The 66,173-nt window shown below is 42.8% G+C and overlaps 1 protein-coding gene across 1 annotated transcript; it reads left to right on the top strand.

The window, feature by feature from the left end:
- Positions 1–5,717: 5,717 nt before the first annotated feature.
- LOC140193699 (formin-binding protein 4-like) lies at positions 5,718–47,735 on the top strand (the record flags this gene model as incomplete). Its single annotated transcript, XM_072250866.1, has 16 exons — positions 5,718–5,813; positions 7,521–7,651; positions 8,043–8,262; positions 16,979–17,123; positions 19,062–19,170; positions 19,360–19,680; positions 21,992–22,220; positions 27,285–27,406; positions 28,570–28,674; positions 30,289–30,422; positions 31,357–31,529; positions 35,438–35,751; positions 39,452–39,611; positions 42,359–42,582; positions 45,622–45,782; positions 47,364–47,735. Coding segments are annotated over 16 exons (2,735 nt in total), but the record flags the coding sequence as incomplete, so codon positions are not given.
- Between the last annotated feature and the right edge of the window lie 18,438 nt (positions 47,736–66,173).

The raw sequence follows: 66,173 nt of genomic DNA, 5'->3' as shown, positions 1-66,173 counted from the left end.
GCTGCATGAACTTTATTGAGACTGTGACAAGTTCCCACGGCAGACTGGTGCAAAAGGTTAAAGCCTGTGGTCAATTTGGCAAATTGGTTTAGTAATAGAAGGCAAAGAGTGATCATGGAGGATTGTTCCTATGATTAGATGCTGTGACCATCAGTGCTGGCTCCTTTATTGTCAGATGCATTAATGATTAGAATGTGAGTGTTTGAGGTATGATTGCTGGGTTCACAGATGACATTAAAAATTGAGGAGAAATCATCTTGGGTTGCCTAGGTAAAATGGGTAGAGCAGTGGCATATGGAGTTTAATTATGTTTAGGTGGGGCTAATAAGAGAAGAATATACACTGTGAATGTCAGTGCCTACAGAATATTGAGGAACAGAAGTCCAAGCATGCCAAAATTACCAAAGCCAAGAGTTAGTGGTTAAGTCATATGGTATACACTCAGTGGCCACTTTATTAGGTAGCCATAGGAAATATTTAATCAACCAATCATATGGCAGCAACTCAATGCGTAGAAACGTGTAGATGTGGTCAAGAAGTTCAGTTGTTGTTCAGACCAAACATCAGAATGTGGAAGAAATGTGATCTAAGTAATCTTGACTGTAGAATGGTTGGTGCCAGGAGGGCATGAATATCTCAGAAACTGTGATCTCCTGGGATTTTCATGCACAGCAGTCTCTAGAATTTTCAAAGGGTTGATGGGGAAAAAAACAAAAACATCCAGTGAAAGGCAATTTTGTGAGAAAAATACCTTGTTAATGAGAGAGGTCAGAGGAGAATGGCCACACTGGTTCAAGCTAATAGGAAGGGGACAGTAATACAAATAACCATGTGTTACCACAGTAGTGTGCAGAAGAAGAACATTTCGTGTTGACCCTTGAAGTAGATGGGTTATAGCAGCAGAAGACCACACTGGGTTCCACTCTTGCCCTGATAAAATTGTCATTGGGTGTACTTGCCTTTGTTATCTGGGATGCATAATATAGGAAAAGGGAAGTTATGGTACGTGAACTTTGGGTCAGCCACAGCTTAGAAATGTTGTGTGCAATTCTGGTCCTCACAACAGAAGGGATGTAATTGCACTAGAGAGAGCATAGAAGTGGTTTACCAGGATAGTACTTGTGATGAAGCAGTTTAGTTATGGTGAGAGACTGTATGGTTTAGATTTATTTCCTTGGAGGAGTGGTGGCTACAGAGGATCCAATTGTGATGTACAAAATTTTGAGGGGCAATTTTACAGCTCATTTAGTGGGTCACTTGGTTAAATGCTACCTTATCATTTTATGCCACCTTGGAATTGCACTGTTTAATGATATTTGAACAAGGATGCAAAGAGGTTTGAAGGCAAAATACAAATTGAGTAATGGCAAATTTATTTTTTAGTAAGACAAGTCAGTGATTGAGGCAGCGGCAGTTAGCTGGTTTGGGCAAGCATCTGGGCAATTTTCGATCTTATCAAGTAGATGCAGGTATAAATACTCAATCTTTTACAGACTTCTCAATGCTTCACATGAAAAGCACGTTTAAGTCCCTGAGGGTGATAAGGAAGAGGTTTAAAAGTATTGCACTAGAGTAGCTGGACAATAGGAATGAACTCGTTATGGAATGATGCTTTCAGAATATTCAAGAAAATGTCTGATGTTGCAACCTTATTGAAGGTGGCAGAAGTTACGTTGAATATAAAAATTAGAGTAGAAGCTAAGGTCAGTCCTTCCAGATGAAGCAGCATTCATTTGCACTTCCTATTATGTTTTGTAACTTCAAAACATTAAACTAATTCAAAGGAAAACAAGAGATGTGAGTCTTAGTTTGTTCTTTAAGTGAGATGTGAACATATTACATGGCAGCGCCATGACATATGTAATTCACTTAGTTTTACATAGGACCTATATAATGTAAACCAGGGCTTTCCAACCTGGGGTACACGTACCTCTTGCTTGATTTAAATGAACAAGAATGCTTAATCGAACACTGTATTTACAATACTACTCAACTACTGAATTATTAAGTACACTTCACTCCACTTGCTTAGCTATAAACTCCAACTCAACAGAGAATGCATTTCAACTATATACATAGTATTTTATATTATAGAACTACTGTATACAGACATCCACATCACAGTAAAATTAAAATGGACCCATTCGTGCCTAAAGACTTGATCATTATGGAGGATTTCTTATTCTTGTGGGGTTATGTCCTTCCTGACAAGGGGGATCACTCTGCTTGGCAAGTGAAACTTGTGGCTGTGAAAGCAGTCTCTGGTTCTGGGGCCTCCTTTGTGGTGGTTGTAGGAGTCGACTCTGAGACTGCAGGAAGTGGTAATGACAGCTCTGGACACCTCTCTTCTTCCTCTTCCTTTTAATTTGTGCCTTTTGATGTTGGGAAGATCCATTTAGTTCACTGGAGTATTTCCTTAATAATCCTTCTATTGCTCCCTTTACGATCTGATCTGATCTCATCTTGGTTTTGTCATCTACTACATCACTGACAAATCCTCTGTTTCTGTTTTTGTTTTCCCATTGACTTTTTTTTTTAATTTTTGCCTTCCATTCATCCAGCTGGGCTTTGGTCTTTGCATCTACGTTTACAAGAAGTTTTTTGTCTCCCACTTGGAGTTAATGCAATAACCTTAAAGCGCACAGAGTAGATTTTGCTTCTTTATACTCACAAAAACCAAATACTTGTAACTTCCCTGAAGCTCCTTGAGCTCTCTTCCAGTTTAAAATCAAGCCACATTTTGCAAGAAATGTTGTGGTTGTTCCACTGCTTTTGTCACTTTCACACTTCCTCTAAGCAGCATGATTCTTCTTGTCTAGTATGCTTTCCAAATCAGAGGTTGGCACCAACACCTGTCTGTCCTCTGGGCAATGTTTCATAGTGTACAGCATGGAGACCGTTGTTATATCATCAATACCTTTATTAAATCACTTTCAGTTGACTATTGCATGCCAACGGTGGATGGATCACCAATCAAGTTGTAGTTGTCTCAGCCAATCGTGTGCCCACAATGCTGGTTCTCCTGTTTTTACCACATAAAGTTCCATCTGGCTTGCTTGTTATTGTGTTTCACTGTTACAAATGTCACCATCACTCGGGAATTATCTTTGCTCCAGTGAAGTTGTATGTTGGATATCAGCAGGCTTCAGCTCAGCATCTGTGAAATGCTGTTCAAACCCATCTTTGGAATGACTGAAACAGCTGAACCAAAATCCAATTCTATTTAAATTAATTTACTGTTCACTTCAGGTGCAAGCCAGATTGCTGTTCTATTGCTAGTTTTCACATTGTAAATCTCGAGTGTACTCAGTCCTGTGTCACTCTCATCATTATCAGATTATTCATCAATAGCATGCAGATTAGTGCTCTATTTGAAACTGCAACTTGACGTTTTAGCTTTATCTCTTCCCTGTGCAGTCCATTTATTTTTGTCTGCCTGACATACTCTCTGTATGTGTCCTTTGTTGCATTTGTTTTGTTGCATTTTCTGCAAGTTTTGCCTTTAAATCTGCATTGGTTTCATGTATGTGAGCCCCTGCCACAATAGTAATACAATTTGTTCAGCCAGGCCGGTTTCTGTTCAATGCTGCAATTTTGTTTGCTCTCATTTCATCAATTGCGTCTCTGCTATTTCCATTGATTCTACAATTTCAACTGCTCTTTTAAGTGTAAGTTGTGCTTCAGTTAGGAGCCATTTTTGAATGCTTTCTTGTAAGTTCCATAAACTAAATGATCTCCCAGTGCATCATTAAGCCTGTTACCTAACTGGCAATGCTCAGTCAATCTCTTCAATTCAGCCACATAGAGTGAAATGGATTCCCCTTCGTTTAGATTTAGCTTATGAAACCTAAAACATTCTGCAATCAACAATGGTTTTGTTTCTAAATGTTCCTACATTGCATTCATGATAATCAGCAAAGCTCATTTCAGCTAGTTTGGATGCAGCAGTTAAATTTCAAAGCAAACTGTATGCCTTTAAACCCAATACACTCAGCAAAATTGGTACTCGTTTCTCATTAGCTATTTTATTTGCTTCAAGATACTACTCAATTAGCTCAATATGCATGAGCCTGTTGCCCATTGAGCAATTGTATGTGTCTATCTTTCTGATGTAGCCAGCCATTTTATATACTTTTTTTAAAATGATCAACACCTGGTACTCACTGTGTATGAACCTGTGAATTCTTCTATTTTATGCCTTTTTTTAAACTCTACTGTCTCTACACATGTTACGCTTTTTTTTACTCGTCAGTCTTCACTGCAGTTTTTAAAACTTTATGTCTCAACAAGTCAGTAACTATCTTGGCAAACACGAGGAATTCTGCAGATGCTGGAAATTCAAGCAACACACACAGCTGGGGTGATATACTGCGTCCGGTGCTCCCGATATGCGGCTGGGTGATATACTGTGTCCGGTGCTCCCGATGTGGCCTTCTATATATTGGCAAGACACGACGCAGACTGGGAGATCGTTTTGCTGAACACCTACACGCTGTCCGCCAGAGAAAGCAGGATCTCCCAGTGGCCACACATTTAGTTCCACATCCCATTCCCATTCTGACATGTCTATCCACGGCCTCCTCTACTGTAAAGATGAAGCCACACTCAAGTTGGAGGAACAACGCCTTATAGTCCATCTGGGTAGGCTCCAACCTGATGGCACAAACATTGACTTCTCTAACTTCAACTAATGCCCCACCTCCCCCTCGTACCCCATCCGTTATTTATTTTTATACACACATTCTTTCTCTCACTCTCCTTTTTCTCCCTCTGTCCCTCTGACTATACCCCTTGCCCATCCTCTGGGTTTTTCCCCACTCCCTGGGCCTCCTGTCCCATGATCCTCTCATATCCCTTTTGCCAATCACCTGTCCAGCTCTTGGCTCCATCCCTCCCCGTCCTGTCTTCTCCTATCACTTTGGATCTCCCCCTCCCCCTCCCACTTTTAAATCTCTTACTAACTCTTCCTTCAGTTAGTCCTGACAAAGGGTCTCGGTCTGAAACGTCGACTGTACCTCTTCCTAGAGATGCTGCCTGGCCTGCTGCGTTCACCAGTAACTATCTTTGGTTCGTTTTAAAATACCTTGTCACCACTGTGAGGTTTGTAACTCCAAAGCATTAAACTAATTTAAAAGAAAACAAGAGCAGGGAAATGTGAGTCGTAGTTTGAACGTATCACCTGGTAGCGTCATGACAAATGCAATTCACTTAGTTTTACATATAACCCGTAATGAGTTATTTAAATGAACAAGAATTTACAATATTACTCAAATTCTACTGAATTATTAAATGCACAACACTTCCAATTTAATATATTGAATGTGGTGCTGATAATGGGGTCTCCTCTACATTGCAGAAACCAAATGCTGATTAGATGACTGCTTTGCAGAACACCTCCATTACACACACAAGGGTGTCTTTGAACTTTCAGTTGCTTGGCACTTTCAATCTCCATCCCACTCCCATTTGGCCATGTCCATCTTTAGCTTCTCTCTGTTCCATTGGAGTCCACCTTGATTTCAGGATTTCATTTTTGTATACCACATTAACTTGGAATTCAAGAGTTTCAGATAGCCAGCCTTTCCAGTGCCCTTACTGGTGGAAGCACGATGGGGCAGTGTAATTTGTGTTGATGGAACAGCTTTGTTTTTTGTCGTACAACGGTGCCCATATCAGTACAATGCTACATTATTCAGACTGTTCTCCCTTCTTTGCAGATGAGCAGGAAGATGGGTCAGATCAGTTATTTGTTAATTCGACTTCAAACAATGCAAATAATGGGCCAGCAAAAGATGCTGCGGTCCGGACTACAGGTAACTACATCCTGTTTTAATTCCCAGAAGGTTCCATTCAAAATTTTAAGATGTACCTCCTGGGCTGTGAACATTTTGTTGGAAAATCCTGCAAAAAGTAGTGGATACTGCCCAGTGCATCACAGGTAAAACCTTCCGCACCATTGAGCACATCTATACAAAGTGTTGTTGCAGGAAAGCTGCATCCATCATCAGGGACCCCCACCGCCCAGGTCACGCTCTCTTTTTGTTGCTGCCATCAGAAAGAAGCCTCATGACTCACACCACCAGGTTCAGGGACAGTTAATACACCTCAGCCATCAGGCTCTTGAACAAAGGGGATAACTTCAGTCAACTTCACTCACCCATAACTGAACTGTTCCCACAACCTATGGACTCACTTTCAAGGACACTTCATCTCATATTCTCTATTTATTTATTTATTATTGCTATTTTTTTTTCTCTTTGGTTTTGCACAGTTGTCATTTGCACATGTGCAAGTTGTTGTGGGCTTGCATGAATTCTATTATGGATTAATGATATGCTTGCAAGAAAATGAATCTCAGGGCTGTATGTGGTGCCATATATGCAGTTGGATAATAAATTTACTTTGAACTTTTGAGATCACCCACCATTCACTCTCCCATACTTTGTAATTTGTATTTATAAGCCCATTTTATTGTAACACCCAAAATTCTAAACAACAGCATTATTGATCCAAAACTTTGATTATTGGCTTCAGAAAATGCCATCAGAAAATAGGAGATCAAGGAAGATTTAGGGAGAGAATTTGAAGAATGTAGTGCAGTTAAATGGTGTGAATAGAATTTGCAGAGTGCCACTGACTGGAATCAGACACAAACCAAGCCAATGCACCTCTTGTAATTTAACATTTTAAGTCCAGTTCTGTTGCATCTGCATTGTGAGTATGAGGCAAAATGTATCCTTAGGATGTTGTCTGTAGAATTGAATGGAACATTCTTTGAGATGTGGTTCAATTGAAGCCTATTATTTCCCTTTCTATTCCGGTCTCTGAGTTACTGCCAACTTCCATTAGCTCAGCATGGTAGCATAGCACTTAGCATAACACTTTACAGCTCAGGGTTCAGTTCCCACTGCTGTCTCTAAGGAGTTTATACTTTTTCTCCATGACCATGTGCCTTCCCTCCAGGTTCTCTTGTTTCCTCCCACATTCCAAAAATGTAAGTGTTAGTGAGTTATGGGCGTGCTATGTTGGAGGTGGAAGCTTGGTGAATCTTGCACTGGGGTTAGTCATTACATGAACAATGCAATTCAGTATACATTTTGATGTACTGTACATGTGACAAATGTTAATTTTTCATCTCTATCTCTTTTTTCATTCTGTATCTGCCCAGTAGGTTAATTTATATGGTTCTTGTGTATAAATTTGCAGATCTTTCACTATTCTAAGACTTGTTTTTCCATTTAGAAAAACATTCCTTTTTGTCTCTTGGATTAGATGGTGGGTCACCTGGTTCTTGCTTATATTGTATTACTTCTGTAGTTTTGGACAAGTTCATAATCTGTCAGTTTGCAACATTCTGATGCTATTTACATATTGCCAACAGCCCACTCAAGGTTAACTATTAATGTGGTATTGTAGTTTTTCATGCAGCACCTTGTGTTGCTGTTTTTGGTTGTGAATTCGGATGGGATGAACCGGCATATAACTGCTTCAAAATTTTCTTTAACTTGCTCTTTTATCAGGTGGTTTGGGCTTGCTTGGAGCTTACACAGATAGTGACGATGAGGACAGTCCCGAGACTGAGCCACAGGAGGTGGAGCCACGGTCCAGTAAACCTGCAGACATTGACAGCACATTGGCAAATTTCATGGCGGTGAGGATTATACTAGCATTAACCTTTTTAGTGTTGCCTCTCGTTCCTCTTGTTCTTCTTCCTCCTCTTCCCCACTTCTCCCCAGCACTGTCCAATTGTATCTTTTCTCTTCATACTCAGTGCTCGATCACTCTTTAAGTAGGTTGCTGAGAGGGTACCAGTGAATCGTCACCTTGGCCTTTTCACTCCATCCTCACTTTGACCATGTTCTGACTTCCCCAGGGTGCTCCCCGCTTCACCATTTTCCAATCTCAACTTTTCCTTTCCTTTCCATGCTAATCGTGACTTTCCCTTCCTGTAAGTGGGACTGAGATATTTCTGAGGTTGCACCATGAAGGAGGCACTGGGTCGCGGATGTACTTTGAGTCTAATGTTTGTCTTCTGCCCACAGGAAATTGATGCAATTACAGCACCTCTGCCCGTTTCTGAATCAGCTCCTTCCACTGAGGCAAAAGCTCCGGCACCAACACCTCCACGTCCAGAACCCAAACCTTTATTAAATGCTCAGAAAGCTACAAACAACCATGTTGATAATGAAGTGAATGCAGTGGTGGTGAGCAGTAACATGGCAGCTGATTGGCACTATGATACACAGTATTCACTGGCTGGAGGTATGTGCTACATTAATTTTATGCTTGGTCAAAACCTGCTCTTTATGGTTCTTTAATACAGTCAGAGAGCAATATAGGGCTGAACCTATATCCCTCTAAACCCTACATCTTCGTGTACCTCTTCAAGTACTTTTTAAGTTATACTATTATACCTGCCTCTGCCCTTTCCATATACAGGATTCATTGGATAACCAAGAATAACACTGCTTCGGATATAGGCTGTAGCTACAGAACCTAGGACTCTGTATCTCCCTCTGCAACTGGATCCTCAACTTCCTAACTGGAAGACCTCAATGTGTGCCTCTACTCTACACCCATGTGGCTAGGCACAGCTCAAACGTCAACTATAAATTTGCTGATGATACAACCATTATTGGTAGAATTTCAGATGGTGATGAAAGGGCATACAGGAGTGAGATATATAAATTAAATCAAGTTTAATTATCATTCAACTTGTACATTAATACAGCTGAACGAGACAGCATTCCTCTGGGGCCAAGGTGCGAAACACTCAAAATAGCAAGCAGATTTAAAAATAGTGAGCAAAGAAGCATATTCACTCGGAGGAGGCAGGCGGGGGGTGGGGGTTGAGGAGCATATAGGCCAAGACCCTGAGCAACAATGTTCAGCAATCAATGGTACAGTTTCCTGGCAGAGCGCAGACTCACGTAATCCAGCCTGTCATTCCACTGCTCTAACACGGGAGGACAGCTTCACTGGGAGAGGCCAGGACCGAGCCGAGCATGGATATCACACTGCAGTGTTTCTGCAACTCTCACCTGGTCTGCAGCAGCAGGAAAGCCTGAGGTTGTGGTAAGGACGAGGCCTCAAGCCAAGGCTACACAGCTTCCATGTCAACTGCCCCTCCACCATACAAGGGTGACGGGCCTGCAGCAACTTACATTGTCGCTGTCCAACAGAGTCTTGCAATTGCAAGTGAAATGTCCATGACAATCTCCCACCATTATAGTGCACCAACTTCGCTTACGAGTAGCAGGCAGCAACACGGTCTGCGACCAGGTCAGCTTCTCCGACATCCCGGTGGGCTCAGCTAACACCTGTCTAGTCACTCAATCACTGATAGAGTAGCCCTGTAGTACCCTAAGTTCTTGGAATAGAATTATCTTGCAATCATAAAAAACAAACTTTATAAAGAGAAAAGCACTTTTGGTAGGCCCCTGACGTGCCGCTGTTTTTGCACGCATCGAAACAGTTGCAAGAAAATGTTTGTGAACTTTTGCAATTACCTGGTTTTCTGTATCAGTTACTCTGAAATTTTGGTTTTGTCAACTGAAACACTCAAAACTTTTACAAATGTACCATGGAGAGCATTCTGACTAGCTGCATCACCATCTGATATTTGGGGGGTGAAGGGCTACTGCAGAAGATGGAAATAAGTTGCAGAAAGCTGTAAAATTAGTTAGCTCCCTCATGGGTACTAGCCTGTGTAGGAACAGTGCCTTAGGAAGGCAGTGTCCATCGTTAAGAATCATCTCGTCCCAGGACATGCCCTCTTCACACTGTTAACATTGGGAAGGAAGTACAGAAGCCTGAAGATGCACTCTTGGCGATTCAGGAACAGCTTGTTCCCCTCTGCCATCCGATTTCTAAATGGATATTAAACCCATGAACACTACCTCAATACTTTTATTTGTTATTTTGCACTACTTATTTAAACATGACTATTTAATAGACATATGTATTTAACATATCTCAATTTTTCTCTATATTTATCATGTATTTCATTGTACTTCTGCCATAAAGTTAACAAATTTCATGACTTGTCCCGGTGATATTAAATCTGGTTGTGATATGTCATGTCTTGCTTAAACTTTACATAGGAATTAATAGAAGTGAGACTCTTAGCCTATTGTCTGTCAGCTCTTGGAAACAGCTAACAAACCAGTTATATCCAATCTTCTCCACCTCCCCTCCTTCCATGGTCCCTATTTTCCCTGGCTGTCTAAAATGCTTTCCATTTGTCCAATGTACTGAGAAGCACCAACATTTTCAACATGCAGCTTTCTATCTTTTTTATCCTATCCAGTGTCACTGTTCTCTTCATCTTAATGATTTTAACATATTCGGTGATACAACATGTTCCTTCAGCACTCCATGCATTCTCTCTGAATGCATGTGTATTTTTGTTCTTTTCTTTACAATTGACTTCTTTAATTTTAAATGACTTGCAAATCATTTTTCAAACATTCTTTGCACTTGTATTCTTTTTCAATTCCCTCAATATACTTTGTGTATTCTATCTGGTCTTCAACATATGCCTGTGCCAAATATCTTCTATACTACTGGGCAGTTCATGCCTTTTTCTTTTATCTTGTAATGGTTGGTTCCTATTCCTGTCTATTTTAAAGCTGGAATCTATCATAACCACAACATCATAACTGCTTATGGCTGCTTTGCCAAATTTCATGTTTTGTTTTTGCTGAATTCTAAGCTCTGCCCAATCCTCAGGCTTGTTAGTTTTTAATCATATCTTTATCGCTCTTCAATTTTTTTTAAAAAAATTGTTAACTTTTAGTCATAGTTGAGTCAATTTTCTTTTTGGATTTGACACCGAATAGCTTTGGCAAAAACACCTATTATTTAAAATGAATGAATAGTTGTCATCTTCTGAATTTTTCCTGTAACTATTCACAAAATGTAGCCAGCTGGTGGTTGCCACCGTACTTTGTGTCAAGTAGTCCCTTTTAATCCATTCTGGGTTGAGTGTCAAGCTAGCAACTGGGCCTTGTAAACAAAAAGCAGACATGCTAAAGAAGCGGCAAAGTTGCCACTTGATGAGCCACAAAGCGTGGAAGAGGATCAACAGCTCGCAAAATGTGGGGGAACGTCACGTGATGACGTGGGATTGAGACGTATGAATCCAGCTCTCCCGTAAAAAATCAGCAAAGTACCGTTTAAACAAAGCAAAGTTAATAAATACTTTCCGAAAACTACTTATAAACTTCTCAAGACTATTTTATGATATGCCTTGTAAATCGCAACAGAAGAAGTCTGCCGTTGTGAAGTCGCCACGAGACGAGAAGAAAAAAAGGCCTACTGCAGCGATGGATCCTTGGACTCAGGTTGGATCTCCTTTGGAGGAGACACGTTTTATCTCTGGCGTAGAAGAACAGAGAGCAATGGCGGCGGTAGCAGTCCCTGGGAAGATGATGCCGGAACTGCGCATGCGCAAAGAAGTTGGCATGCGCAAATCGATACAACTTAAAACTACAAGAACCGACGGTCACTGAAAGCGAAAGTGACTCAGATTCAGAATCGGGTTCCGCAGAGAACACAGATGAAGGAGAGGAGGAAGAACTGGAAGAAAATAAAAGTAAAGGATATGATGGAGACATAAAAGAGGCTTTATTGCAAGTAATGACTGAATTAAAAGGAGTAAAAATAGAGATTACAAACATGAAGCTGAGCTATGATAAGGCTATGAGAAGACAGGAGAAAATGGATAAGAAACTTCAAATGTTGGAAAGAACAATGGAGCATATTAACGACAGAGTGGAAAATGATATGCTTGTCTGGAAAACGGAAAGTAATCGACTGTTGGAAAAAGTGGGCGTGCTGGAAAATTTTAGTAGACAAAATAATATTAAGATTGTTGGTCTTAAAGAAGGTATAGAGGGAGACAATCCAGCAGAATTTTTTCAAAGATGGATCCCAGAAACTTTGCAAATGAAAGAGGAAGACCGATCAATTGAAATTGAATGAGCACATAGAGCTCTAAGACCAAAACCACAAGATGACCAATATCCACGATCAATTTTAATAAAATGTTTGAGATTTCAAGACAAAGAAAGGATTCTATGGGCGGCTGCTCAAGCTGCCAAGAATAGAAAAGGGCCATTGATGATAGAAGGGAACAAAATTTTTTTCTACCCTGACATAAGTTATGAACTTTTGAAGAGAAGGAAGAAATCTAATCCAGTGAAAAAATTCCTTTGGGATCACGGTTATCAATTTATACTGCGCTATCCTGCAACCTTGAAGATTTTTTTGGCTGCCGGAGAAAAAAGATATTTTGACAACTACCAGAAAGCGGAGAAGTTTGTGCAAGATTCTTTGAAGATACAAGAACAAACCCAGGGGAGCGAAATGAATTAAAGATGAAGATTTTGTCAAGGAATAGACTTGGTGAATTTTTAAAGGCGAAAGAATATATAAATATATTATTAATTATATGATAGAGGGGAAGAAAGGTTAAAGTTTAGAATATTAGTTGGGAATAGTGACATTAATTTTTTTGTTACGGGGGAGCTGGAAGAAATACTGACCAATCGCTACGGAATTAGCCACGACCCGCAAAATGGAGGGGGGTAGTGCTGTGCTTTTTTTCATTCACAACATTAGTAGAGGGGTATTTTGTTGTTTTTCTTTTTGTATCTTATCTATCTTTCATTTCTTTCTTTTTGCCTGGATGATTGGGAGGGAAACACATAGCAACACGGTGAAGTTTAAAGAGATTCCCCAAGGAACTATGAGAGTTAAGATGTTAAGTAACGTTTTAGATTGGAGTAACTTCGTTAAGAATAATGACTAACTTATTGAATTTTTTGAGTTTTAATGTTAATGGGCTTAATGGACCGGTGGAAAGAAAAAGAACTTTAACACATATTAAGAAAATGAAGGTAGATTTAGCCTTCTTGCAGGAAACGCATCTAACAGAAACAGAACATCAGAAATTAAAGAGAGATTGGGTGGGTAGTGTTGTTGCAGCTACATTTAATTCAAGAGCGAGGGGAGTAGCAATTTTGATTAATAAAACCTTACCAATTGACAAAATGTAATAATCGATTCTGCAGGGAGATATGTGATTAAAAACTGTCAACTTTTTTCGGAATTATGGACTCTCATGAATATTTATGCACCAAATGAAAATGATGCAAAATTTATACAAGAAGCTTTTTTGAATTTGGCTGATGCACATGAAAAAATATTAATAGGAGGAGATTTTAATTTTTGCTTAGACCCAGTCTTAGATAGATCAACTAAGGCTGTTACAAAATCGAAGGTAGTAAAACTAACTTTATCATTGATGAAAGATTTAAATTTGATTGATATATAGAGAAGAATCAATCCCAAAGAAAGAGATATTCGTTCTATTCTAATAGACACAAAAATTACTCAAGGATAGATTTTTTCCTATTACCAATCAATATTCAACACAGAGTGAAAAATATGGAATATAAGGCAAGAATATTGTCAGATCACTCTCCTTTATTAATGACAACAATAATGACTGATAAGGAAGAAGTGACTTATAGGTGGAGATTTAATTCAACGTTATTAAAACATCAAGATTTTTGTGATTTTATGAAAAAACATCCAATTTTTTTTGGATACAAGCTCATTCAGTGGATGATAAATTTATACTATGGGATTCGATGAAAGCATATTTGAGGGGTCAGATAATAAGTTATATGTCTAAAATTAAGAAAATATATGGCAGAACTAGATCAATTGGAAAAAGAAATTACAAAATTAGAAAAAGAATCTCAAAGACATACGACAGAAGAAAAACAGACAACTTGTCACTAAGTTACAATATAATATGCTTCAGACATGTAGAATGGAAAAAGCAATCATGAGAACTAAACAAAGGTATTATGAGTTAGGTGAGAGAGCACACAAAATTCTTGCTTGGCAGTTGAAGACAGAACAGGCTTCCAAAACGATAAATGCAATTAGAACAAGTGCAAATAAAATTACTTATAAACCTTTAAAAATTAATGAAACCTTCAAAAGTTTCTATTCTGAATTATATCAATCGGAATCACAAAATGAGATAGAAGGGTTTTTATCACAAGTAACTCTTCCAAAATTGAATTCGGAAGAACAGAAGGGATTAGATATGCCTTTTACATTAAAAGAGGTTGAAGAAGCTTTAGGATCACTTCAAAGTAATAAATCTCTAGGAGAGGATGGTTTTCGACCTGAATTTTATAAAAAGTTTAAAGATTTATTATTTCCTCCTTTTATGGAGTTAATACGTCAAGCGGAAAAAACACATAAACTCCCAGAATCTCTCTCAACAGCGCTTGTAATAGTATTGCCAAAAAAAGATAGAGATCCTTTAAAACCGGCATCATATAGGCCTATTTCTTTGTTGAACACGGATTATAAAATAATAGCAAAAATTTTATCAAATAGATTGTCTAAATATTTACCAAAATTAATACATAAGGATCAAACAGGATTTATGAAAAATAGACAATTGGCAGATAATGTAACTCGGCTACTCAGTATAATTCATTTGGCACAAAAAAGGGAGGAGATGAGTATAGTAGTAGCCTTGGATGCAGAAAAAGCGTTTGATAGATTGGAATGGGATTTTTTATTTAAAGTATTAGAAAAATATGGGTTAGGAACCCCTTTTATAAACTGGATTAAAACTTTAAATACTAACCCTAATGCTAAAGTAGTGAGAAATAGTCAAATTTCAACACCATTCCAGTTAAGAAGGTCAACTAGACAAGGTTGTCCATTATCACCTGCTTTATTTGTATTGGCGATAGAACCATTAGCAGAACTAATTAGAACTGATTCAGATATTAAGGGTTTTAGAGTTAATCAGGAGGAATATAAAATTAATCTATTTGCTGATGATGTTTTGATTTATTTAACAAACCCACAGCATTGGTTACATGAGTTATCTTGTAGATTGGATGAATATGGGAAAGTATCAGGGTATAAAATAAATTGGGATAAAAGTGAAATTTTACCTCTTACTAAAGGAGACTATAGCCAATGTCGATTAGTAACCCAATTTAGAGGGCCGGTAAATGGTATTAAGTATTTAGGTATAAGACTTGATAATGATGTAAAGAATTTATATAAATTTAATTATTTACCACTATTGAAAAAAATTCAAGAAGATCTTGACAAATGGATGATACTACCAATAACATTAGTGGGTAGAGTCAATGTTGTAAAAATGAATATATTTCCTAGATTACAGTATTTGTTTCAAACATTACCACTACAAGTGCCGCAGAAATTTTTTCAAGAGTTAAATAAATGTGTGAGAAAATTTCTTTGGAAAGGTAAGATGTCAAGAATATCATTGGAAAAATTGACATGGAAATTTGAGTTAGGAGGGTTACAACTTCCAAACTTTAAGAATTATTATAAAGCAAATCAACTTAGATTTATTGCATCTTTCTTTGACGAACAAAAACCGGCATGGATTAGAATAGAATTAGATAAGATAGGAGAAAGTATACCTGAAGATTTTATATATAAATGGGAATCTAAATGGATACAGGAAAAGAAAGAATCTCCTATATTAAAACATTTGATTGATCTATGGAATAAGATAAACGTTGATAATGAAATAAAGAAATCTTTATTAGCAAGGAGACCTTTGATTCAAAACAGACTTATTCCTTTTACAATGAATAATCAACTGTTATATAATTGGTACCAAAAAGGGATTAGATCTATAGGAGACTGTTATGAACGAGGTATATTGATGACATTTGAACAATTAATGAATAAATATAAAATATCAAATAACAAATTGCCTTCAATTAAGGGCTTATTTAAAAGACAAACTGGGTCAAACAATGTTTTTGCCAAAACCCAATGAAATTGAAATTTTAATTCAAAAAGGAAAAATTTAAAAATGTATTTCTTTTATGTATAATTTGATTCAAAAACAGGCAATTAAACAAGGAATCCGCAAGTCAAACCAAAAATGGGAAACAGATCTGAATATTAATATTGATGAAACAAAATGGTCAAGACTGTGTCTTGACAGTATAACAAATACAATAAACGTACGACTTAGATTAGTACAATACAATTTTTTACACCAATTATATATTACACCGCAAAAAATAAATAGATTAAATTCAAACTTATCTGATCAATGCTTTCGATGTAATCAAGAAATTGGTACTTTCTTACATTCTATTTGGTCTTGTTCCAAAATTCAACCTTTCTGGATAAATTTAAGAGTTTTATTGGAACAAATTACTGGAACTCAACTTCCACATAACCCTATTTATTTCTATTAGGTGATATTGAAGGGATAAAACCAAAACTTAAACTGAATAAGTATCAGAAAGAATTTATAAAAATTGCATTGGCAGTAGCCAAGAAGGCTATAGCAGTTACTTGAAAATCGGATTCGTATTTAAGTATGGATCGTTGGAATAATGAAATTTCTAGTTGTATTCCACTCGAAAAAATTACTTATAATTTAAGAGAAATATGATACATTTTTGAATATTTGGTGCCCATATTTACAAAAGATAGGATGGCATGTTTAGTTGCTCCGATGATAAAGATGTTGGTCCCCTGGGGAAAGTAATAAATAAATATACTGAATTTATTTTGAATCCCATGGAGCATGTGGAAACTCTGCAATATCCAGGCAGTTCTTCTTTCTTCTTTCTTTTTCTTTTTTTTTTCTTTTTCAGATAGGGGTATATATCGGGGGGAAGGGTTAAGGGGAGGGGGGGGACGGTAGATATTATCTTTCTATGTAATCTTTTCGAAAACTCAATAAAAATTATATTTAAAAAAAACAGTTCCCAAAATGTGAGGAGGGCTTGATTTGGTATGGCTTATGATCACATAAAAGTGATGGTCATTGTTGGGTGTTATCCTAATCATTGGAGAATTGTGCTGAACAAGGGTAAGCTTTGGATGATGTAAATTCCCTGGTAACAGAAAGTGTTCCGTTCTCTTATTGCTACAGTTAATGTGGAGATGGGTGACTGGCAAGAGGTGTGGGATGAGAACACAGGCTGTTACTACTACTGGAACATTCAAACCAATGAAGTGACATGGGAATTACCCCAATACCTGGCCACTCAGCTTCAAGGACTCCATTACCAGGCCAGGTGGGTACTTTGCCACAACACAGTAGACTTCCAATGCACAGTCCACTGAAAAAAATGATATGCTATAAATTGCCCTAAACTCCCACATCCTGATCCATCAAGGGAGACTGAGCCATATTGCAGACCAGAATTTAAATCATTTGAATCATCTCTGGTTCTGGCTTGCCCCCAGTGGGCAAGGCAGATTAGAAAAATTGAGTGCAAGTTGTGAAATTCTGTTTTCTGCTCAGTTCTCTTCCCCAGACCTTGTAATCCTAAAATTGAGCCTACCCAATAATTGAATGCTTGCCTTGATTTTAACATGTGTGCCCTCTGTCAAACTATGGAGTGTTTTGGCTTTGTGGAATACTTGGAAATGCACACTTGACGGTTGTTCACATTCGTTTCTATCTTCCATGAGAGAAAGTTAAACAGTGTTAATGAAGAAGGCGCAGCAGTGGCAAACCCCGAGTCTCATTTTGAGGGCGTTGAAACTAATGGACGGAGAGACCTGAACTGTGCAAGAGGATCGAGGGATCGGGGCCAGACAGGGCCCACATCTCCTTGGGTCAGCAATTGATGCCAGCAATCAGTGGAAAAAATGTTAATTTTACAGTGTTTCTAACCAAAGAATGGTCTGCAATTCTCCACTCCTAGCATAGTGTGAAAAGTGAAGGGCTGTCTCGCCAGGGGGTCCGACACCTCGATATACACGAGCAGGGGTGATACGACCAGTGGCTCGACGCTGGCTAGTGCAAGTGGTGATCTTAGACCTACCTGTGTCTGTTCCTGTATTCGTTTACTGTTGAGGGCGTGCAAAAGGTAATGGATTGGCATTCTGATATGCCACACAAAGGTTTTAGGCTAAGTATGATGGCACAATGTAATTTTGGGTCAGCTTGTAATATTGCAACAACACAATTGCCAAGGCGGAGTTGGATTAATTCTCTTCAGCTCATAAGTGGGACATCTCAAAAATAGTTGCAAGGATGTCTGCCTATAATTTAACAGGGCAGAGGTGAGACCGCACCTGGAGTACTGTATACAGCTTTGAAATCAGCCAAGGATATCATCTTTGGGAGGTATTTGAGTAGGATGGGGCCTAAATTTTCAGTGTCTTGGGCAAAGTAAATTGCCATGAAACACAAATCTCCCCTGGTTGCAGAATGTAGAAATTGTCTTCAGGTATAAGGGGGTCATCATTTAGGCATGCTGAATGTTCTTCACGAGGGAGGTGGGGGCGGGGTATGAACATGTTTGAGTATATTCAAGCCTGGGTGCTGAGGGTTACTGGTATATGGTGGGTATATATCATGGAACTGTAGGTATCAGCAAGACAAGTTAAGCTGAGCTGTAAATTCTCAGCACATGATGATTCATTTTATTGTCTTGTGGCTCTCACTTATACCTTATTATTCATTAATGACTCTTTAATGAAAGTGTCCCTCAGTTTTAATTCAAAGTGTCAGCCTCAGTAACCCCTGGTTAGAGTACTTGCAGGAAGAGAGCTGCGGTTTGAGCTAGCTTTACGTGAGTGATTTCTTCGTCACCTTGATGGATGTTTTGGAGCCCCTCAGTGGTCTATCTGCCCTAAGGAAAGTTTTGCCCCATTTGTTTGCAGCTTAGTGTAAGTCATGCTCTGGTATCATTCTTCTCAATCTGTGCTGTCTCCGGTTACTACTTTCGTGAAGTATGGCACTCCAGTTGCGGTCTAAGGAGGGCTTTATGTAACTTCTAGGATAAAGCTCTGAGCCCTGTCTGATGTTTTGAAATCAGTGTTGCCATTCAAAATGTCGCTTAGCAATCCATGGGGTGGGAAGGGGGATGGTGGTTGCAGGATTGGATATAATTGCCTATAACAATTGATGGAAAATCCATTGATTTGTTTTAAGTGCATGTTTCCAAGGAAGCATTAAGCAGCACAGGGAGAGACGCATGTTTTTGTGTATTGTCTTTCAGCTCCGTGGTTCTGTCTGCTGGTGAAGTGGAGAGCAGTTACCAACATGTGGGTGTCTATCACCATGACCAAACTCTGGCAAAGCCTGATGGCAGAAACCTTAAGAAGAAGGTAGGGGTGAATTAAGGTGATATCTTTTGCTTTCCCACAGGGCACAGGGGCAAGAGAAATAAAATTCTTGTGTGGAAGCCTACATTTGTTTCAGTGGGGCCATTGATGTGCAGGTAACTTTTGATTTATGCCCATGCTGGCGCCCTTAGGTATTATGTTTCTCAAATGTGTTTTTTCCTGCTTCCAAAGGAAGTTAACGAAAGTGTGTTTGCACTGACTGGTGAGAAGGAGGAACAGTTGGGCGTTGCTGCATCTTTGCTGGCTCCACTTATCCCAGAGGAGGTGAAAAAATCCGAGGAAAAGTGGCGGAAGAAATTGATTTGCCAGGAAGAACCTCAGGAAGAGGAGGAAGAGGAGAGTGCGAGTGGGGACACTGGACACATGGAAGAAGCCCCTCAGGAGGAGCGGCAGAGCTTGAATCAGGAGAGTGTGGAGGATGAAGAGGAGGGGGTGGAGAAAGAGGAAGAGGAGTATACACGGCAGTTGGAGCTGGTGCTGGAGAGGAAAAAGGTAAGATTACAGCACAAGAAGATTGTCCCTTTAAAGGCCTGACTAAACTATAATGAATGCAAAGCTCTCTGGTGTGTTTGAATTTCTAAACTGTATTTTTTTATTGAACAATTGTATTCTGTAGAGATAAAGGTAAATTAATATGGAGCTTTTTGAGGATGTTACCAGGATAGTTGATGAAGGAAAGACAGGTGTATTCTCCATGGGCTTTAGCAAGTCCTTTGACAAGGTCCCACATCTGCCAGTGGAAGTGGTGGATGTGGCCTTTATTTCACCATTTAAGACAAGTTTGGGTAAGTACATGGATAGGAGGGGTATGGAGGGCTATGATCCATTTGCAGATTGTTGAGACTGGGGGAGTGATAGTTTGGCATGGACTAGATGGGCCAAAGGACCTGTTCCTGGGTTGTGCTTTAGCTCTATTTTATGACAATAAGTTACTTTGTGTAATTCTATAAAACAATGCTAATGTTGACAATAACTTTAAAAGTTTCAGAAAAATGTGTGGTTTGAATAAAGCCGCAAATGCAGTAAGCTGTTTATATTCAATTACGTTAGTTTTTGTCATGTGCACGAGGATGCAATGAAATCTGTGCATAAGCTCGCAAAGTAAACAGTATACTGGCCTGTGCAATTGTCTCAGGCACGTGAAGCAAGATCTGTAAAGTGAAGGTGCTGTCAAAAATGAAATGTAAAACTAAATATCAAAATTACTATAAAGAGCAGTAAACACTTTTTTTTATAAAAAGCTAAATCAAATCAATATTTGGTGTGACTTTGCTTTTAAACTGCATCAATTCTCTTCCATACTGTCATAAAGCTTCATAAGAAAATCGGCTTGTAGGTTGTTCCAGGCATCTTGAAGAACTTGCCACAGGTCTTCTGCAGATTTTGCCTGTCTCACTTCTGTTTCTCTAGGGAATCACAGGCAGCCCCGGTGTTAAGATTGGGGCTCTATGGAGGCCATGTTGAACTCTTGTTCTTTTCACTGAAGATAGTTCTTTATGACAGTGGCCGTGTGTTTGGGGTCAGTGTCCTGCTGTAGAATGAAGTTGGGACCGATGAGACACCTCCCTGACGGTATTGCGTGATGGATGGGAATCTGCTTGGACTTCTCAGCATTGAGGATTCCATTAATTCTGACCAGAAAACAAACTCAATTCGCGGGGAACCACCGGCATGCTTCACTGTTGGCTGCAAACTGCCTCTGTTTAAGCCAACAATTTCAAATTTTAACTCTTCAGTACAGAGCTCTTGCTGCCATGGTTCAGCACCCCCGTCCTTGTGTTTTTGGGCATAGATGAGTCTCTTGGCTTTGTTTTCACTTCGGAGGAATGGCTTTTTGGCAGTAACTCTTTCATGAAGACCACTTCTAACAAGACTTCGCCGGACTGTAGAGGGGTGTACTTGGATTCCAGTGGTGTCTGTGAGTTCAGAGCTGATAGCCATGCTGAACTTCTGATTTAGTAGGAATGTCAGTTTGATGCATCTCATGTCTGCTGCAGTCAGTTTGGTTGTCCTTCACCCAGTTTGATTCGTTCTACACCTGTTTCTGTTTCAGTTAATCAGCTTAGTTCATTTAACTCAGTGTCATTGATCATTAGCACCTGTTATCTTTGTTTAATCATGCACTGGGCTATATACTTTACCTACAAAGTAATCAAAGTTTTATTTGAAAAGTGGTCTATTACTGAATGTTATTTTCTATAACAAAGCAAAAAAGTTTTTGTAACTTAAGTTTTTGGAAATGAATACTTGGAAATCTAAAATTTTCTCTTTTCAACTGGACAGAAATGCAGAAAACAAAATAAACATCTAAAGCAAAATTTATATAAAGAATCTAGAGTGCCTAAGACCTTTGCACAATAGTGTATAATTGTAATAAATTCAGTGGTGCAAAGATTGCACAATCTGAAGTAGTGTGAAAATAAATGCTAAAGTGACAGTAATGGAACAACCAAGAGAGAGATTGTCGAGAATATGAGATCACGCTAGGGAGCAGTTACTGAGATAAGTGTAACAAACATCTGATTAAGCCTGTTGGAAGTAGTGTTGCTTTGGTTATTGAGCACATTGATAAGCCACCTACTGGGAAATTCACATCTTCCATGCTGAAGAGCTACACAGACCTTGTGCTCCCTCTGAAATGATCACCTTCCCCCAGTGTGTCTAGAGTGGAAAATAACGAAAAAGATCCATGAATACAATATCAATACCCTCAAAGAGCAGAAAAGTAGCTGTGTAGCACTTCTTAATATGCCATTTATATCAGTATTACTGTGCTAGTGCTAACTCTGCCATGTCTTCACAGGCAGAGCTGCGTGCACTAGAGGAGGGTGACGCCTGTGGGTCGAGTCCACGATCTGATTGCAGCCAGGTTATGCAACAGGATGTTCAGGTGTCTGAGAGCAGTAAACATGTCCACAGGAAAGGGAAGTGGCAGGCACTTGCTCGCACATTCAGTCCTGACTCTGCTGGCCGTGCTTTAAATAACCAAGAACAGGACACTGCCCCAGAAGGAGTGCAGCCTGCAGAACCTGGTGAGTTATAGAAACATAGAAAACCTACTTCACAATACAGGCCCTTCAGCCCACAATGCTGTGCCGAACATGTACTTAACGTTAGAAATTACCTAGGCTTTACCCATAGCCCTCTATTTTTCTAAGCTCCATGTAGCCACCCAGGAGTCTCTTAAAAGACCCTATCATTTCCGCCTCCTCCAACGCAGCCGGCAGCCCATTCCACGCACTCACCACTCTCTACATAAAAAAAAAACTTGTCCCTGACATCTCCTCTGTGTCTTCTTAACCACACAGTCTTTCTACACAGCAGGTTTGAGTGTCCGATGGACTCGGACCCCAAGATCCCTCTGATTTTCCATACTGCCAAGAGTCTTAAATGCTATATTCTGCCATCATATTTGACCTACCAGAATGAACCACCTCACACTTATCTGGGTTGAACTCCATCTGCCACTTCTCAGCCCAGTCTTGCATCATATCAATGTCCCGTTGTAACCTCTAACAGCCCTCCATACTATCTACAACACCCCCAACCTTTGTGTCATCAGCAAATTTACTAACCTATCCCTTCACTTCCACACCAAGGTCATTTATAAAAATAATGAAGAGAAGGAGTCCCAGAACAGATCCCTGAGGCACACCACTAGTCACTGACCTCCATGCAGAATGTGACCCATCTACAACCACTCTTTACCTTCTATGAGCAAGCCAATTCTGGATCCACAAAGCAAGGTCCCCTTGGATCCCATGCCTCCTTACTTTCTCAATAAGCCGTGCATGGGGTACCTTATCAAATCCCTTGCTGAAATCCATATACATTACACCTACTGCTCTACTTTCATCAATGCGTTTAGTCACATCCTCAAAAAATTCAATCAGGCTAGTAAGACACGACGTGCCTTTGACTAAGCCATGCTGACTATTCCTAATAATATTGTTACTCTCCAAGTGTTCATAAATCCTGCCTCTCAGGATCTTTTCCATCAGCTTACCAACCACTGAAGGAAGTCTCACAGGTCTATAATTTCTTGGGTTAACTCTACTCCCTTTCTTAAATAAGGGAACAACATCTGAAACCCTCCAATCTTCCAGAACCTATCCTGTCCCCACTGAACCATTGATGATGCAAAGATCATTGCCAGAGGCTCAGCAATCTCCTCCCTCGCCTCCCACAGTAGCCGGAGGTATATCTCGTCCAGTCCCAGTGATTTAACCAACTTGATGCTTTCCAAAAGTTCTAGCACATCCATTTAATATTTATATGCTCAAGCTTTTCAGTCTGCTGTAAATCATCCCTACAATTGCCAAGGTCCTTTTCTGCAGTGAATACTGAAGCAAAGTATTCATTAAGTACCTCCGCTGTCTCCTCCAGTTCCATACACACTTTTCCACTGTCACACTTGATTAGTCCTATTCTCTCACGTCATACCCTCTTGCTTTTCACATACTTGTAGAATGCCTTGGGGTTTTCCTTAATCCTGCTCGCCAAGGCCTTCTCACGGCCCCTTCTGGCTCTCATAATTTCATTCTTAAGCTCCTTCCTGCTAGCCTTATAATTTCCTAGATCTCTTATCATTACCTAGTTTTTTTGAAACTTTCGTAAGCTTTTCTTCTTGACTAGATTTCCAACAGCCTTTGTACACCATGGTTCCTGTATCCTACCATCCTTTCCCTTGTCTCATTGTAACGTACCTATGCAGAACATCATGCAAATATCACCTGAACATTTGCCATATTTCTGCCATACATTTCCCTGAGAACATCTGTTCCCAATTTATACTTCCAAGTGCCTGCCTAATTGCTTCATATTTCCCCTTATTCCAATGAAATGCTTTCCTAACTTGTCTGTTCCTATCCCTCTCCAATGCTTTGGTAAAGGAGATAGAATTGTGATCACTATCTCCAAAATGCTCTCCCACTGAGAGACCTGACACCTGATCAGGTTTATTCCCAATGCCAGCTCAAGTACAGCCTCTCCTCTTGTAGGCTTATCTACATATTGTGTCAAGAAACTTTACTGAACACACCTAACAAACTCCACCCCATCTAAACCCCTCGCTCTAGGAGATGCCAATCAATGTTTGGAAAATTAAAATCTCCCACCACAACAACCCTGTTGTTATTACACCTTTCCAGAATCTGACTCCATATCTGCTCCTTGATGTCCCTGTACCATTAGATGCTCTTAAAAAAAAAAAACACCCAATAGAATTATTGACCCCTTCCTGTTCCTAACTTCCACCCACAAAGACTCAATGGACAATTCCTCCATGTCTTCCTCCTTTTCTGCAGCTGTGACACTATCTCTGATCAGCAGTGCCACACCCCCACTTTTTTTGCCTCCTTCCCTGTCCTTTCTGAAACATCTAAAGTCTGGCACTCTAAGTAACCATTCCTGCCCCTGAACCATGCAAGTCTCTGTAATGGCCATAATATCATAGCTTCAAGTACTGATGCACGCTTTAAACTTATCCGCTTTGTTCATGATGCTGCATGCATTAAAATAGGCACATTTCAAACCATCAGTTTGAGAGCGCATCCCTTCTCTATCACCTGCCTATTCTCCCTCTCACGCTGCCTACAAGCTTTCTCTGTTTCTGAGCCAACCTCCCCTTCCACCGTCTCTTCAGTTCGGTTCCCACCCCAGCAATTCTAGTTTAAACTCTCCCCAGTAGCCTTAGCAAACCTCCCTGCCGGGATATTGGTCCCCCTGGGATTCAAGTGTAACCCATCCTTTTTGTACAGGTCACGCCTGCCCTAAAAGAGGTCCCAATAATCCAGAAATCTGAATCCCTGCCCCCTGCTCCAATCTGTCAGCCACACATTTAACCTGAACCTCACCCTATTCCTGTGCTCACTGTCATGTGACACAGGCAATAATCCCAAGATTACTACCTTTGAGGTCCTGCTTCTCAGCTTCTTTCCTAACTCCCTGTAGTCTATTCAGGAACTACTCTCTTTTCCCATCTATGTCGTTGGTACCAATATGTACCACGACCTCTGGCTGTTCAACTTCCCCATTTGAGGATATCGTGGACACGATAAGGAACATCCGTGGCACCTGGGAGGCAAACAACCATCCATGTTTCCTTCCTGCAGCCACAGAATCACCTGTCTGACCCACTAACTATAGAGTCACCTGTCACTGCTGCCATCCTCTTCCTTTCCCTACCCTTCTGAGCCACAGGGCCAGACTCTGCCAGAGGCTCTGCCACTTCCTTCCCCAAAGTAGGTCGAGCTTCCCAACCATACTCAAACAGGAGTACTTACTGTTAAGGGGGACAGCCACAGGGGTACTCTCTAATATCTGCCTCTTGCCCTTCTCTCTCCTGCCTGTTACCCACTTATCTGTCTCCCGAGGCCCCAGTGTGACTACTTGCCTATAGCTCCCCTCTATCACCTCCTCACTTTCCCTGACCTAGCAAAGGTCATCGAGCTGTATCTCCAGGTCCCTAAGGAGCTGCAGCTTGACACACCTGGTACAAATGTGGCTGCCCGGGAGGTTGGGAGGCTCCCAGACTTCCCACATCTGACACACAGTACAGAACACCAGCCTCACAGACATACTTCCTATTCCGCACAAGTAGCTTACCTTGCCTTGACCCATTATCGCCGAAGCCCTGTTGAGCCAAAGCCCTCCTACTCTGTCTCCCTCTGCTCTATAAAACGGTCTTCTTTTAAATCCTTCCCACCGGTCTAACTCGCTGATGTCCACACGCTTGTGCAGTCGTGCCTCGTAGAAATCCTATCTCTAGCCTCTGACCCTGACCTTTGAAGATGCCGAGCCTTTATTCACACAAGTGTCAGCTCTCTGAAGAATGAAAACTACACTATCCAACTGTAGCCACTACGGTCAGCCTTTAAGGTTAATTTCCAATCTAGCCCTGGTACTAGAGAGCACCCTAAAATGCATCAGGATCAATGCTTGGTTGTCTGTACTGGTGTGGTATAGAAGCTGCACTGGAGTGGGCAGGAAGGCTCTACAATGAGAAGCTCCCAACGTCTCACTGGCACCAGCCTACTCGCCGTCAAGGTCATATATACAGAAAGGTGCTGTAAAGGGGCCAGTAACATGAAGGACCTTACCCACCCTACTCATGGACCATTTGTCCTGCTCCCATCAGGGGGAGGCTATGTAACATACACGCCAGGACAAGACACTCAAACAGATATTTTCCCCAAGCAATATGGCTAATCACATCCACCCATTATGCCACCACTACTTTATCATTTCCTGTCAGCCACCTAGTATACTGACACTCCTATGCCTAACATCACTTTATGGACATACAATCATTCTATTTATATAAGCTATTTAACCTATTTATATTTATTGTGTTTCTTTTGATTGTGTTCTTTATCTTACTGTTTTTCTTTTGTGCTGCGTCAGATCCAGAGTAACAATTATTTCATTCTTCCTCACACTTTTGTACTGGAAATGACATTAAGAAATCTTGAATCTTGAATTCCAGTGTCTCTTCATAATAACCAAACCTAATTCTATTATGTCTTCAATGGTTGTGAAACAGATTTCATTTGTAACATCGCAAACACGAGGAATTCTGCAGATGCTGGAAATTCAAGCAACGCACATCAAAGTTGCTGGTGAACACAGCAGGCCAGGCAACATCTCTAGGAAGAGGTACAGTCGACGTTTCAGGCTGAGACCCTTCGTCAGTTAGTCCTGACGAAGGATCTCGGCCCGAAACGTCGGTTGTACCTCTTCCTAGAGATGCTGCCTCGCCTGCTGCGTTCACCAGCAACTTTGATGTGTGTTGCTTCATTTGTAACATGTAGAGTTGTCTTTGAACACTAATGGGCAGGATCAATATGAGCACATCTCCCAATCCATTGTTTTGTTTTGCACCAGTTTTAATATTTACTGAGTGAGGCCACTGTAATAAGTAAATATAATTTCCACTCTCCCACTTTCCCAGTGGAATCCGTGTTTCATGTTGTCCTGTGAATTACATAGAATCTGCAAATGTGGTAAATTCACTCATAGCTTGCAGCAATCCCATCTGTATTGGTTGGACATTTCAGGGTTATAAATTATTTTCTCCACAATTATTTTCTCTTTAGCTCCTGAAAAACCAAGCATTGATCCTGAAGGTGGTGATGTGGACCTTGAAGAGCCTACAGAAAAGGCAGTGGCAGCACCAAAACCACCACTTGAAGAAAAAGATGATGAATTTGAACTCAAGGTGGGGAGGAGGATGGGCTACTGTGCAGACTATGCTGACATTGCCCTAATTTTCCAATGTTTAAGGTGGTGCAGCAATATTCCTATATGTTGATATTTTTGTGGAAAATTGAGTTGTAAATTAGTATCTGGGGCAAGACCAGTCATGGATTATGATGGGGTTTGGGAAGAGGACTGGTGTGGTTGGGGTGGGAGTTGTGCTGGAAGCAATGCTGCATATGTGAAACTGCTTTTTACCGGGCGTCTCTAGCCCCTCGTTAGCCTCTTTTCTCCGTTCGTCTAGAGTCAGATCCCACCAAAACCAGGAATTTGGGATGTCTCGCCCACTTGAACCCTGAATTGTGTAAATACTGCCCCCACGCAATTAGCCGTTGGCAGGAAATAACAGATCGTACACTGCACACATTTATAAAGAAAGTATATTTACAAATGTCAGCTTTATCGAACAGTTAGTACGGAAAAGAGAAAGAAAAACATTTAAAGGGGCCAGTTATAGTTAACAGAGTCTAAATGTGCACGCAAGTTGAAGCTCATCTTGAAGTTGTCTTTAACTCGCACACTGGAGCCATGGCCTGTGTGAAAGCGCACACCACCATCCGAATATCACTTGAAATCCAGCTCAAATAAATGGGGCTTGCCCACTGGAATATTGGTCCTTCTTCCTTGAAGTCATTCATCTGCACAAAGCACCTTGTGCCTCAGCCATTTTGCCTCCTGTCTTCTCCCAGCTCCCACCAAAAAAGACCTCAACCCGCACCAGTGTCCGTCACAAAAACATCTCCGCCTAGTTCCCTCCAGAATCTTCTCCCAATTCTACCATCCTGATTAGCTGACACAACATCCCTAAGTTGAACAACAGAACCCTATACCTCAGTTCAAACCCAGACATGCTAAAAGCAGGACAGACTGCTCTTACAGAACTGCTAAAATGAAATACCTACAGCACAGCAGTAAAAATCTGAACCAGGGCGTTACGGATGTCTTAAGTGGTATTCTCTGGAGGAAATAGTGGGGGCTTTGGCAGTGGCATAGTTGGTAGTTTATGGGCAATTATTCCTGAAGCTGGTGGTCTGATTAGGTTGGGCAAATTATTTCAAGATGTCAAAACATCCTGAGGTGTGGTTGTGGTCACGTGGATGTTAACTGCAGATTTTTTTATATCAGTTTCAGATTGCTGAACTGGCAAACACACTCTCCAGTAAACTGGAATTCCTGGGAATTAGCAGACAGTCTATCTCCAACTTCCATTTCCTGCTGCTCCAGATTGAGGTTTGTGACTGGCTCCTATATTCCATCAACACACATCAAAGTTGCTGGTGAACGCAGCAGGCCAGGCAGCATCTCTAGGAAGAGGTACAGTCGACATTTCAGGCCGAGACCCTTCGTCAGTCCTGACAAAGGGTCTCGGCCTGAAACGTCGACTGTACCTCTTCCTAGAGATGCTGCTTGGCCTGCTGCGTTCACCAGCAACTTTGATGTGTGTTGCTTGAATTTCCAGCATCTGCAGAATTCCTGTTGTTTGCGTCCTATATTCCATGTAGTGTTCCTTGTGTTTGGGGATTAGTTGCTTTCAAAGAGGGGTTTAATTTTGAAAATGCTGTTTATAATTCGGTTTTCAGATAGCTTCCACTTCGCCCCACAGTAGCACCCCAACCACTGTCACACTGCACAGCTCTAACAGCCTGGTTTTATCCCTGGCTCTGGGTCTTCTATCTGTGCAATTTGCCTATGGACCATATGAACTTCGCTGGATGCTCCAGTTTCCTCCCACACATCAACAATACATGGGGTTGGTACGCTTATTGGCCACTGTAAATTGTCCCCAGCATGTAAGTGAGGGAGAAATTGTTGATAAGTGAGGGAATACTTTGTGGGGGATGAGTCTGATGGAAATGCTCTGAGAGACAGCACTGACTCTGGACGGAATGGCAGGAAGTAAAAATGTGCAAGAACAAAAGTGAAACAGTATACCCGCAGCCTCTGCACTCAGTGGCCACTTTATTAGGTACACCTGTATGCTCGCTCGTTAATGGAAATAGCTAATCAGCCAATCATGTGGCAGCAACTCAATGCATAAAAACATGCAGAAATAGTCCAGAGGTTCAGTTGTTCAGATCAAACCAAACATCAGAATGAGGAAGAAATGCGATCTAATTGACTTTGACCGTGGAATGATTGTTGGGGTCAAGCGAGATGGTGTGAGTATCTCAGAAACTGCTAATCTGTGGTTTTCACACCCAACAGTCTGCACTTTATAGAGAATGATGCAAAAAAACAAAAAAAAACATGCAGTGAGCAGCAGTTCTGTGGGGAAATAAAATACCTTGTTAACAAGAGAGGCCAGTGAAGAATGGCAAAACTGATTCAAGCTGACAGTAAAGTAATAGTAACTCAAATAACCATGCGTTACAACAATAGTGTGCAGGAGAGTATCTCTGAATCCTCAATACCTAGAACCTTCAAGTGGATAGGCTACAGCAGCAGAAGTCCATGAACATACACTCAGTGACCATTAAGTGTACATCCTTGTGTCTGCCAGCACCCATTTTGTCCTCCATCTGTGACAGTTGACATCTTGTCCTTTTCTCAACATTACCACGCAAAATAATGGGCCTGTCTGCCCTGTAATGTGGGTCCATGTCCTCGCTGCAGGTTAAAGAATGGAGCTCCTTGCCTCATCACTGCTTGTGGACAGGATAGATGGTGAATCCAGTGTGTGCTGAGGGATCTAACTGACTGTTCCCCAGTAGCTACCGCTGATTGCTGATAGAGCACCTGTCCTGGGCTGTACTGAAACGCGAGAGATCTTTCGTCCGTGTTTAAGCCTCTACCTTAATGGCTCAGTGTTCTTTTCTAATTACCCTTCATTATCCTGTGTTTCAGACTCGTATATCAGACTGGCGAGAAGGAGCACTGAATGGCCAATATCTCAAACGTAAACTGCAGGAAGCTGATTTACAGATTAAACACTATGAATCAAATGCATCCCCAAAAGGCTGGTCCTGCCATTGGGACAGGTACGCACTCTTCTACTTTTTCACCTTTCACCTTTGACACGTGACAACTGAACTGTGACCCCACCCTCCCCATCTCCACTTGACGACGTGACAACAATAGTTGCAGACTGCCAGCTTTTCTAAACTACTAATTTGGCAGCACTCCCGCATGCGTGCAAAAAAAAATCCCAAAAGCAAAACAATCATTGGACCAGCCTAAAGTGTAACCCACAAATTTTGGCAATATCTCTTGCTGAGGGTTGAGTATTGGAGTTGAACAGATAGACTGCTCGTATAATTTTGAGGAAGGGATAAAGGGGAAAGGGGCGGGAGAGAGTGCGCATGCAAGGAATGTCTGCGCTTTGCTGGAAATTTCTGGGATGGAATTCCTGAGCCGACCACGCGACAGAAAGAGGGAAGGTGCCTCCTGCAGCAGCTGCAAGAGAAGACCAAGATTATTGCCGGAACCACAGGTCAGAATTATTTTCTTTTATCTTTTTTACTGTTTACTGCATCTGTAAAACATGTAAATGTGTTTTTATAAATACACATAAAAATTGCTGTTTCATTTTTCAGCTTGAAGAATATTTTTGCACTAATTCCTTCCTTATTTGCTTCCAGAACAAAAGGGTTGTCTTAAGTTACCTAGACACCCTCAATGCCGTCATTATCAGGCAGCCATTTTCTCTCTTCAAAAGATAAAATAATTGGACTGAATTAGTAACTTTCTTTTTAAATGGCTGATATTTATTTATTTTTTTTTAAATAAATCAAATCCAAAACACAATTGAATCATGAGGTTTCCCCTCTGATCTCTGCCATCCTAGGTCTCTAGGAACAGGAGGTGCCAAACTTCCTGTTGGCAAAACAAAACTCATAATTTTCTTTTTCGCCTTTGGCAGGGACTTCCTGCTGCTACCTCTATACTAAGTGTGCCCTTTCTGTCACGCCGTAGGGAGCACCGGCGCTATTTCTATCTCAATGAACAGACGGGCCAATCTCAGTGGGAGTTTCCAGATGTGGACGAGGAGGAGGAGACAGCCGAGAGCACTTCAAGGCTAACTGCTGGTAAAAGCATGCTCAGCGCTCCAGTGAGAGAAGCTGCAGGTGTGACAGGTGACCCTGCAGGTGAGGAGCTTAGCATCTCCATGGGTTCCAGTCTTTGACACATGTCCCCAGTCACATCTTGGAGTAGTATAAGCACGGAAAGAGTCCCTTTAGTGCAACCAAAATGCCTGTATTTGTCCAATTATCTTTCTAAACCTTTCTATCCATGTTTCTGTCCATATGTTTCTTAAATGTTGTTTCACCTGCCTAAACTGCCTCCTTTAGTAGCTCGTTCCCTGCACTCACCACTTTCTGTGTGAAGAAGTTGCCATTTGAGTCCTTTTTAAATCAAATCCCCCCACCCCCCCCCCCCCATATTCAAGTTATGCCACCCTTAGTTTTTCATTATATTTTCCTGTGGGAAGGACTGTATGTGTTCACTCTAACTATGCCTCATGGTTTTATACACCTCTTTCAGGTCACCCGTAAGTCCCCTACACGCTAAGGAATAAAGTCCTAGCCTGTCCAACTCTTCCTATAACTCAGATCCTCGAATCCTGGCAGCATTCTCAGAAACCTCTGCTTTTTTTTTTAACCAGCTTACTGGCATCTTTCCGATAAGTGTGACCAAAACTACACACTATTCTAGCTTACCAACATCTAATACAATGGCAACATACTGCCCCAACTCTTGTACTCAGTGCCCTGAGTGATGAAGGCCACCTTGCCAAAAGCTGCCTTCGGCACCCTGTCTACCTGCAGCTTGGCTGAGTTGCTGAAGGTTTCCTCCTTCTGGGTCAGGGATGCTGGAGCAAAGACTGTGGTTGTTATTTTTGTGCGTTTGCCTCAGTAAGTCAGCCAGAGCAAATCACTTGAAAGAGCAACACCCACAAAATGCCGGAAGGAACTCTGCAAGTCAGGCAGCATCTATGGGTATGAATAGGTGCTACATTTTGGTAGGACTAATCAAAATAGGACATACATGGTAAATGGTAGGGCATTGAAGAATGCTGTAGAACAGAGGGATCTAGGAATAATGGTGCATAGTTCCCTGAAGGTGGAATCTCATGTGGATAGGGTGGTGAACAAAGCTTTTGGTATGTTGGCCTTTACTAATCAGAGCATTGACTATAGGAGTTGGGATGTAATGTTGAAATTGTATAAGGCATTGGTAAGGCCAAATTTGGAGTATTGTGTACAGTTCTGGTCACCGAATTATAGGAAAGATGTCAATAAAATTGAGAGAGTACAGAGAAGGTTTACTAAAATGTTGCCTGGGTTTTGTCTCCTAAGTTACAGAGAAAGGTTGAACAAGTTGGGTCTTTATTCTTTGGAGCGTAGAATGTTAATAGAGGTGTTTAAAATTATGAGGAGGATTGATAGAGTTGACGTGGATAGGCTTTTTCCATTGAGAATGGGGGAGATTCAAACAAGAGGACGTGAGTTGAGAGTTAAAGAGCAAAAGTTTAGGGGTAACATGAGGGGGAACTTCTTTACTCAGAGAGTGGTAGCTGTGTGGAACAAGCTTCCAGCAGAAGTGGTTGAGGCGGGTTCGATGTTGTCGTTTAAAGTTAAATTGGATAGATATATGGACAGGAGAGGAATGGAGGGTTATGGGCTGAGTGCAGGTCGGTGGGACTAGGTGAGAGTGGGAGTTCGGCATGGACTAGAAGGGCCGAGATGGCCTGTTTCCATGCTGTAATTGTTATATGGTTATTGTTGTTCGTCTATTGTTGACGTCGATGAGGACCTCGACACCATTATGATGGTGTCAAGACTAGCGCGTGATTCGGATTTAAGTGAGGGAGAGTTGCGCAGCGTCAGCTTCACTCTCTCTTCCCAATTCCCATCTGGGTCCAGTGGCAAAGCAGAGTCTGGAGGGCTGGAGATGGGACTAGGCGCAGTGGGTGACCAGGATGTCTTCTGTGTCTTGTCCTGCTCTACACGTTCCACGACACTTGCAGAGACTGCCTTCTTGACCGTTGGACCTTCCATTGGTTTCGTCCGCTCAGTCCGCCGGAGTCTGTCTTCACATGTTGGGATAGACAACTCCCTATCTCACCAAGGGTTTGAGACCCGTCGGCTACCCTCACCTGGTTTAGCCGGCTTGTCGAAGCCGTTGCCCGGGGTGTGGCCGCTGTCGCATGCAAGCAGCTACGGGGAGCCACAGGTGAGAGCTGAGTGCCAGGTGGGGACCAAAGGTGGACTAACCGCCCTGAAAAGGACGCGACATGTTCCCCCACCAGAGGTACTACCCCTCCCTGACACCCCATATACCCCATATGGTTATGTGGAATAATTAGTTGACGTTTCAGTCCAAGGCTTTTCTTCAGGATTGAGAGGGGTGAGGGAGATGCAGAATAAAAAGGTGGGGGGAGGGGAAGGAGGCTAGTTGAAAAGTGATAGGTGAAGTCAGGTGGGTGGGAAAGGTAGAGTTGGAGAAGAAGGAATCTGACAGAGGAGAGTTGATTATTGGAAGGGAAGGAGGAGGGGACCTCTGGGGAAGTAATAGACAGGTGAGAAGAGATAAAAGGTTAGAGTGGGGAATAGAGGAAGGTGGAGGAAGAAATTTACCAGAAGGAGAAATTGATATTCATGCCATCAGGTTGGAGGCTACCCAGATGGAGCATAAGGTGTTGCTACTTCACCCTGAAGGGGACCTCATCTTGGCCTCGTGCCATGGACCAACCCATTGGAATTAAATTGAATGAAAAGAGGTGGTGTTATCAGCAAGACTGCTGTGGTTTCCTGGATGACTGCTGCGCAGAAGCAGTGCTTTAGTAGAGGAATTCCTCTAGGAGGAAAACAGAGTTCTGAATGCAACACAGTGGGTGTTGAAAGAATGAAAATCACTAGAATAAAAAGTTGTCTTGAATGACTTGGACAGAGTGGCCTTTTCTGTTGCTTAGTAGGGGTTTCTCCAAATGCTTAAGCAGAAGAGACTGCTGAAAAAACTTGCTGTCAGCACCATCATCCTTTTAAACTACATGTGCAGTAGATTGGGTCCCATCTGATGATGTCATTTTCCCTGTTCTGTTTAAAAGCCCTCAACACGGGAGCCCCTCAGGGCTGCGTCCTAAGCCCCCTCCTTGACTGTCTGTATGCCCATGACTCTGTCACCACTCACAGCTCCAATCTGCTAATTAAATTTGTTGACGTTACTGTATTGATTGGCTTAATCTCAAATAATAACAAAACAGCCTACAGGGAAGAAATCATCACTCTGACACAGTGGTTTCAAGAAAACAACCTCGCCCTCAATGTTGCAAAAACAAAGGAGCTGGTTGTGGACTATAGGAGGAATGGAGACAGACTCATCCCTATTGACATCAATGGATCTGGGGTTGAGAGGGTGAACAGCCTTAAGTTCCTCGGCATACACATCACCGAGGATCTCATGTGGTCTGTACATGCTGTGTACATTCTGCACAACAGCACTTCTTTCACCTCAGACAGTTGAAGAAGGTTGACCTGAGTCCCCAAATTCTAAGAACTTTCTACAGGGGCACAGTTAAGAGCATCCTGACTGGCTGCATCACTGCCTAGTATGGGAATTGTATATCCCTCAATCGCAGGACTCTGCAGAGAGTGGTGTGGACAGCCCAGCGCATCTGTAGATGTGAACTTCCCACTATTCAGGACATTTACAGCGCCAGGTATGTAAAAAGGACCCGAAAGATCATTGAGGAGGGGACCCGAGTCATCCCCAACCACAAACTGTTCCAGCTGCTACCATCTGGGAAACGGTACCGCAGCATAAAAGCCAGGACCAACCGGTTCTAGGACAGCTTCTTCCACCAGGCTATCATACTGATTAATTCACAGTGATACAATTGTAATTCTGTGCTACATTGACTGTCCTGTTGTACATACTATTTGTTGCAAATTACTATATATTGCACATTCAGACGGAGACATAATGTAAAGATACTTATTCACGTATGTGAAGGTTGTGAGAAAAAGTCAATTCAATTTAATTTAAATTTTAGATTTGGTGCAAGTGGAGCTGTCTGCTGGCCAAGCTTCTGCAGAAGTCACCCCCCAGCCTCCTCCCCCACCGCTTCCCCCTCAACCCCCCCTCCCCTTGGATCTCCCTCCCTTGCCCCCACCCCCTCCCTCCTCCCCTCCACCCCCACCCCCTCCTCCACCCCCTCCGAGTGACGATGGTGGCGACATACAAGAAGTGGAGATGGAAGTGGACAGCAAGGAACCACCAGCGCCGGGAACAGAAGAAGATTGTTTGGAAAGGTCCCTTCTCCCCATCGTTCCAGTTACAACAGTCCAACTTCCAATAGTAAAAGTGGTGAGAATGTTTTCATGGTTTTAAGCCACTGTCCACCCCATCTCACCCAAGCTCAGCAGGTTGTTTGTGTCAAGAGTTTCCTGTTTTCTGGTCCCTCTGGGATAAGAACATAAGAAATAGGAGCGGGAACAGGCCATCTGACTCGTCGAGCCTGCTCCGCCATTCAATAAGATCATGACTGATCTGGCCATGGTCTCACCTCCTTTTCCCCGTAACCCTTAATTCACCTACTATGCAAAAATCTATCCAACCTTGTCTTCGGTATATTTACTGAAGTAGCCTCCACTGCTTCATTGCAGAGAATTCCATAGATTCATCACCCCTTGGAAAAAACAGTTCTTCCTCATCTCCATCCTAAATTTACTCCCCCGAATCTTAAGTGCAAACTTACCAGTGCAAACAACTTTTCTGCCCCTATCTTATCTATCCCTTTCCTACTTTTGTATGTTTCTAAGATCTTCGCTTATCCTTCTGTATTCCAGCGATTACAGTCCCAGGTGACTCAATCTCTCCTCATAGTCTAACCCCCTCATTTCTGGAATCAACCTGGTGAACCTCCTCTGCACCTGCTCCAAAGCCAGTTTATCCTTAAAGTAAGGAGACCAGAACTGCACGCAGCACTCCAGGTGTGGCCTCACTAGCACCCTGTACAGTTGCAGTATAACCTCCCTCCTCTTAAATTCAATCCCTCTAGCAATGAAGGCCAACATTCCATTTGCCACCTTCTCAGCCTGCTGCATCTGCAAACCAACCTTTTGTGATTCATGCACAAGCACTCCCAAGTCCCTCTGCACAGCAGCATGCTGTAATTTTTTTTTTAAACATTTAAGTAATGATGTGATCTTTCATTTTTCCTTCCAAAGTGGATGACCTTCCATTTACCAACATCGTACTCCAACTGCCAGACTTAACCCACTCACTTAACCTATCTATATCTCTCTGCTTTTCCACTCAGTTTAGTGACATCAGCAAACTTGGATACACTCGGTCCCCTCTCCAGATTGTTAATGTATGTCGTTAACAGTTGTGGGCCCAGCACCGACCCCTGCAGTACACCACCCACCAGTGATTGCCAGCTAGAGAAATACCCATGTATCACAACTCTCCACTTTCTATTGGTTAACCAATTCTCTATTCATGCTAATACATCACCCCTTATGATAAGTCTTTTATGTGGCACCATATCAAATGCCTTCTGGAAATGCAAGTAAGTATCAGCTATCTGTTCCCCTCTATCTCCTTCACTTGTTTTACCCTCAAAGAACTCCAGTAAGTTTGTCAAGCAGGGCCTGCCTTTGCTGAATCCATGCTTCGTCTGTCTGATGGATCCATTTCTTTCCAGATGCCTCGCTACTACTTTAATGATAGCTTCAAGCATTTTCTCCACGACAGATGTTAAACTAACAGACCTATAGTTACCTGCCTTTTGCCTGCATCATTTTTTTTGAACAGTGGCGTAATATTTGCCATCTTCCAATCTGCTGAGACCTGCCCTGAGTCCAGAGAATTTTGGTAAATTTTCAGCAAGGCTTCAACTATAACCCCTGCCATTTCTCTCAGTACCCTGGAATGCATTCTATCAAGAGTAGGTGCTTGTCTATCTTTAGGTCCACAAATTTGCTCAGCAACCTCTTCGGTGATAGTTATTGTATCAAGGTCTTCACTTCCCATTGCATTTATATTTTGTGCTAGCTAATTTTCATAATCTATGTTACCTTTCTTTATTGATCGCTTAGTGGTTTTTTGTTGCTTTTTAAAGTTTTCCCAATCTTCCAGTTTCCCACTACTCTCAGCGACTTTGTTTGTATGAGCTTTTAGTTTGATGCCTTCCTTTATTTCCTTGGTTATCCATGACTGGATCTCCCCACCCTTGCTTTTAACTGGAATATACTTTTATTGAGCACTGTGGAAAAAACTCTTTGAAAGTCTGTTCCTCAACTGTCCCACCGTATAGCCAGTGCTCCCAGACTACTGTAGCCAACTCCTTCCTCATCCCACTGTAGTCTCCCTTGTTTAAGCTTAATGTACTGGTTTTAGATCAAACTATTACACCCTCCATTTGCACCCTCAATCTGCTGTAACCACTCTTTCCAAGAGGATCCCTAACTACAAGATTGCTAATTTTACCTGTCTCATTGCACAGGACCAGATCCAAGATAGCATGTTCCCTTGTAGGTTCAGTAACATGTTGTTCAAGAAAGCTATGACATATATGTTCAATGAAGTCCCCAAGCCTGCCTCGACCGACTGGATTCACCCAATCTATGTACAAGTTAGTCCCCCACGATAACTGCTGTTCCATTCTTACATGCTTCAGATATTTCTTGGTTTATTGCCTGTGCCATTGTAATGTTATTATTCGGTAGCCTATAGACAACTCCCACCTGCAATTTCTTTTTTTTTAAACCCCATTTACTATTCCTGATCTCTACCCAGATGGATTCAGCATTCTGCTCCTTAGATCTTACATTGTCTCTCACTACTGCCCTGATCCCATCCTTAATTACGAGCACTACCACACTTCCCTTACCTTCCTATCCTTCCATATTACGTGATATTGTTGGATATTTAATTCCCAGTCCTCTCCACCCTGCAACCATGTTTCTGTAATGGCCACTAAATAACAACCCTTTATACTGATTTGTGCCACAAGTTCCCTGACCTTGTTACGAATACTACAGGCATTCGGATAAAGTGCCCTTGCACTCATTGTGCCTTTAAAATCTAGTCATCTTTGTCTCTTATACACTTTGGTCTTTTCTGCACTCCACCCTTTTATCTTTTTTAACTTTTGTTTTTACTTTTTCTTTATCCACGCTCTTCTCTTTTACTTTATCCATACTGCTCCAATCGATATAGTTTAAAGCCCTATCCACAACCCGAGTTATACAATTTGCCAAGCTCCAGGTCCTATCACAGTTCAGGTGGAGCCCGTCCTGATGGAACAGCTTCCTCCTTCCCCAATGCTGGTGCCAGTTTCCTATGAATTCGAACTCATTTCTCCCACAACAGTCCTTGGGCCATTCTCTAATCTTCTTAACTCTGTGCCAATTTGCATATGGCTCAGATAGTAATCTAGAGATTACCACCTTTTTCATTCTGCTTTTTAATTTAGTCCCTAGCTGCTCAAATTCCTTCAACAGAACCTCTTTCCCCATTCTACCTATGTTGTTGATACCCACATGGACCACAACAATTGGATCCTTTCCTTCCCACTGTAAATTCCTCTGCAGGTCAGATGAGATGTCCCGAACCTGGGCACCTGGCAGGCACCAGGGAGATAAATTGGCTAAATTTGGAAATATGGTGAGCTGGGTTATGTTGTATGGACACCACTGACTCTGTGCTATTCTTCTGCTAGCTGTACCTTCTGCAAATTTGAGCAAAGCCAACACTGCTATCCTTCATATAGGCTGCAAGGGAGAATGAGTGTACGTGCTGTTTTGTATGTGACCAAAGAATGTGGTATGGATCACACACATCCTCCCCTTAGTTGGGTGAAAGGTTTGTCTTAATACAGAATATTAGAACTCAGATTACAGTTTATGTTTGACTCTGACCTTCTCTACATAATCCTCTTGGTTCCTTGAGCACCATGAGTGCAGGTAGGTTCCGTGGATCAGCTCCCACTCACGACTGATTGCATAAACTAGATGGCTGTCTGGGATGTTTACGAACATAAGAGTTGGTTATCTTTCAGAGTAACTCTGCTTCAAGCATGCCCTCAAATCCTCCAGCTCTGGGTCCGGCAGCCAAGCCCATCAAGAGGAAAGCAGCAGTGCTCACTTCCACAGCGATGCCGCGTACTATCACCATTGGAAGCAATCCTGTCCTCTACAGTCAGTCGGCCATGGTCCCAGGTAAAAGTGGTCCACGTTGACACTTGGGTTGTATAGTAATCGTGAGGCTGAAGATGGGGAGCTGTTGGGTGGGATACATTCCAATGGTATTCGATAGCTGATTTTAGTAATTGTACTTGTAACATACACCAGCATTAGGAAACTGAAAGAAAGCAAAAGCGGATGTTGATCTGATTTCCCTAGTTAAGCCGTATGTATAGTTGTGAGTAGGTTAGCTGAGAAATGACTCTAGGTGTGTGGTTCAAATCCATCTCTATCACTAGCAGTGAATATTGAGACTGGTAATCACAAAATTCTCTGCAGATGCTGGGGTCAAAGCAACATGCTGGAGGAACTCAGCAGGTCAGGCAGCATCCATGGAAACGAACAGTCGGTGTTTCAGGCCGAGACCCTTTGTCAGGACTGAAGAGGGAGGGGCAGGGGCTCTATAAAGAAGGTGGGGGAGGAGGGTGGGAAGGAAAAAGCTGGTAGGTGCCAGGTGAAAAACCAGTAAGGGGAAAGATCAAGGGGTGGGGGAGGGGAAGCATGGAGGTGATACGCAGGAAAGGTGGTGAAGGAATAGGGGAAAGCACAATGGGTAGTAGAAGGAGGCGGAACCATGAGGGAGGTGATAGGCAGCTGGAGGAGGGGATCTCCCACCCGGCACTTATCCCTGCACATCCCCTCTCACCACCATTCAGGGCCCCAAACAGTCCTTCCAGGTGAGGCAACACTTCACTTGCGAGTCTATTGGGGTCATCTGTTGCAGGGGTCCCCAACCTTCTTTGCACTGCAAACCAGTTTAATATTGACAATATTCTTGCGGACCGGCAGTCAAATACGTTGTGTTTACCCAGAAAAAGACTACAATGACCAAGAAGCCTTGTGCGGGCACCAGTGCGCATGCGCGTCGCGACCTGCTATTTTTCTCCTGCAAATCATTTTTGGCGATTCTGTTCGGGGGGTGGGGGGGTGTTAATCACAACTGGAATATAGGTGATAAGTGGCTAATGCACTCAATTTCATTTCTAAAACGGTTTATCTGACGAATTTAATATTAAACACAGCGCATATTTTCCTTGCATGAATATAATGATAAGTTAATTATCAGGGGAGCTTGAAGTAAGTGTTGAACGAACTTCCAGTAGAAGTGGTAGAGGCAGGTTCGATATTATAATTTAAAGAAAAATTGAATAGGTAAATGGACAGGAAAGGAATGGAGGGTTATGGGCTGAGTGCAGGTCGGTGGGACTAGGTGAGAGTAGCGTTCAGCAGGGACTAGAAGGGCCGAGATGGCTGTTTCCGTGCTGTAATTGTTATATGGTTATATAAGTAAGTCAATAGCATCATAACATTTTAAGTAACGTTTGGATATTAAACATACAGCACATATTTTCCCCATATGAACATATAAAATCATTGCACCAATATCGCTGAATCAGTGGGAGCCCTGGGCATTGTTTCCCTGCAACAAGACGGTCCTATCGAGGGGTGACGGGAGACTGTGATACACGAAGGGGGTTCCTTATCTCCAGTCTATTCCGCAATTTAGTTTTTGTTGCATTCATTGCAGAGATATGTTGGAAATGGAAGCAAGGTTTTCAGTGCTTTTGTGGCTATCTCAGGATATTTAGCCTTGACTTTGATCCGGAATGCTGGCAGAGATGTTATGTCAAACATACTTTTCAGCCCACCGTCATTTGCAAGCTGAGGAGTTGATCTCCTTCCCGCGCTGACATGAATGACACGCGGGTAATGACCTCGCGCCGTTCAAGCTCAACAGTGCGTGACAGGGAATGAGGAATGGTGCCGCTGACTCATATCGCCAAATCATATCGTTTCCTTGCGGCCCGGTAGCACATGCTTTGCGGCCCCGTGGTTGGGGACCGCTGATCTATTGCATCAGGTGCTCCCGGTGTGGCGTCCTCTACATGGGGGTGAAACCCGACGCAGATTGGGGGATCGCTTCGTCGAGCGCCTCTGCTTCATGTTCCCATTCGGATATGTCCATACATGGCCTCCTGTACTGCCATGATGAGGCCAAACTCAGGTTGGAGGAGCAACACCTCATATACCGTCTGGGTAGTCTCCAGCCCCTTGGCATGAACATTAAATTCTCCAACTTCCAGTAATTCCCTTCCCCCATCCCAGTTTCACTCTGCCCCCTCCTCCAGCTGCCTATCACCTCCCTCATGGTTCCACCTCCTTCAGCTACCCATTGTGCTTTCCTATTCCTCCTTCACCTTTCCTGCCTATCTCCTCCCTGCTTCCCCTCTCCCACCCCTTGATCTTTCCTGTTACTGGTTTTTCACCTGGCACCTACCAGCCTTCTCCTTCCCACCCTCCCCCCACCTTCTTTATAGGGCCCCTGGCCTCTCCCTCTTCAGTCCTGACGAAGGGTCTTGGCCCGAAACGTTGACTCATCGTTTCCACGGATGCTGCCTGACCTGCTCAGTTCCTCCAGCATGTTGTGCATAATATTGAGACTGGGCTGTCTCTGTCTTGTGAAGCTGTCCATCAGCTGGTGACCCTGCGGGTACCTGAACGCTATGGTTCATATCGTGAGGTGGTGTCTCCATTTAACAGTAGCATATGTTGAAACTATGACTTGCATACATAGTGTTTCACTCAGGTTGTAATTGATTGCGGTGTATTCCTTGATTGGAGTTGCCGATTAAATGGGCCTTTATCTCCTTTGAAGGTGACTTGAATAGAGTACTGAAACAGTTTTTATACGCTCATTATGTTTTCTTTTGGTTGAGCTGCAGGCCCACAGATGCTGGCCACGATGATGTCTGTTCCTCCCATGCCTGCCCCGAGACCCCTTTTATTACCCAGACCAACCCACTTGGTACAGATACCACACCCTATACCACAACACCAAATACCAGTGGCACAAGCTATTCCACAGCCCCCACACATACCAGAGGCTCCTCCGGCTGCTGCAGCCCCTCAAGTAACAGAAAAAAGCAGGAAGGTGAAGAAAGACAAGGTAGGGTGCAGCTTATTTTTCTCAGTGTCTGATGGTGCAATGCCTTGCGTTTGAGAAATACTAAGCAAATATTCTCAAAGTATTTCCCCCCCCACCCCGAGGCAAGCAGCATAGAGAGAGGCTCTTCAGCTCACCACGTCCCTGTCAATTGATCTTACTAACCCCATTTGCCAGCACTTGGTGCATGTCTTGGCTATTATATTGATTGTCCAGTTGCCTTTTAAATATTATGAGTCTGTGCTTCTGATATAATTCTGTTTGCTAAAGCCAGAGCCCAGGTTGGTAATACTCAGCAATCAGATATGAGCTACCACCAAATCTCACTAACAGTCTCTCCATGAACTGGGAGTTCCACTTGCTAGGTGTGTTCTGGCTACAATGAGATACCAGTTAATGTTGCTTGATAATTACAGGGGATTACTTCCCTAGGGTTGGTTACTGATGCTTGGGATTGTTTGTGTTTCAAATATTGCAAAACTTGGTCCTGTACTGAGAGCACAGCTCCAACATCTTTTTCTCTATATCTATAATTAATGCTAAAAGTTAGAAGCCTGGAGTATAAGCAGATTTAAAGCCATCTGGTGTTCTTCCAGCCTTTTATCTGCTGCTATCAGCTTTTGTTCCAAGTTGAGGTGGGAGTCAATAGATTTGGGTAATGCAAGAAAATCGCACTGGGGTGGAAGGTCAGCTGTGCTCAGGAATAACAGAGCAGGCTTGATTAGCTGTTCAATTTATTGAACAACACACAAAATTCTGGAGGAACTTAGCAGGTCATATGGCATCTATGAAGGGAAATAGTTGATGTTTGGGGCCAAGACCCTTCTTCAGGACCTGACTTACTGAGTTCCTCCAGCATTTGTATATGTCGCTCACATCAACAGAATTACTTGAGTATGCAGGAACTTCTGACTTGTACACAAACCTTGTTGACTTTTTTCATGATTGTGCATGTCTATGAAGGTTCTCAGTCATCCAGGTCATTGTATATCAAGCAGCAGTAAATCAAGGCAACTGGACTTTCTGTGTTGTCTAGAAGACATTTTGACACTCACCCAAGAGGCTTCTTCAGTTCTGACCCATGGCAGGTAGCTTTCCAGATTATAAACTGAGTTGTTTAAAAGCGTAGTAATCACATGAGGGTCATAGAGGTAATGAGAGGGTAATTTATTTTGCATGAATGGAGGTGTGAGCTGTTGTGGGGACGCTGGGGTAGAGATATTAGGACTTTGATAACAATGTGCACATTTTGGGCAGAGAGGGCAAGTGGTTTGAAAGAAGAGTTAAAGAAGCCATCTTTGTCAAACTGGAAAACCCGTCTCTGAACAGAGGCAGTGGGGTACACCACCTACCAGCTACTTACAATGCAGTCCTAACATCTCCACCCCAGTGTCTCCACAACAGTTCACACCTCATAAGAAATAGGAGCAGGAGTAGGCCACCCGGCCCACCAAGCCTGCCCCACCATACAATAAAATCATGGCTGATCTGTACGTAACTCAGCTCCATCTGCCTGCCTTTTCCCCATAACCCTTAATTCCCCTACTACGTAAAAATCTATCTAACTGTATCTTAAATATGTTCAGTGAAGAAGCCTCAACTGCTTCCCTGGGCAGAGAATTCCACAGATTCACCACTCTTTGGGAAAAACTGTTTCTCCTCATCTCCGTTCTAAATCTTCTCCCCTGAATCTTGAGGCAATGTCTCCTAGTTCTAGTCTCACCTACCAATGGAAACAACTTTCCTACTTCTTTCTTATCTATCCCTTTCAAAATTTTGTATGTTTCTATAAGATCTCCTCATTCTTCTGAATTCCGGAGAGTATAGTCCCAGGCAACTCAATCTCTCCTCATAGGTTAACCCCTTCATCTCTGGAATCAACCTGGTGAACCTCCTCTGCACTGCCTCCAAAGCCAGTGTATCCTTCCTCAAGTATGGAGACCAGAACTGCACACATTACTCCAGGTGTGGTTTCACCAGTACCCTGTATAGTTGCAGCATGACCTCCCTGCTCTTGAATTCAATCCCTCTAGCACAGAAAGCCAACATTCGGTTTGCCTTCCTAATAACCTGTGCACCTGCAAGCCAACTTTTTGCGATTCATGCACAAGCACTCCCAGGTCCCTCTGCACAACAGCATGCTGCAATCTTTCACCATTTAAATAATGATCTGCTCTTCTATTATTCCTTCCAAAGTGGATGATCTCGCATTTACCAATGTTGTATTCCATCTGCCAGACCTTGGCCCACTCATTTAACCTATCCATATCCCTCTGCAGACTCCCCACATCCTCTGTACAATTTGCTTTTCCACTCATGCGAAGATAAAACAAATGACCCTGTCATTACCTCTCGATTCCTAACATGCCTCATGTGATTGCTGTACCTTTAAACAACTCGGAGTTTATAAGCCATAAAACTACCCGCTATGGATCAGAACTGAAGAAGCCTCTTGGATGAGTGGCAGAACGACTTCTAGACAACACAGCAAGTTCAGTTGCCCTTGATTTACTACTGCTTGATATACATGCGTCTGATTAATTAAATCCCTGTTAATTGTTATTTAATGGCATTATTTCCCAACTCCTCTTTAAGTAGTTGGTGCACCCTTTGCTTTTCTGCAACACCATGATATTGGAACGTCTTGAATTGTTTTCCAAGTTCTGCAGGATGTCCCCAAACCTTGTCTCTCCAACTGTGATTAAAAGGTTAGGAAGAACAGTTACTGCCGTGGCTCTTCCTGTCTATAGAGTAACATTTATGAGATATCTGTTTGGGTAGAGATGTGGCATTAATTGTCTTTCTGCTCCACCAATCCTCTGTTGGCTGTTTTTCAGCTCTGTGGATAGATGGGAGCAAGATTACATTACACTCTTCCCATCATGCGCATTTGCAGACTAGTCCCATTTAAAAGGCAAACCTACAATAGTGAATGACATTTTCAATATGTGATTGGCGGTCTAGGATGCTGGTGGTGTGAACTTATGTAGTCTTCTGTCGTGACCATTTTTAGGGATGTGATAAATTTTTAAACTCTTTCAGAATAAGAAGAGTAAAATGAAGATGCCATCATTGGTGAAAAAGTGGCAGAGCATTCAACGGGAGCTAGACGAGGATGAACACTCAAGCTCCAGTGAAGATGAGCAGAGAGCGATTCTGGCGCAAAAGCGGATAGAAGAGTGGAAGCAGCAGCAGCTGATCAGGTGAGCTCCCTGGCCCTGGCCACAGTCTGAAGGAAGGTTTGTGCACAGTGGTCATGAGTCGTGCAAGGGATGCTGTGGTGAATAGAGCAGTTGTAGAGTAGTGATTGCAGGCCAAATCAAGCCAACATCCTCTTGAAAAATCTGGTGGTTTCATAATGGAGTAGTTCAGTAACAGAAATCAATTAATCTGATACAGGCCCCAGGCGCAGATATGATGAATCACAATGACAGAACCATTTTTTTTATCAACACCATTCACATGATTTGCAAACTGAGTAAAGTAATTCTCATTTGTACATCTTACCTTTTTCCCCTGGATGAGATATCTTTGCCTTTCACATCCCTTCCAAAAATGTTTTTCAGTATGGGAGTATTAAATGGGAATAGTGTCCAATATTCCAGAAAATCTACTACCAAAATACAGTAATAGTTTGCTGTATTGTATCCTCTAATATCATCACAATGATTTATTATGGTCACCCTTTCTGTTCCCCTACTTTCACTTTTACTTTCATGTTCTGCTTTATGTCCTTGGGCTCGCTGGCCTCCAGGATGTCACCCATTTAGACAGAATTTGTTGCTGATAGAGGTGGACGATGAGGAGAGTGCGGAGTCCACCAAGCGATCTTTAAATGTTAGGCAAATTACCATAAGATCTGGAAGTAGGAGTATAGCAAAAGGAAATGACATCCAGTTCAAGAACCATACTTAACAGCAGAACATTGAGGTGTCTAGCGTTCTTGTGTGTGAAGCACGAAGTATGCAGGTAAAGGAAGTAGGTTGGCAAATAGAAATGCTGGCTTTGATTGAAAATAGGGTGGAGGGTAAATGGCACATGTAACACCACACAGTACAGTGTACAGTTTTGGCTTATTTATTTAAGAATGTATTTGCATTGGAAATATTTTCAAGAAAGTTGATCAGAATGATTCATAAGATGGTGTGAGAAAGGGTTAGGCTTGAGACAAAGCCTCAAATTTGGGGGAATAGATTTGGGTTGGAGATGAGAAACTGCTTTTCCTAGAGAGTAGTGAAGCTGGAATTCTCTGCCTAGGGAAGCAGATAAGGCTACCTCATTAAATATATTTAAGGCACAATTAGATAGATTTCTGTATGGCAGGGGAATCGAGGGTTATGGGGGGAAAGGTTGAGCTGAGTCCATGGCCAGATCAGCAATGATGTTATTATATGGCAGAGCAGACTCAACAGGCTAGTAACCCTACTACTACTTGTTTCTTATGTTAAGCAAGAATATACACCTTCAGCTGTGTCAGGTTGGTAAGCGCAAAATGATGCATACACTACAACTCTGAAATAAAACTAAAACGGTATAAGCACCCAACTTTTCTTGGAAGCCAAACAGTTAACACTTCAACTTCTTGACCTTTCCTCCAAACCTTAATATTCAATGTCTTGCCACACAGGTGAAGCTACAATCCCTTTCTCAAGTAAATATTCAGATGTTTGATGGGATGTAAGGATATTGGGAAAGCGTATGAAAAATAGAAGGTGGTGTTAGGATTTTCATCCATTTCTCTGTACTTGTCCTGGTCACCTGCCTGTGTCTGTTTAAATGTGCAGTGGTCAAGCTGAGAAAAATGCCAACTTTGAAGCGCTACCAGAAGACTGGCGGGAGAGACTGAAGCGGAGGAAAATGGCTTCAAACTCCTAACATTCTGAGTTTTATACTATGTGTAAATTATTTTTCTACCTTTATACAGAACGGTTTATATTTGTGTAAATCACTGAGTAGATGGTGGGTCTGTGAGCAGTTTGGTGCATGAGCATATTTGGTGGATAATAGAGTATACTGCTTTCAATTTTCTAGTATTGAGCTATGAAAATTTTCCATGTAATAAAATGACGTGCATCCAGGTTGTGAACTAATGGTGCCCATTTGCAATTTCATATATGCTGTACATTTGTATATAACAATAAACCTTTTTTACAATAGCTTGGGATCTCTTGTCTGAATCTATAATGTATTTTGTCGCTTGCCTACCACATATTCCATCCTCTTCCTGATATGTGCCCTACTAGCCCAATGTGCTCACAGCACCCAGTTATACCCACAGAATGGCCTGTATAACCCTGGCTCTCAGTCCAGGGAACTATGTATCATTTAGCTTAATGACGTTCAGGAAAATAATGGTATTCCACTCAGCTAAGGTATTGATCTGTTTCTGTGCTGTCTAATCTAACCCTATAACTTAGTAAGTCCCTTATGCTACCATTTGGTAATTGTCTCCCTGTATTCATTGTAAGTAAAAATGGTAATGCAATTACTCCTTCTCCAAAATACAGACTCCTCGGGTGACTATAGATGCCAATTTGGGATCCACATATCGGGATGCTGGTGCATTCCCTTGATGAGGAACGGCAGCCACCACACAGATTGAGGTCAGGGTCCAGTGGCATGGCTGCTGCAGCCTTGCTTTATATTTACTGCCATTGTGATATGTCATCATCTGCCAGCTCCACCATTGAGGCTTGTTGAATCATTCTTTGTCTGGGACCTCCTCCTTAACCTTATTGCTATATGTGACCCTACTAACCCAAGGATGGCTAAGCACCAGATAGCATTGCTCTCAGCAACTCAATCCTTCCCATCACAAAAAAGTGATGATCCTCAAAGAAGCAAGTAAGGAAAATAACTTGTTCATATTCCATTAGAATAAGATGAGGAAGAGGCTCCAAGAGCATCCTTGGTGATGGCAGGGCCCAGAATATGAGTGTGAGCTGAAACATTTACATCCATTTTCAGCAGGTGGATGATTTATAGAACATAGAATAGTACAGCACATTACAGGCCCCTTGGCCCACAATGTTGTGCCAACCCTCAAACCCTGCCTCCCATATAACCCCCCACTTTAAATTCCTCCATATACCTGTCTAGTAGTCTTTTAAACTTCACAAGTGTATTTGCCTCCACCACTGACTCGGGCAGAGCATTCCACGCACCAACCACTGTTTGAGTAAAAAAACTTTCCTCTAATATCCCCCTTGAACTTCCCACCCCTTACGTTAAAGCCATGTCCTCTTGTATTGAGCAGTGGTGCCCTGGGGAAGAGGCGCTGGCTATCCACTCTATCTATTCCTCTTATTATCTTGTACACCTCTATCATGTCTCCTCTCATCCTCCTTCTCTCCAAAGAGTAAAGCCCTAGCTCCCTTAATCTCTGATCATAATGCATACTCTCTAAACCATGCAGCATCCTGGTAAATCTCCTCTGTACCCTTTCCTTGTTTCTGAGACTTCACCATCTAGCCAATTCAATTCCAGATGAGGGCACTAGATGCAAAAAGTTCATAGGATCAGACAACGTCCCAGCTGTGGATGTGCTCCAGAACTAGCTGCTTCCATAAAAATGTTCCTTTTCGGGCACCTACAGGAGAGGAGTAAGGACAGCCCCTCAATCCCCCTCTGCCATTCAGTGTTCTGACTGTAATCTCAGCTCTGCATTTCTTCCTCCCTTCAGTAACCTCACTGAACCCCCTTCCCCACCACACTGAATTGTGTCTACATCTGCCTTAAAATATCAAGACCCCTTAAGGAAAAGTCCAAAACTCACAACACTGACAATTTCTTTTGCCTCCTCTCTTGTATGTATGACCTATTACTTTAAGACAAACTAGAACATTGCGGAATGTCAATTTGGCAGGAAAGTATAAAATTTTTGAGAGATTGCAGAGCTCGTGAGATGCAGAGGGATCTGGATGTCCTAGAGAATGAATTACAAACAGCAAGTAATTAGGTAGTCATTGTTTTCTTTTAAATCCTGGTGGAGGTCTTTCACCTTCAGTGTTTCACTTTCCAGAAATGTTGCCTGACCTGATAAGTGCTTCAGGCATCCATAGTATTTTAGTTTTCAGAATATTCTTCATTGTTAGGAAAATTGATCAGAAACGTAGAGTGTGCTTTAGTGGTACAAGTGAGTTTATATTTGAAATAAGATGGACAGTATTAGTCGCCTGGTCAATGGAAGGATGTCACTGTTGGATGAAGTTCAGGTTAACTAGACATAGAATGAGCAGGTTATAAGGTTAATTGGGCTGAGCTTGTGTCTGCTGAAGTTCAGAAGAGTGAAAGATAAAAGAAAGTAACATTCTGAGGGATCTTGATAAGCTGGATGTTGAGAGGATGTTTTCACAAGTGGGAAACTAAAGGGTCACCGTTTAAACAGGGGCTCCTACTTAAGGCAGATGAGGTCATGAGTCTTTGGAACTCTTTCTGAAAAGGTAGCAGAAGCAGTCTTCCAATATTTTTGACTGATAAATTCTTGGTAAGCTTGTGGGTTACTGAGGTTGGTGAGAGCCTGTCAGGGAACAGTCAGACTAGTCTGATCTTATTGAGTGACAGAGCAGTCATAGATACTGCTCCTGCACCTGATTTTGTATGTATACTCGTACATAAATATTTCTAGTTCCCAAGAGCAGGTTAGGGACTGGTTGGTGAGGGAATTACCCCCGATACCCCGAGGCCTGTTCCCCTAACCACAGCGCATTAGCAGTGTGTTGGAATTTTCCACAGATACCTGAATGGACAACTCCATCTATTCAAAAAGGTTGATATCATTCAGGACAAAGTAGTCTGCTTGACTGGCACCCTGTGACCACCCTTAAGACTGTTAATCTCTCCAATTTCCCATTCCCTCCACAACTCATTTTGAACCCTCATCAGGTTAGCCTCTAGTTTGTGGAGAAACTACAGAATTTCCCAATGATTATTTCTAACTACTCAGCAGGATTAGGGTCACAAGACTGCAGATGCTGGAATCTGGAGCAACAAGCAACATTCTTTGGTATTTAAACTTGTGAAGACTTGTACATCAACAAGATGTGCTACGCTTCTCGTCAAAACTAGTTTTCCCAATTATTTACAAATCAGCAAGCTTACTATTGTCTTTCTGCACTACTTGTACATCTCCTTATCTTAAATGTGTTTCTGGACTTGTGGCAATAATCTGTACTCTTAATCTTGGTCCATGTATGTTGTTAATGGAATGTTGATCGGGCTTGCCTGGTGGGCTGGATGTATGAAATATAATATACTTTCTTGGCAAGTAGGATGAAAAGAACTAGGTCAACACAACTAAAAACAGCAAATTTAAAATGTTGGAAAAAATGAGGTGGTCAGGGAGCAAGAGAAAGTGATAATGAGGACTCATCATTAAAACTGAGAAAGAGAAAAGTTAGTGTAAGTAGCCCAGTAGTTATGATTTTTGTTTATTGTTAAAGGGTTGTTGACTCAAAATGTTGGTTTCTCTTTCCATAAATGCTTTCTGGTGTAGTATGGTGTACAATGAAGAAGGTTATCTAAACTACAACAGGATTTAAATCAACTCGGAACATTGGAAGGCTAGTGGCAGATAGAATTTTGCTTTAACTTCAAGATAATGCATTTCTACAAGTTAAGACAGAACAGGGCTTAAACAGTAAACAGCAGTACCCTGGGGAGAATTGTAGGCCAGAGAGACCAAGGGGTACACATACATAGTTCACAGAAAGTGGTGACATGGGTAGGTGGTTGTGAAGAAGGCATGTAACATGTTGCCTTCAGATAAAGCACTGACTACAAGAACTTATGAGGAGCTGAAGACACATCTGGAGCATTGTGAACATCCACAGCAGATGCCATCTTATTGGCTCTTCACACAACACTGGAACATCTAGACAGCAAAGATGCATAAATCAGAATGTTTTAAGCTCGGCATTCAATACTATTATCCCTTCAGAACTAATTATTAAGCTTCAAGACTTTGGCCTCAAGGCCACCACAATTGTATCCTCAATTTCCTCACTTGCAGACTCTAGTCAGTTCATGATCTCCATCAGCACAGGTGTACCAAAGGCTGTGTGCTTACCCCCCTGCTCTACTCACTTTACAGTTGTGACTGTGTGGCTAAGTACAGTTCCAATGTCATATTCAAGTTTGCTGATAACACTGCTATCATGAACCAAATTAAAGGTGATGATGAATCAGCATATAGGATGGAGACTGAAAATCTGGCCGAGTGGTCCCACTACAACAACTTCTTGATCAAAGTCAGCGAGACCAAGGAATTGATTATTGACTTCAGGAGGAGGAAACCAGAAGTCCATGAGCCAATCCTCATTAGGGAATCAGAGGTGGAGATGAACAGCAACTTTAAGTTCCTTGGTGTTTTCATTTCAGAGGACCTGACCTGGGCCCAGCACGCAAGTGTAATTATGAAGAAAGCACAGCAGCGCCTCTACTTCCTCAGGACTTTGCGGAGATTTGGCATAGCATCTAAAATTTTGACAAGCTTCTGTAGATGTGTGGTGGAGAGTATATTGACTGACTGCATCACAGCCTGATATGGAAACACCAATGCCCTTGAATGAAAAATCCTACAAAAAGTAGTGGATATAGCCCAATCCATCACAGGTAAAGCCCTCCTAATCATTGAGCACATCTACGTGAATTGCTGTCGCAGGAAAGCAGCACCCAGGACATGTTTTCTTCTTGCTGCTGCCATCAGGAAGAAGGCACAAGAGTCTTAGGGTGCACACCACCAGGTTTAGGAAAAGTTACTAACCCTCAACCATCGGGCTCTTAAACAAAGGGGATATCTTCACTCAACTTACCTTAGAAATGTTCCCACAACCTATGGACTCACTTTCAAGGACTCTTCATCTCATGTTCTCAATATTTATTGTTTATTTATTTATATTAATGTCTCTTCTTTTTGTGCTTGCACAGTTTGTTGACTCTGCACTCTGGTTGAAAGCTGTAGTTTGGAGGTTGTTCGTTGATTCTGTTATAGTTATTATTTTATAGATCTGTTGAGTACACCCACAAGAAAATGAATCTCTGGGTTGTATATGGTGACATATATGTACTCTGATAATAAAATTTACTTTAAACTTTTTGTATGTGCACAGTTTGTTGTCTTTTGCACACGGGTTTCACAACCAGCTGGTGCAGTCTTTCGTTGATTCTATTGTGGTTATTGGATTTGAGTATGCCCACAAGAAAATGAATCTCAGGGTTGTATATGGATAATAAATTTACTTTGAACTCCGTGAGTAATACTGGTTGCCATATTATAGGAAGGATGAGATTAAGCAAAAGAGGGTGCAGAAAAGATTTACGAAGATTTTGCACTAACTGGAGGACTTCAGAAGTGAGAAGAGACCAGAGAGGCAGGGACTTGTTTTCCCCAAAGTATCGAAGGCTGAGAGGTGAACTCGTAGAGGTTTATAAAATATCATATTGACTCCATCAGTCTTTTTTCCCAGAGTTGGGGAGTCTAAAACCAGAGGGCATAGACTCAAATGGGACCCGAGGGACAGTTTTTTCACACAAGGTGGTAGGTATATGGAAAGGGTTGCTAGTGGAAGTGGTTGAATCAGGTATGATTACAATGTTTAAAAGAGCACATGGTTTACAGAGGGATATGGACCAAAGCCATGTAAATGAGACTAGATCAGGAAGGCACATTGGTTGGCATGGATGGGTTAGGCTGTAGGGCTTGATTCAATGCTGTATAACGAAGAGCATTTTCAATATTTGTTTCAAATTTTGAACATCTACAGCTTTTTATTTGCCTCCATTCTGCTTCTGTCCTGCGACTCTGTCTGCCTGGCTTCAGAAATGGATGCACTCCATTCAAAATCTTTTATGTTCTACAGTACTCTTATAAGACCATAAGACCAGAAGTCAGCCATTCAGCCCATTGAGTCTGCTCCGCCATTTTATCATGAGCTGATTCATTCTCCCATTTAGTCCCACTCCCCCGCCTTCTCACCATAATCTTTGATGCCCTGGCTACTCAGATACCTATCAATCTCTGCCTTAAATACACCCAATGACTTGGCCTCCACTGCCACCCGTGGCAACAAATTCCATAGATTTACCACCTTCTGGCTAAAAAAATTTCTTCGCATTTCTGTTCTGAGTGGGAGCCCTTCAATCCTTAAATCATGCCCTCTTGTACTAGACTCCCCCATCATGGGAAACAACCATTCTGTCCATGCCTTTCAACATTCAAAATGTTTCTATGAGGTCTCCCCTCATTCTTCTAAACTCCAAGGAATACAGTCCTAGAGCGGACAAACGTTCCTCATATGTTAACCCTCTCATTCCCGGAATCATTCTAATGAATCTTCTCTGTACCCTCTCCAACGTCAGCACATCCTTTCCTAAATAAGGAGACCAAAACTCTCCAGCGCCTTATAGAGCCTCAACATCACATCCGTGCTCCTATATTCTATTCCTCTAGAAATGAATGCCAACATTGTGTTCACCGCCTTCACCACCAACTCAACCTGGAGGTTAACCTTAGCGGTATCCTGTACGGGGACTCCCAAGTCCTGTTGCACCTCAGAACTTTGAATTCTCTCCCCATTTAAATAATAGTCTGCCCATTTATTTCTTCTGCCAAAATGCATAACCATACACTTTCCAACATTGTATTTCATTTGCCACTTCTTTGCCCATTCTTTGAACCTATCCAAGTCTCTCTGCAGACTCTCCGTTACCTCAGCACTACCAGCCCCTCCACCTATCTTCGTATCGTCAGCAATTTTAGCCACAAAGCCATCTATTCCATAATCCAAATCGTTGATGTACAATGTAAAAAGAAGTAGCCACAACACGGACCTCGGTGGAACACCACTGGTAACCAGCAGCCAACCAGAATAGGATCCCTTTATTCCCTCTCTCTGTTTCCTGCCAATCAGCCAACGCTCTATCCACGTATGTAACTTTCCCGTAATTCCATGGGCTCTTATCTTGTTAAGTAGCCTCATGTGTGGCACCTTGTCAAAGGCCTTCTGAAAATCCAAATATACAACATCCACTACATCTCCCTTGTCTAGCCTACTTGTAATTTCCTCAAAAAATTGTAATAGGTTTGTCAGGCAGGATTTTCCTTTAAGGAATCCATGCTGAGTTCTGCCTATCTTGTCATATGCTTCCAGGTACTCTGTAACCTCATCCTTGTCAATCGATTCCAACAACTTCCCAACCACCGATGTCAAGCTAATGGGTCTATAATTTCCTTTTTGCTTCCTTGCCCCCTTCTTAAATAGCAGAGTGACATTTGCAATCTTCCAGTCCTCCAGAATCATGCCAGAATCCCGACTTCTGAAAGATCATCGCCAATGCCTCTGTAATCTCCAAAGCTACTTCCTTCAGAGCACGAGGGTGCATTCCATCTGGTCCGGGAGATTTATCTACCTTTAGACTATTCAGCTTCCTGAGTACTTTCTCTGTCGTAATTGTGACTGCGCACACTTCTCTTCCCTGCCACCCTTGAGTGTCTGGTATACTGCTGATGTCTTCCTCAGTGAAGAGTGATGCAAGAGACTCATTCAGTTCCTCTGCCTTCTCCTTATTTCCCATTACAATTTTTGCAGCATCATTTTCTATCGGTCCTATATCTACTCTCACCTGTCTTTTACTCTTTATATACTTGAAAAAGCTTTTAGTATCCTCTTTGATATTATTTGCTAGCTTCCTTTCATAATTAATCTTTTCCCTCTTAATGACCTTCTTAGTTTTCTTTTGTAAGCTTTTAAAAACTTCCCAATCCTCCCCACTAATTCCCACTATTTTTTGCTTCCTTGAATGCCCTCTCCTTTGCTTTAACTTTGGCTTTGACTTGTCTTGTCAGCCATGGTTGCATCCTTTTTCCATTTGAAAATTTCTTCTTTTTTGGAATATACCTGTCTTGCACCTTCCTCACTTCTCACATAAACTCCAGCCACTGCTGCTCTGCCGTCCTTCCCGCCAGTGTCCCTTTCCGGTCAACTTTGACCAGTTCTTCTCTCATGCCACTATAATTTCCTTTACTCCAATGAAATACCGACACATCAGATTTCAGCTTCTCTTTTTCAAATTTCACAGTGAACTCAATCACGTTATGATTACTGCCTCCTAAAGGTTCCTTCACCTCAATCTCTCTAATCACCTCCGGTTCATTACACAATACCCAATCCAGTACAGCCGATCCCTTAGTGGGCTCAACAATGAGCTGTTCTAAAAAGCCATCTCGCAGACACTCTACAAATTCTCTCTCTTGAGATCCAGTGCCGATCTGCTTTTCCCAACCCACTGGCATGTTAAGATCCCCCACTATTATCATAACACTGGCTTTCTGACAAGCCTTTCCTATTTCCTGTTGTAATTTGTAGTCCACATCACTGCAGCTGTTTGGAGGCCTATAAATAACTGCCATCAGGGTCCTTTTACCCCTGCTATTCCTTAGCTCAACCCATAAAGATACTGCACCTTCCGATCCTATATCACCTCTTTCTAATGATTTAATATCATTTCTTACCAATAAAGCCACGCCTCCCCCTCTGCCTACCTTCCTATCCTTCCGATACACCGTGTATCCTTGGACATTCAGCTCCCAGAGACATGCATCCTTTAGCCAGGTCTCAGTGATGGCCACAATATCATACCTGTCAATCTGTAGCTGTACGACAAGATCAACCACTTTATTCCTTATGCTGCATGCATTTAAGTATAACACCTTAAGACCATATTTCTGATACCAGTACAGAAAATTCAGTAAAGATTAAAATGTATTATCTTTGCATTTGAAGGCCGTTATAGCTTGTTTTTCATTATTTCTTTGAGTCAAGTGGCAACTTTCTTGACGTTAAAACGACATTATGCAAAATAGCCAGTGATTCTGTGGATTTCCATATCCTGCTTTAAACACAGTAGCTATTGGCACTGGCACTGCTCATTTACATAATATATTGGTATATGTACTTAATAGTGTTTCTGATGTCACTATGTCGTCGTCGTCGTGGCTATCCCTCGGGGTCGAGGATGATGGTCTTCGTTCTGAAGAAGTGGCCCACAGAGCGGAGACGCCTGTGCGTGTATTTGTTTAACGTGTACTTGATGTTGCACTCCAAGAAGCACACGATACTTCAGAAATCAACCAACTGATTCCAATGGCATGGAAACCACGACGATTGGAGCTGATGAATTTATTGCAGCCTTCATCCGCCTTCACAGCCGTTGAGTTCGAAGTAACTTCATTCGCCCGTTCCCCCATTGAGATCTTGGTTGGATTGTTCTTTGTCAGGGATCTCACCCTCGACCTTACCGCCATGGGTGACCCTACCAGGAGCATAGCTCCAGACGGCATTGTTCTCGGGATCACAAGACCACACAAGCTTCTCAACCACGACAAGGTGACAATCCACGGAGAAGTCACTCTATCAGCACTACTTGAATGCAATCCACGCCAACCACGGGCTTTTCCTCTGCCTGTCTAGGAAGGTTATCAACTTCTTCCCCAGTCTCATCAAACTAATCATATTAGTTGCCCTTGAAAACGAAAGTAAGTATTCAAATATTTGTTTTCTTATGCAGCTAAATGCCCCGTGGGCTTTTAAATTTGCCATATGTATAATCTTCATCAAATTGGCTCTCCGATCACACTGTCCCACTCTGTATTCAGTCTGGACCTGACCGTACCTGCTCTGGATTTCACGGTCACTGCTCTGGCTTCACTCCGTTCCTCACTCACTGTACCTGCTCCGGATGCTCGACACCGGACCGTCTCCACTGTAATCCTGCGCTGGGTCCGGCCGCTTCCTGAATTCCCGAGAGCCCTCGCCGAGTGTTGTTGGTGTTGCCAGGCGACGGCCAGGGAAAGTGTGGGTTCGAGGGAGCCCGGGGGAGAACGCCTGTGAATGTTTGGAAGCTCGGATGGGGAAGAAGGGTGACTGGAAGAGGGAGTGAACAAGCAAAGGGTGAGAGAAGAGAAGGGGTGGGACGGAAAAGGGAGTGAGAGGAGGGAGGAGTAGGAGAGGAAGAGAAGGGAGAGCGTGTGTGGGGAGTGGGAGAGGCAGCAACGTCTGAGATTCCAGTCGGTGAGCGGGGTAGGACGAGGGGAAAGGGAGTGGGAAGAGCCGGGGTCGACCAGTGTTGGGGGTGAGTCAAGCCACGGGAGCCGAGAGATCCAGCCACCGCGGTTCGAGGCAGCGACTCCCTGCGGAGGGAGAATCACTGGAGTCAGAGCCCTGGACAGGTATCAGACCCACTCGTTCGCTGGATGACTAAATGCGGAATGTGCTTGGTGTGAGAGTGAGGTCGACCGGGAGTATGTGTGCGTACACGCTCAGGGATTGGCTGCTCAAGGAAGATGCAGAGAGTCCTCAGACCACACTCGTGTGAGATGGAGTGTGTAGGAAGCTCACAGTAGGAACTCAGAACTGGGCATTTGCAGAGAAAACATCAGAGGTAAAAAGGAAAGGACTGGAAGAAGGGAGGTGGAAAGGAATCAAAGTAGAGAGAAATAAGGCCAATGGGACACCAGCGTCTGAAAGGACAGCTTTGCCTGGGCTGTCCTGCTTGTGGATATTGAGGAGAAGGTAGATGAGGGTAATGGGTCTCTAATCTGTGTGTCTCTCCACAAATGCTGCCTGACTTGCCGAGTATTTTTAGTATTTTCTTGTTTTATTTCAGACTTCTGGCATGTCGGTTTTTTCTCTCTGTTTTCATCTTTGAATGGAAACAGGCTGGGCACTTTGGCTTGTATGTGCCAGGGAGCAAACATCAAGCCAGCTAGCAACTTTGAGTTTTAACAGGAAATGCCTGAAACACACAACATTCTTTTTTGTTGTAAAACAGGAGTAGGTGGTCTTACATCTGAAGAGGGAAGGGAAGACACAGGGGAGTCTGTGGAGTGGTGGTGGGGAAGAACAAAGGAGCCATAGCAGATGCTGATGCTGGAATCTGCAGCAACACACAAGGTGCTCGTGGAACTCACCAAGTCAGGCAGCATCCGTGGAGGGAAGTGAACAGTTAACATTTCAGATCAAGACACGTTATCGAGAGTGAAAGAGCAGAGGTAGCCAATATAAAGAGGTGAGAGGAAGAATTGGCAGGTAATAGGTAGATCCAAGTTAGGAGTGGTAATTGAATTGAATTGACTTTATTACTTATATCCTTCATGTACATGAGAAATAAAAAATCCTTACATTACATTTCTGTTCAAATGTGCAATATGAAATTACAGTAATTTATAATAAATATAGAAATACAATTGCATCAGCATGAGTTTATCAGTCTGATGGCCCGGTGGAAGAAGCTGTCCCAGAGCCTGTTGGTTCTGGTTTTTATGCTGCGGTACCATTTCCCGGATGGTGGCAGCTGGAACAGTTTGTGGTTGGGGTGACTCGGGTCTCCAATGATCTTCGAGCCCTTCTTACACACTTGTCATTGTAAATGACCTGTATAGTGGGGAGTTCACATCTGCAATTACGCTGGGCTGTCCACACCACTCTCTGCAGAGTCCTGCGATTGAGGGAAGTACAGTTCCTATACCAGGCAGTGATGCAGCCAGTAAGGATGCTCTCAGTTGTGCCCCTGTAGAAAGTTCCTAGAATTTGGGGGGCCATACCAAATTTCTTCCACTGCCTGAGGTGAAAGAGGCGCTTTTGTGCTTTTTTCACCACACAGCCGGTATGTACAGACCTTGTGAGATTCTCTATGATGTTTGTGCAGAGGAACTTAAAGCTGTTCACCCTCTCAACCCCAGGTCTATTGATGCCTATCTCCATTCCTCTTGTAATCCACAACCAGCTCCTTTGTTTTTGCGACATTGAGGGAGAGGTGGATTTCTTGACACCACTGTGTCAGGGTGATGACTTCCTCTCTGTAGGCCACCTCGTTATTGTTTGAGATTAGACCAATCAATGTAGTATCATCAGCAAATTTAATTAGCAGATTGGAGCTGTGGGTGGCAACACAGTTATGGCTATACAGGGAATAAAGGAGGGAGTTTAGTAAACAGCCCTGAGGGACACCTGTGTTGAGGGTCAGAGGGGGAGAGGTGAGGGAGCCCACTTTTACCACCTGCCAGTGATCTGACAAGAAGTCCAGGATCCAGCTGCACAAGGCAGGATGAAGGCTGAGGTCTTTGAGCTTCTTATTGAGCCTGGAGGGAATTATGGTGTTGAATGCTGAACTGTAGACCAAGAACAGCATTCTCACATAAGCATCCTTCTTCTCCAGATGTGTAAGGACGGTGTGTAGAGCCATGGCTATTGCATCAACTGTCGATCAGTTGTGTCGGTAGGTGAATTGTAGGGGGTCCAGTTTTGGTGGTAGCAAGCTGCAGGTGTAATCCCTGACCAGCCTCTCAAAGCATTTGCTTATTATTGAGGTGAGTGCAACAGTGCGCCAGTCATTCAGACATGTTACCTTGGCCTTTTTGGGTACAGGAACAATGATGGATGTTTTGAACCAAGAGGAGACTATACTGGGAGAGGGAGAGATTAAAAATGTCTGCAAACACACCTGCCAGTTGTGCTGTGCACATCTGAGTACCTGCCCGGGATGCTGTCTGGTCCTGCAGCCTTGTGAGTGTCCACCCGTTGGAAACACCTGCGTACTTTGACCTCAGAGATGACCAAGCTGCAGGCCGCATCAGCAGCTCTCCTCAGGGGCTCAGTATTGGCGACACCGAATCGAGTGTAAAGAAGATTTGGCTCAACTGGGAGAGAGGCAGCGATGTTGGAAACTCCACTGTTTTTAGATTTGAAGTCTGCGATGGTGAGCAGACCTTGCCATAAACTGCATGTGTTGTTGGTGGAAAGTTGTGTCTGAATTTTGTCCCTGTACTGTTGTTTCGCTGCCTTGATGACTTTGCGCAGATTGTAGCTGCATTTCTTGAGCTCCTGCTGGTTACTGGTGGTGAAAACTCTGTCTCGTGTGGTCAGTGCTGCTCGCACAGAACTGTTGATCCAGGGTCTCGGGTTTGGAAAGATCCTGACAGAGTTCTGTGGGACACCATTCTTGATGCACTTCTGGATGAAACTCATGACCCCTTCGGTGAACTTGGAGACATCCTCATCATGGAAGACGTTCCAAGCAATGTCATCAAAGAGGTCCTGCATCATGGAGGCCAATTGGTCGGACCAACAGTGGATGGTTTTAGCAATGCCGCCTCTTGTTTCAGCTTCTGCCTGTACTTTGGCACCAGAAAAATGGAGGAGTGATCTGATTTTCCAAATGGAGGGCAGAGGAGCGCTTTGTAAGCATTGCAGAAGGGAGAGTAGTAGTGGTCAAATATGCTATCTCCCGGAGTGCTCACCTGGATGTGTTGGCAAAACTTCGGAGAGACTTTCCTTCAGAGCCAGGTCAGTATCAGCCTGCGGTAGAATATACGTAGCTGTGATAATGACAGGGTAGGGGAGGAGAGAATGGGAATAGTGACAGAGGCAGGGAGGTGACAAGTGGAGGTGACAAATATTCCATGCTCACACCCATCCTAGCCCGCCATCACCCTGTCTTTTTCCTCATCTGCCCATCGCTCACACATTAGTCCACCTCTCATGCTCCATCTCCCTCTCCTATCAGCTTCCATCATCTTTGTACCTTTGTTGCACCCACCTGTCACCTCCCAGCCTCTGCCACTATTTCCACCCTTCCCAGCTATCTTCCCTCTTCTTTCAGTCCGGATGAAAGGTCTCAACCCAAAGTATCAGTTGTCCATTTCCCCCCACAGATGTTGCCTGAGCCACTGAGTTCTTGCAGTGTTGTGTGTGTGTTGCTACAGGCTGAATGATGGCTGGGACACACGTAGGGAAGAGGCAGGCTGGAGGAAGTGTTCTTTGGTGCTCCGAGTAGATGAGATTGAATCTGAGGGGACATAGAACATCAAACTGTACAGCCCAGGAACCAGCCCTTCAGCCCACAACATTGAGCCAAACCAATTAAGTTAATGATCAAATAGCCAACTAAACTAAACTCTTCTGCCTACGCAATGTCCATATCCTGCCATTTCCCTCACATTCATGTGCCTATCTAAACATCTCTTAAAAGTCTCCAATCAGACTCCACCATCACCCCAGCAAGTGCATTCCAGGCACCCACAACTCTCTGTGTAAAAATCTTGCCCCTCACATCTCCTTTGAAATTATCCCCTCACCTTAAATGCACGCCCTCTGGTATTAGACATTTGAACCCCACGAGAAGGATACTGTATGTCCACTCTTCCTCGGCCTCTCATAATCATATAAACCTCGGTCCAATCTCCCCTCAGCCTTCACCACTCAAGATAAAACGACATGAGTTTGTCCAACCTCATGTCCGCTAATCCAGGCAGCATCCTAGTAAACCTTCTCCAAAGCCTCGACGTCCTTCTTATAACTGTATGCAATACCTCAGGTGCGGCCTAACTAGACTTCTATAAAGCTGCACAGTAATTTACTGACTTTTGCATCATCTAATGAGGCAAGCATGCCATTTGGCTTCTTAACTCCCCTATCAACCTGTGTAGCCACTTCAGGGAGCTATGAACTTGGACCCCAAGATCCCTCTGCCCATCAATACTTAAGTGTCTTGCCCTTAACAGTGCGCTGGCTCTTTACGTTTGACCTACCAAGCTGCAGCACTTCCCATTTGGGCAGGTTAAACTCCAGCCACCATTTCTCTGGCCATATCTGCAGCTGGTCTATATTCCGCTGTATTCTTTAACAGTCTTCTATGCTAACCACAACACCACCGATCTTTGTATCATCTGCAAACTTATTAACCCATGTATCTACATTTTCATCCAGGTCATTTGTGTACATCACAAACATCAGAGGTCCCACTACAGATCTCTGCAGGACACCGCTATTCACAAACCTCCAGCTAGAATAAATCCTTTTGGCCTCTATCTTCTGTCTACCATGGGCAAGCCAGTTCTGAACCCAAATGGCTAATCCACCATGGATCCCATGCATCTTGTCCTTGTAGACAACACCCACAGCTCGATCATCATCAATCATCCTCATCCTCATCAAAAACCTCAGTAAGACACTTCTTGCCCCTGACAAAGCCAAGCTGGCTCTTCCTAATTAGGCCATGGTTTTCCAAAAGCTCATAAATGCTCTAGAAATGATTACATTTGGTGTTTAAGTTTGGAAGGTTGCAGTGGGACTGTGAGATGCTGTTCCTCAAGATTACAACAGAATAGCGGCTGAAGACCGGGGTCAGAGAAGAAGTGAGAGAGAAGCTGAAGCAATGGATACCTAAGAAATCAGGTCTGAGGGGATGGTGCACAGTGCACAGCAGACTAAATCTGGAGGCAGGAGCAAAATGAAAGGCTGGAATACATCGTTTCAGAGTGGCTGAGGGTGTGGGAGAGGGTTGTCAATGGTAGGAACTGTACAGGCTATCTCCAGGTAATAAACGGGTTCTGTTTAACAGATGTCCATGAGTCAATTTTATCTGTATTGGAAATCTATAAAACCACTGGATACACTAACCTTACCTCCACAGTGTTGTAATGAATGGCATTGGAAACACGTGGAAGTGTGTGTTTTGTGCAAGAACTATTACTAAAAGTGGAGAGAGAGGAAACTAGTTCTGCTCATAGGAATGAATGTATGTACATAGACCAGGCTTCTGAATTTAATATTAATTTATGAACTTTTATCTATGTACATCAATGTACTGTTTGTAACCCAGGCATAGCCTGTATCAGGATATTGCGACATTAAGATGGACTGGAATACATTATTCCAGTGAGGAAATTGTGTTAATGGTTAATGGCTATCAGCTATTGTGGGAGGGGAGGGGAGGGGCCTTGTGTCAGAGAAAAGGAGTGGGTGAAGCCTTGTATCAGACAAAGAGAACACGTTGTAACAAGAGAAGGGATACCTTGTATGAAAGTTGTTGGATCAGAACCTATTATATTGGAGAGGTACTGGATACATTTTCCATCAACATTTGGGATCTGGACATCACTGGCAACACCAGTATTTACTGCCCACCTCCAGCTGGTTAGAGGTGGCGGTGAGCTGCTTTCTTGAACTGCTACGGGCCTTCTGCTGAAGGTCCTCTTGTGGTGCTGCCTGAGAGGGATTTTGACTTTCAATGGTGATGGACAGGTGATATATTTCAGAGTCAGGATACTGTGAGACTGGAGGAAAACCTGCAGATGGTGGTGCTGCCCTTGACTTCCTTGGTAAAGATCACAGGTTTAGTGATGCTGGAGTAAATTGCATGTGTAACTGCAGTGCATTGTGCAGATGGCACTTTCTGCAGTCTCTGGGTACTGGTGGTGAAGGGACTGATGGATGGTATCCCAATCAAGTAGCTGCTTTGTCCTGGATGGTGTTGAGCTTCCTGGAAGATGTTGCCACTACTCTCATACAGACTAGTGGAGACTTGCGTCACACTATGACTTGCTTTGTAGAGTAGAAAGGCTTTGGTGTGAGGAGGTGATGTCCAGTTCTGTCCTGCTTTGGTAGCCACAACACCTCAGTGGCTTGTTTGCAGCCTCATTCCATTCCTTCCTCCCCCGGAGTTCAGAGGAGCTGCAGAATGCAGAAAGGAGTAGTGACTGAGAGATGTGACTTCAGCAAGTTGGATTGATCACTAGGCAACACTCTGATGTTCATCTTTAATTGGTGCACTCTTATAACCCCTCTATCTATATCAGTGGAAACCAACCAATATACAATATTCTCAACTCCTCTCTCTTTTTTAGGGTTTGAAATGTGTTCTGCAGCTGCCAGGGTCTTGGATTTCAAGGTAAGCCTGTTCCGAACATTTGATGTAGTTTCAGAATTTGGGTGTATCCGAGGGAGGTTGAACAAATGTGGATTATTTCCTTTGGGTTGTGAGAGGCTGCAGGGTTGATAAATGATGAGAGGTATAGATATGCTGAGACAGTGATGGTTGGAGATGACAAATACCAGAAGGTGTAGTTTTAAGGTGAGAAGTGGAAAGATCAAAGGTGATTACTCCAGCAAGATAGTTATGCGGAATGGTGTGGAGTGTGCCGGGTGAATATGCAGAGTGATGTGGAATGAACCAGGTGAATATACAGAGAGGTGTAGAATGTGCTGGGTGAATATACAGAGTGGGGTGTAACGTGCCGGGTGAAAATACAGAGTGGTGTGAAATGTGCCAGGTGAATATACACAATAGGGTGGAATGTACCAGGTGAATATACAGAGTGGGGTGTAATGTGCCGTGTGAATATACAGAGTGGTGTGGAATGAACCGAGTGAATATAGAGAGTGGTGTAGAATGTGCCGGGTGAATATACACAGTTGTGTGGAATATGCCGGGTGAATATACAGAGTGGTGTAGAATGTACCGGGTGAATGTACAGAGTGGAGAGGAACGTGCCGGTGAATATACACAGTGGGGTGGAATGTGCCGGATGAATGTACAGAGCGGGGTGTACTGTGCCGTGTCAATATACAGAGAGGGATGGAATGTGCCGGGTGAATATACAGAGTGGGGTGGAATGTATCGGGTTAATATACAGAGTGGGGTGGAATGTGCCGCGTGAATATACAGCGTGGGGTGGAAAGTGCCGGGTGAATATACAGAGTGGGGTGGAATGTGCCAGGTGAATATACAGAGTGGGGTGGAATGTGCCAGGTGAATATACAGAGTGGGGTGGAATATGCCAGGTGAATATACAGAGTGGGATGGAATGTGCCGGGTGAATATACAGAGTGGGGTGGAATGTATCGGCTGAATATACAGAGTGGCGTGGAATGTGCCGGGTGAAAATACAGGGTGGGGCGGTATGTTCCGGGTGAATATACATAGTGGGGTGAAAGGTGCCGGGTGAATATACACAGTGGTGTGGAATGTACCGGGTTAAAAAACAGATTGTGGTGGAATGTACCGGGTGAATATACAGAGTGGGGTGGAAAGTGCCGGGTGAATATACAGAGTGGGGTGGAATGTGCCGGGTGAATATACAGAGTGGGGTGGAAAGTGCCGGGTGAATATACAGAGTGGGGTGGAATGTGCCAGGTGAATATACAGAGTGGGGTGGAATATGCCAGGTGAATATACAGAGTGGGGTGGAATGTGCCGGGTGAATATACAGAGTGGTGTGGAATGTGCCGGGTGAATGTACAGAGTGGGGTGGAATGTATTGGCTGAATATACAGAGTGGCGTGGAATGTGCCGGGTGAAAATACAGGCTGGGGTGGTATGTTCCGGGTGAATATACACAGTGGGGTGAAAGGTGCCGGGTGAATATACACAGTGGTGTGGAATGTACCGGGTTAAAAAACAGATTGTGGTGGAATGTACCGGGTGAATATACAGAGTGGGGTGGAATGTGCCGGGAGAATATACAGAGTGGTGTGGAATGTGCCGGGTGAATATACAGAGTGGTGTGGAATGTGCCGGGTGAATATACAGAGTGGTGTGGAATGTGCCGGGTGAATACACAGAGTGGGGTGTAATGTGCTGGGTGAATATACAGAGTGGGCTGGAATGTGCCGGGTGAATATACAGAGTGGGGTGTAATGTGCCAGGCGAATATACAGAGTGTGGTGTACTGTATCGGTTGAATATACACAGTGAGTGGAATGTGGCGGGTGAAAATACAGAGTGCGGTGGAATTTTCCGGGTGAATATACACAGTG

This window comes from Mobula birostris, unplaced genomic scaffold, assembly GCF_030028105.1.
Source record: "Mobula birostris isolate sMobBir1 unplaced genomic scaffold, sMobBir1.hap1 scaffold_732, whole genome shotgun sequence".
In the NCBI taxonomy this organism is placed as follows: Eukaryota; Metazoa; Chordata; class Chondrichthyes; order Myliobatiformes; family Myliobatidae; genus Mobula; species Mobula birostris.
The sequence above is the reverse complement of the archived record's forward strand: the minus strand, read 5'-3'. Positions and strand labels throughout refer to the sequence as shown.